The following is a 58,310-nucleotide window of genomic DNA, read 5'->3' as shown; positions in this document are numbered from 1 at the left end:
GGCAGTCATGGTGAAGGGGAGACTGCCCTGGCGTTGTATATGGAGCTTGTGCAAAGTGGTCTTACACCAAACAGTGTTATTTTCTTATCTGTTCTTTATGCATGTAGTCATAATGGACTTGTGGACCAAGGTTTGAACTTGTTTGATACTATGGCAAGGCATTTTAAGATTGAACCTGAACTCGAACATTGTGCATGTATAGTTGACCTACTTTGTCGAGCCGGTAGGGTGAAAGATGCATACAACTTCTATAAGATGAAATTTCCAGAACCAATGGCCAATGCTTTGGGTATAGTTCTTGATGCTTGCAAAACAAAAGCCCTGGAAGAACTTAGGGATGTTGTTGCTAAAGAAATCTCAGAGTTAGATCATGAGGACGCTGGAAGGTATGTGCAATTGGCTCATAGTTATGCTTCATTGGCCCAGTGGGATGGCGTTGGTAAGACCTGGGTCCAGATGAGAGAACTTGGGCTCAAAAAGCTTCCTGGTTGGAGTTTTATTGACTTACATGGAGTGATAACAACTTTTTTCATGGGCCAAACCTCTCATCCTCGGCAGGAAGATATAATGTTGGTTCTGAAGAATTTGAACGAGGAGATTAGTGAAAGGGTAATCATGTCAAACATAGAGAATATATCATAAGTGCTTATGTACGACATCTTCTCCCTGCTGTTTTTCCTTTGGGGATCACTGATGTCAAACACTTGGTGAAACTTAGGTAGAAACTGAGAGGAGATACCTGACAGTAAATGTCAATTTGTTCAGGATGTCATTGTGGTACTAGATATTGAGCAAGGAAATATCAGTTTAATAAGAGAGCAAGCCAGGAACCCAGGAAGTGTTACAACTACTAACTGCAAATCCACCGGTAAGTTGTTCGCTGTCAACTATGGAAATGAACGTATGTCCATGTAGTTCATAATGAATCTAACACATGACAGCACACACGTGTTAGACTGTAGCACATTATCTATTATCTTTGTCAAACTTAACCAATTGTTGCAAAGATAGTCATATAATGTCATTTCATCCTTTGTTTCCTCCTAATAGAACTTCAACTCAACTTTTTTTGAATTAATATCCTTTATCAAAACTTGGAGGAATTTGCCTCATTGGAAAAAAAATGTAAAATAGCTTTCTTCTATAAAGTTTCTTCAATTTTGACTTGTATCCATTGTGTTGGCTGTTTATATGTTTCTGGCTAATGGAAAAAGCATGTGGATGCCTATAAGAGAGTGACAGAAGAATGTTATACACAGAGCATTTTTCATGGAGAGTGGTAAGTGTGTTGTACTCCAGACATTTATTACTACTTAATTTAAATATGGAAACTAGACCAATTGATCCTTGTCAATTTAAGAACCTCTGAGCAAGTTGATGGATATGATTGAAACTATTGCTTATGTTAACTTCTTTCAGTTCATTGTCTTAAGTACAAAAAAAAATGCTAAAAGGAGCTTATTGCCTTACTGACATAGTTTATATTTCATTTTCTGCATTCTGTAGATTGCAAATCAGCTTAACCGTTTGGCTGAGGAAAACCATTGAGAGTTTTTATTTTAAGTTAATACAAGTGGGGAAGAAAGTGGGTAACTGGAGTATGTCTCTGATTTATTTAAGTCATTTGGTTCGTTCAACTTTTGTGAAGGTTTTGCTCATTCAGGAAGGAAAAAACAATTGTGATTGGCATCCCCTGTTGAAGCTAAATCCGGAGTTGAACCAGATGGGTGTGTTGAACTCATCAAACATGCAACTACAAACTGCCCTTATCTTGAATTCTGTAGCCTGTTGACCATTGGAATGCCAGATTATACGTCAACTCTTGAGAACTTTAAGGTTATGGTTTTATATTTGTTGCTTCTTCTTGTCCAGGTTGATATCCTCAACTGAAATATCTTGTTATTCATCCTGTTTTGGTTTCAGACTTTTAGCAAGTCATAGAAGCGAGGTCTGCAAGGCACTTAGAATATCTGAAGAACATTGTGAGCTGTCAATAGGCATGTTTGTCGACTTTGAACTTACTGTGAGTGACCTGACTCACTAAGGCACATATACCATTAATAGGCATAGAATGACCTCGAATGACACCGGTTCTCTATGGATCATGTGGTAGTTTGGTTACACCACATACATTTTTCTTTTTATAAACTTAGTAGGGTTTATTAGACATCTGCTTTAGTTTTCATTATTGCTCTCTGTTATTAGAGGGCTTTTAAGAATAATTCATAATGCCCAGTATATGGACCATCAACTCACTCCGTCCTGGCCACACCCATGGGTTTAAGGCTCTTATGCAGACTAGAATAGGACCTTCCCCCTTCACCATCTGCTGCACCTCAAGTTTCAATCTGATTTTATCTTTTGATATTTGCTCAATTGTTTATTGTCAGTGAAATTCATCGTCAGAATTGCCTGCGGAGATCTTGTCAGTGATATTCAATTCCAACTTTCCTCCTGCTTCCAATCTGTTGACTCTTCCTGCAGTTACTCGTCATTCTATGCTTCGCCTATGACCCCCTTAAGGAATCTAAGATTTTATATTAAGGAGCAGTTGGTCTAATGCTATTATATTAGGTAAGCTCGTTTCATCTGTTGTATCCTGCTATATGCTTACCTATCACACTTGACGAGAAAAGAAAACCAGCTGAGTCAGCTAATTTAGCCAGCATATTGATTAATGCATACTTCATTGCGACCTCATGCTTTAAGCTACGTTTCAGCTCAACATATTGATTAATGCATACATCATTGCTACAGGTTGAGATGGGCAGTACAAATGATTGAATTGGATCTACTATTTGGGGCAAGGGAGTTTCCAAAGAAGCAACCGAACTAGGTTGATGCACATATTGTAGTGAAAGAACCCGAGGAAATCTGGAGCATTTAACACATTACCTCAGGTCACGCATTGTGGAAAACATTTTACACTTAGGTCAGGTGTTCAATAGATACTAGCCTTCGTTAGGTGTCTAAATGGCAAAAATTGACAAGTATATAGGGTTGCATATTTATTCAGCCCTCTTTATTTATACCATGCTACTTCAGCCTCACTGGTGGGAAAGGGCATCAAACTTTCCTGTCTCCATTCAATTGATATTATAGTCAGTTCATTTTATTTTATTTTTGAGATTGTTGATATTTAGTAAGATTTTGTTAGATTTTAAAAAAACTACTTCCAATTATGGCAACGGTTAACATTATTCTATGATCAATACAGACATTTGGAAAACAATCAAGTGTTTCTATTTAATTGAGTTTATTTCCTTGCACTTATTCCAATCTGTAGTATGTCACGGTCTAATTAGCTTGAAGCGGGTCAATTCAGAAACGTTACCAAGCCAAAGCTGTCACCAAAAAAAACCACCGACTACGAGAAATAAGAAATAGGAAATGATTGCAATGTTAATTACAGGTCCACCACTTTCATCTATATATAATTACCTTGACAAAATCCCTAAAATATTATTAAACAAGCATTATAATAACCGATGACAACAAATGATTAAAAAGGTGTTAATTTTATCATTAATAAAAGTAGTTAATAATTATTTGAATTGCATATTATATACTAGTATTATGTAAAAAGAAAAATTTAGAAATTCTTTTGGGCCTAAAAAAAGAAAGCTGATTACTGGCTATGTAGATCCTGAAAAACCTCTTTAACATATATTAGACATGGTAAACACAGCACAAAGATCCTGAAAAACCTCTTTAACATATAGACAGACATAACAGTTAAAGAAAGAGAAGAGAAAAAAATCCAAACACAGAGAGAGTATAAAAATGAATAAACATGGAAGAAGCAGGTGGAGTGGGAAGCAGGTGATGTTAGGGGTGTTCATTATGGGGTTGTGCATTACCGCTTATCATGTAGCTGGTCCGCCCCTCTCTCAATCTATTTATTCATCTACCCATTATTCTTGCCCTTCGTGTCCTTGTGATTGCTCTAATGATCAATTCCTTCACTCTTTTCCACAAGGTATTATATATACAATACCCTTCCAATTAATTTCCTCTCTTAATTGTTAATGTAGTATGTATGTTTATAATATAGTCATAGTGCATGCATGCATGCATTTTGAACTCACTGATTCTAAATCATAGATCCCGGGACTTGGCTAAAAAAAGGGATGATTAGGATAAAGTAATTGGTAAAATCGTAATTTCTTTTTTTTTTCCTTGCTTCAATTATTTAGAAATCTCGCAACACAAAATGTTTTTCTCACAATGCCCACTTGCGATTGCCGGGCGAGCGTGTAGTTATGGATAGGTTAGTCTTATATAGGGAGCTGGAGTCACCATAAAATGAAGGGGATGGATCTTGTGTTGGCTTTACCAACTTATTAGGTTGTGGTTTGCAAGTGAAGAAAAGCATGGGTAGGGACTCGAGTGAGAGGCTCCTTTTGATTACTTATTGTTGCGTCCCTAAAGGCAAGGAAGGTGGCTTTTTGTGGTAGTTTATAATTAACCTCATGTATTTCGAATCAACAGTCTCAATTTTGAATCCACCTCAGTGTCATGCAAGCGAAATAATATATAGCTACACTACACTGTTGATATTGAGAATGTTTTCAATAGTATTTTTGACATGGTTCACCTCTTTTTTCTTACCAGGTTTGAATGTGAGTACTTTTACAGGTTGGTTTTCTTAACCTTTTGCTAGTATTTTTTTTCTTTTCCGGTTAAATAGAATAAGCATAAGATATTAAGTAGTCATTACAAAGCATACTGCTCCTAATAGCAGCGGAGTTTCCGAAGGGGGAGAAAATATTACTAGTACTGTACTTTTGATAGCAGTCTTATTTCCTCTATTGTTTCATAGATTGCATGGAGCATGATCTGGGGGTGAGTGAGGAGGAGGAGAGAAACTTCACAGCTCTTTTGACAGAGGAATTAAAGCAAATGGAAGTTGAAACAGTGGAAAACCAGAGAAGAGCGGACATGGCACTGCTTGAGACAAAAAAGATGGTGTCCCAATATCAAAAAGAGGCAGACAAATGTACATCAGGGATGGGAACTTGTGAAGAAGCTAGAGAAAAGGCTGAAATTGCTTTAGAAGCACAGAGACAAATCACTTCTATGTGGGAGCTCAGAGCACGTCATCAAGGATGGAAACAAGAGATTGTTTAAGTCTAATAATGTGTGTAGACAAGTTCTTAAAGAAGCAAGTAAACTGCCACTTCACCGATTTCTGATTAGATAATATTTGTATTCAGCTAGTATGGACATTTCCCTAATTTTGCCAACAATAGAAATCACTCTCTCAAGGCCAGAAACAATCTGATATCGTTATAGATAGCCAAGAAATTGAGCCATCTCGTTCTATTTATAGTTTATTGGTTAGGATTCGCTTCACGACACATGTCTCCCTTCAAAATATACGTTGCTCTGCAGCACAATGGGGTTGAAATGTGACGTAATTACATTGAATAAGACACTTCTCTCAAACCGGAGGTTTAGCCAGAGCAGAAACTGTGAAAATGCCTCAACGATTAAGATAGAACAGTCATTCAGTTATCTACATGTACTAGCAGAAAGTAGAAAGCGGCAGCTTCAAAATTCACACAAACTAACCTGAATATTCTCACTAAAAAAGTCATTTAGTTATAACGCCATTCTTTTAATTGATCGACAGGCCTGAGTGATGAGATTGTCCCTTCTTGCTTGGAGCACTAAAATCTAACCAATGAGAACATTTCTCTCAGTTGAAAATTGACAAAGAACGGGCAAAGCTTTTTTTAAGCTTCTCTGTGAGCTAAAATACAGGGATTCTCAAAGGAATCCGAGGTCTTAGCAGCTGGACAGGAGCTTGATGGAGAAGCTCGAGTTATTCAGCTGTGGTGGATGGAAAGATTGAAGATGAAGAGTAGAATTCAATAGGGAATGTACTTGTATATTCAATTCATGATTCAATCTGTAATGATACAATGCTTTTTAATAGAAATGAGAAGAAACTAATCTGTAACTGCTTCTAACTAATTCTGTTACCTCGATTACTGTGCACTAATTAACTAACTTCCTGTAACTAACTAAACTACTGGAAGCTAACTAATAAATGGACATTTGGCTCTCATCTCTCATTTCGTGTAACACTTTGGGGAAAAGAACATAAGATTGCGGAAGCTGGATATAAAGGTAGTTCCTGTCTCAAATCATACAACACAAATCAACAATCCTTGCTTTTCCAAATGCGAAACATAATGCACCATGTACCGAACAAAAAATAAATAAAAAGAATTCCTAGCATTTTAAGACAGATAACCGTACAGCGTAATGCGATTTTTTTAATATCTACAAAACAGTGTTACATGAACCATACTATGATCAGCTTCCATCTGTATATTTCCTAAATCAGTAAGCTAGAGGGGTGTTGTGACACACTGAAGTTGCAATTCTATCAACGGCAACTTATCCCCTCATCGAAGTATATGACAAATAAAAACTAATAATAAGAGATTGATTAAAATCATGGTGTTGAGTTCATTATAGAGGCGGCGTCGAACTGAGAAACTATTCCTTCACTCAAAAGGCGCATTGCAGCCCCTCTTGAGAATTTCCTTGCAAACAGAAAACAGGGGACCAGAGTAGAATTATTCCGACACCACTCTGTCCGGTACTCACTTTCATAGTAAACATTGCGGATATCCTGTAAAAATTGGAAGGGTAGCAAGTTTCACAATGCAATCAGTTCAGTAGGCAAGATATCTTAATGCAATACCAACCAGAAGAATTGAAGACACAAAAACAGCTAGAGAAGTTGAAGAAATAACCAACAAAAGATTTTAAGAAAAGAAACAACCAAGGAAGACAGGGAAAGAAAACCAAAAAAAGGGAGTGAAGAACCAAAAGGCAAAGCCGGTAACAGAAAATCATTGAAGAAGTCAACAAGGAAAACCAAAAAGCGAAGTCAAAAAAAGAGAAATTGAAACTACGTCAACATGAAAATGTAAACAGATATGATCATAGCGTCAAATGCGCAAAGCTAGAGATGACAGATTATTAGACACATCCAATACATACCTTTATTCTCTTGATCTGTACAGGCCCAGCATCTGCATAGCTAAATGTTATGGGATGCCAACCTTTTTTCTCCATATTTGTCACAGATTCATTCCACTCTGTATAGGTTATTGTTCTCCGTTCAAGTTCCCTTTCAAACCCATGTATCTGTAAACCAATAAAAATCTAGAACCTTAGTCCCGAAGAATAATTCTCGAAAGCAGTCCACACAGAAAAATCCTTGGTATATCAATAAAACACGAGTACTTTGTGTATTTTTATCTAAAAGAATGGATTTCCGAAAGAAAGATGTATTACGGAATCCTGAGAACACGCAATAAGACTAAAGATGGAAATAACCTAGGTAAAATAAGTCTGGTAAGTTCAGAGTCCTGAGAACACACAAGAAGACTACAGATGGAAAGTAGAATGGAAGAATTAACTCTGATACTTACCGCCAACAATGTCTGCACATAGTGTTCATCTGGAATGCAGTTGTGCTGCTTCTGAAGTTTCTGTAAGGTTTATTTCATGGTTAGAAGAAACAAGTATCAACTGAAAAGTGAATGCTTCCGGAAACCAAAAAGGTGCACTAGAGGTGGCAAAGGATGGGGCTAAGGGAGAGGAGCCAACTGAGGAACACTTCGGCACAGCATAATGCCCAATACACAAGAGGATGGTGCTGCAAAGGAGCACGGTGCTAAGCAAGGCAACAACAGAAGTGGGAGAAAAGAGTACTTGAATTATGTACAGTGGGATCCTCCAGTTCTCAAATATAAATAATGTCAAATGCATCTTCTTAGCAGAAGGCACGCTGACTTACCACATTCTTTTTCCCCTTACTGGCTTCCAGCGGTGGACGTCTCTGCAAGATTAATTCCTGACTCTATTAGTTATCACATAAGTGAAGCATATGGGATATGATGCATCAGTGTAAAACCACACTTAACAGTTCCAGTTAGAGAATGAAACGGACAGTAATCCAACTAAGGAAGGCATTAACTACAAAAGCATGTTCATCATCGTGCGTACATTAGTAAATGGGGGCTTTTAGGCTGTTGGGGAGCACCAATGCTTTATTAAGCATGCATACATTTAACCTTATAGCACTATCCATGTAAACATACATGTGAAGTTCAAAAAGGGAAGAGCACATGATATGAACCTTGCAGAACATCTTGAATACTGGAAACACGGCATCATCATCTGCCACCACTTCCGCGTGCTTCCTGATTAAAGTGATCCACTGGACTAAAATGTCAAGTCAAAACTCATAGAAACAGATAGGATAAATGTCATACTCATGTCACAACTCATACGAGCTTGCAGTATATTTAATTCACTTGAGATATTACAATTTTTTAAAAAAAAACATCCAAGCTTCGAAATACTAAGTCTACCTAGCTTATAAATACAAAAACTACTTTAATTTGAAAAGGTGAAAAAAACTGCTGGATGAAAACTAAAAACGACTTTCTCTGAATCAGGAACTAAAGATGATTTTTAAAGAGTAACAATAACTTGAGCACACATAAATTTCGTCAATAAAAAAAAATAGTTCTTCTCATTGAGATTTGGCAGCTGTCCTTTAAAATTAGTAGGTCATGATGACATTTTAGCAGGCAAATATCAATCAATATTTCCCATATTGATAGACCACCATACTAAAATCTTATGTTTAGAACACAATCTTGATCTGAGAAGAAACTTTCATGGTGTTTGGGTCAACTTACACACACCTCGACTAATTCCACAAGGTACCTGCTAACCTTGTCCACCAAGGATTGGACAAATGAGAAGAAATCACTAAATGTTTTTGTCTCTGCTAGGATTCGAACCCAATAAATCATGGTTCTCAACTCACTTCATTGACCATAAGGCCACATCCCATACTTAAGATGGCGAGGACCCACAGATTTCATTGAATATATTTTCACATATAGGCAAACTAATTCTTTTATTCATAGATACAAGGTCAACAAAGATCATTAAGTTGGTGGGTGATCCCTTCTGAAAATATCTTTCAATTTTTGTTAGGTAGTAATATAGGTTGACATATTTCAAGTACATAGGTGCTTTTTAAATCAAGTTTATAGGTACTTTAATTGTTATCTGCATAAGTCTTTTGCAGACCTCTTTGGTTCCCGAGTTTCCTTTCACTTTTGTACATCCTTTCCCCATTTGATGGAGTTGGTAAGTGCTCCTCCACTTTTGATCTTTGAACATGATTTTGATTAATCTGAAAAAACAAGCATTTCAAAGCTTCTCTAGAGTTGCCACACCCAACTTGTCTACACCCCTCTACTCTATTATATGCCTTGAATTGCTTTGCAAGGAATAAATGAAAATTCAACTCCACTAGAGCAGAAAAATTCACAAGTTAATGATTTTTTTTTCCAAACAGGACAGATTAATGAATTTCATAGTTGAGGTTGGTGGGACATAGATGTGCTTATAATTCAGACTGAGGGGCAATTACCTGTGACCCTTTTCGCCATTTGCTCACTGGTATATAGGGTGACATCCTTGGGTTGTAGCGAACATCCTTTTTATCAAGAAAACTGGAAGACAAACAGAACCTCATTCATTCACTGTTGATGCTACTAATATGAGAATTCGAAATAAGTCATAAGAAATTCAACCAGATCCTCAAATCCTGAACCCACTTAAGAAGCTGATTGTTTTTTCTTTTTTCTATTGTTTCCTACCAGTTCCATAAAATCAATCACCTGTCCAGCAATCACACAAGTTTTATCATCCATGTTACCTGTCCACAAAGCTCCTCGGAGAAGCCATCAAGTAGTTGTATATGAAGCTGAAGTTGTACAGTGGGACACAGCTGCAATATCAACCATTACACATTTAGAGAAAAATCTTAACACCAAGGCACAAACCATAATTCAATAATTGGGTGAAACAAACAGAAGGGAAATACATGGATAAAAGAATTGAAACACACTACATTTTGAAGTAAGCTCTCTCATGATTCATTAACAAGAAGTCGAGAAGATATGTAGTGTAGACACTTAGTCTCTAGTGCAACAGCATACAGGACGATTTGCGAGTTAAAGCATGGACTGTATGTGCACGACAAAGTTTTGAATGTGTATTTGTTTTCTTTTTCTTTTTTTTTTAATTTTTTTGGATAAGAAATGAGTATTCTGTCTAATAAATCTACTATGACCATTTACCAAGCAAGAATATGATTGTGCTGTCCATTCAATAATTCCAGTGTGAATTCACTTCCTAATAACTGACCCTTATACTTTTCCGATTGATATGTCCTACGTGTCTTCTCCTTTCTTTTTCTCTTGAAAACAAGTGTCTTAGGGCCTTATCCTACCATATCCATGTCTATTCAATGTAGTAACAATAATAATTAGCAGTGGTGCTAAGCATATCTAAAAAAGTTGTATGATTGTTTCTTCTTCAATAGGAACCAAAAAATTATAGCTCTACCCGAGTCTTGATATCTAACACAAGTATTACCCCTCAAACGCAATTCAGATCACCCAGTTTGAGCAGTGTGTAAATTAACAAAACGAAAGGTGTGAATAGGTTAATGAGTTTGAGATGACCAATAAGAGAATTGATCTTAGTTAGATAGGTACTCCAAAGGAATGTGTCTAAAAAGTTTGATCATCAAAGAAACTTCAAAATATATGAAGGGGTGTTTTGAAAGATGCTAGACTTTTCCATTTACGGGAAATAATCAAGTAAATCGGGTTCATCACAAAAACAAAAGCATAAAAAGATCAGTTCGTGGTAACCAATAGTTGAAGCAATTGTTGAGAATGCCATGCATCAATAAGGCACGTGCATGCACACTAACAAGCCACCTAGACAAACTTATCTGACAGATGTCACACGTCAAATGTTTTTGAAAGTAAAAAAATGTACCTGTCAGACAAGAGAACAAATCTTTGATTTGCTGGATCATTAAGTGCTGAGCCAAGTAATAATTTCTCTGCTTGGATCATACTTGATTCTCCCCAAGCTACCTACAGGTCACTCTTCATATCAATCTGGTAAGGATATAAGTGATAGAAAGAATAAACAGAAAATAAATGAATAATATTACATTCTTTGATGAGAGATTTTAAAATGTCAAATTGACTTTAAATCTTGTATTGATGGTAGTGGATACAAATAGTAAAGTAATAGGTAGTCCCATCGAGTGTATCTTATACAGGAAACATCACAGCAAATTGACTTTTGAATTCTTAAAAGTTGTGAAAGTTATACAAAATAATATTATAATTGGAATACTGGGAACATTGTCAAACAATTTGGTACGCCCAAAACGGAAAGAGTCATATAAATTATAGTGGTTAAATTACCATATACCAAACATCATTCGTCGGTTGGTGCAATAATAATATGTCAGCTTAAGGTTTAGAATCTAAAGTTCCAACATATTGGAGGAAATTTCATGCAACCAACCAAATCTCTTTTTACAAGTTCAATCAGATACATTTTCCGATAAAATCCAAGAGCAATAAACATAAATAGACCGATTAAGAGGACAAAAGAAAAAGAATAAATGAATTCACTGAATTAAACGCTATGTCACTGCAAAATGAAATTACTTCGACCACACACACACAAAAAGAACACAATAAAGATATTATTTTTGCATTACAATTTACAATGTAGCAACACAGTAGGCAAGTAACACCACTTACCTTGATGCTATTTGTCAATTGGCGATCATAAAAGAAAGTCGATCTTGTAGTAGACTCATCAAACACAAAACCAGGCTCCGAATGTACATATATGGAAAAATTACCAGTGCCAGCATTCTGCAAACACCAAAGAGATAATGATATCAAATATTCAGTTTTTGCAGGGAATATCTGCGCAACCTAATAACTTTCACATTTCCATTGTGCTCTAGCAAATTTTAAAAAAAAACTGGAATTTCACTACTAATCCCAAAAAACAACTGCACTGTTGCACATTTTGAAGCTGCAACGAGAGTTTAATCATCACAAAAGAGAACGAAGGGAGGATAAAGAGCTATCCTGATCCTAAATTTGATGAATTTGCCAAGTTTAACGAAAAATTGAAAAATCACCTCACCTCGAAGAAACTTCCCCAAAGGAAATCGAGAGGCAAATTCCGACGCACTAGAAAGAGGAAAGCAACTTTGGGATTGCCAGTATACTCAACAGCTCGAGATCTACGAGAAATTGAAGAAGCAGAAGAGGAAAGTTCCGAATCGGAAAGAGAGTAGGTTTGGAGTTTCAGAAAAGCCAACACACAAATAGTAAGAGAAACCAGAACCAACAACTTCCACCACAACCACAGCATGTTTCTCACAGACATTCCGGCGGTCGCCGCCATCGCCATCGCCGCCGACGACTTCTTCTTCATAGGTTTGAATTCTCTTTCCTTCTCTTCTTCCTTCTCCTCCTGAAATTATTAAAAAAAATAATCAATTTTGCACTTTACTTTCTCTCTGTGTATATAAATAAATAGATATATGTGTGTGTCTTTACATTGAAGAGGTGGCGGTTGAAGGGAGCGAATGAGAGAGAGAAGCATTTGAGAGACGACACCAAATGCTAGCTCTTTTTTTTTTTTGGTTTCACACTACTTGCTGCTGCTTTGCCTTTTGTTCTGTTCCTTTGTGCACAACTGTCCCAAAAACTGAAGGGGAAGAACCTAACGACGTCGTTTGCTGCACCTTCTGGCTTCCAAATTGTATACGCTTCTTCTACGTACACAAATTTATTAATTTAGAAAGATTCTATCGTATTTCATATTCTTCCGTCACTCCTTAAGTCCTAGAATTCTCCGATCTGTATTCTCGAGATGATTTAAAAACTACTAAAACATGTTCTCTCAAAAAGATCTATACTACTACTATTTTCATAAATGAAACTTCTATCAGGTTGTTTTCGATACATTTTTAAATAAAAGTTGATAGAACTATTAAAAAAAAATAAGAAAAGTGAAAAAATTATGATAAAATATTATAGATAACATGAGAAATTATTTTGAACAGTAATGATAACAAAATAATATGATAATCAAAATACAACAAACAACATATAGTAACTAAACTCAAAGGACAATACTACCGGAGTAATACTACGACTACTAGTATGAGAGAATAAGAGAGACAACGATCTTCTAATTTTTTATCCTTATTTATGTCTTTCACCAGGGGCGGAGCTACACCTTAGCAAGGGTAGTCAGATGAACAACCTTCGTCAGAAAATTTTTACAAGTATATACATTAAATATCGAGATTTTTGGATATATACTAATTGTTGAACATCCTTGACATAGTAAAGAAAGATAACTCAATGGTTAAGGTTGTTTAAAGTTGCTTTAGTGACCTCGTTTTGTTTAATTTTTTTTAGTTTCGATTTTTAACTTAAAAAAGAGAACAAAACATCACTTTATTTTTTTACTTGTTCTAAAGTATGAACACTCTTGACGAAAATCCTTATTCCGCCACTGTCCTTCACAATCACCATTCTAGGATTATGTTCTCGGTAAGCTGAAACGACACCACATTTCATATAATCACTTCTCCCCAAAACTTCTTCAACTTACCTCTATCCTTCTTGAAATCATTCATAGTCAACCTCTCACACTTTCATACTTAAGCATCCGCACATTTTTTTTTGGACTAAATATATACTCAATGTTTCTTATCAGTAAGTATGCGTCATAAAATTACACATTAGATGTTTGATATTTCATGTATTTTATTTTGGATTTGTCAACACTACTATAATTGAAATCTCTCTAAATCCATAAACATCATTGTATAGAACATGATAGAATGATTTTCCATATTGTCACGCAACGCACATGCAAAAATACCCGTACTAGCTTATTTAATAGTAGTAGTAAGACTAGGTACTTTCCCCTCGATGGAATTGAGAAATTCCGTAATCTGTCGATAATTGTTTGGGGGCACAAATCCTCACGACAATTAAAAGGAATATTGGCACCGACTATTGAAGTAAACGAGACGCCAATTATTTAAATTGAGACGTGAGAACATGGAGGCTTCTTCCGTGTAGGTAAAGTAAGTTTGGAACGTATTTTACCTAACTTCCCAACCCAACTCTACCACAGATTCAAAAAGTTAAATCATCCACCTATTATTCTTCTGAAAAATATATACTACTATCCTATTTATATATAATTTGTCTTTTAACCAAAATTCCTTGAAAAATGAAACAATGTTCATTGATGTTTCTGTGAAGAAACATGTGATATATAAATACAACAGCATATTTGTATAATGGTACAACAATGAACATAATTTATGCACAAAACTAGATTAAGCAATTCTACTGAATCCTCTCTCTCTTTCTATTTCTTCTACTATACAACATAGACTATTCCACTTACACTGCTGGAGAGCTTATTGTCCTCTTAACAATATTGTACATCAAATGAATTATGGTACAGGTGCCCATCGCTGCTTGCTACCCACAGTGTTATTAATCCGTCAACCCTTGTGAAACAACACAATATATAGGAACTCCAAGCATTGTTTAAACTATTTCTGAGCCACCTTGGCCTTTTTCGGCATGTCTATGACGATGTTCAGAATTTTTCCTTGGACGTAAATTCTCTTCCTAATAGATTTCCCATCCAAAAACTTGGACAGTTTTGTATCAAATGAAGCTAATCTAAAGGCCTCCTCTTCTGTGCATGTTTCTTCGACCTGTATGGTACCTCTAGTCTTTCCATTAATTTGGACTGGAAGGACTACATTACTCTCTTTTAAATATGCAGCATCAGCCTGTCGTGATAACCAAAAATCAGTACATGTTTCACCTAATTCAATGATTTTATGATATTCACGAGCTTCTAATAATCCATAAATTTAATTTGTCTCACGAGGCAACTATAAACAACAGTATATTTCCATATTTTTCAAAATTATCTGGGTTTTAGCCTGTCTATATCGAATATTTGCTGAAAATGGACTCCTACAGTTTTACAACAAATCTGAACAACTAAAATGCAGATAACAAGAAGCTATGCAGTAGGGTGTTTGTAACTCAGCTCCCTTTTCTTTAGCAATACTAAAGAGATTAGGGAAAACAAGTGATCCATTAGTCTTTCAGAAGGGCGGGATCGGGAAGAGGAATAGAGAGAGTAACAAGTAGGATCAAGAAAAAACTCACCTTAGGGAAGGGCTCATATGCCAAGGAATTTGAGTGTCCCAGACGAGACCAGAGCTCCTCTGCCATGTGAGGTGCATATGGTGAGAGCAGTAAAACAAATGCTTCAATAATTGATCTCGGAAGCTTCTCCCACTAAAGACATGACATCCCACGGATTAGTTAAAATGCTATCAGAAACACGTAACTTGCAATGAACTTAATATAGCTACATCACTCTTTGTTTCCCTTTTTTCATTATTTTTAAGCAGAAGAAATTAAGCGTCTAATTTTATCTCATTTCAATGAAGTCTTCCATAGAGATAGCCTCTTGCAGAAATGTAAGGTAAGACAACAGACCCAAGGGGGCCCAGCCCTTCCCCGACTCCGTGCGTAGCTGGACCCAGTGCATGGAATGCCCTTTTCCTGGGTGATGTCTACAAGCATTCAGTTGGAAACTTTAATTTATCAGGGAAGGAGAAGAGCTAGAGAAGCCCTCTTGGGAGTAGTTCACCAATTTTTTATTCTATTTGCCTAGAGGAAGATACTGAAATCTCTTCCCTTATGCAATTAACTCTTACATGCACATCAAATTTTTGGTGCTATTCCAACCTGCCCAAGTTGGATAACTTCAAAAATTTGACAAGATTGAAGTGATGACTTTTTCCTTCATTCCTAAACAATTGCTCAAGACTGACAAAAGTTTAGACAAAAAAAAATTGAAGTGTGGGTACTCTTTTTTTTCCTGATTTACTATTCTTTGAGCACTGAGGGGGAAATAAGGATAGTGTAAAATGAGAACAAGAAACCTTATATGCTGCATTAATAAACTCCATCATTGCAGAAATTCCAGTGTTGAACCGAGTTCCTTCAATTTCTTCAGTTACCTGTTATATTAAACCAACTCGCAAATCAATGACTGCTGTGTAATAATGGGAAGTGCACATCCCAACCAAATTCCATCCCAAAGGATACATGCCAGTCATACCCAATGAAAAGTAGTATTACCTTATCAATGCATCTGTGTAAAGAACGAAGTTGTTCAATCGAAGGTTTCTCATCAACTGTGACAGTTCCATCTGGATATGAACCAGTGGGCGAGGCTGAACCAACAACCAATCTCCAAGATCTTGCTAGGAAACGGTGAACACCATCAATACCACTTGTATTCCATGTTTTCGAGTCTCTATCAAAAATAATGAAAAGTTTGCATTACGCACTAGAAGATATGTTGTGCTGAACTTTGAAATGGTCTACATATATCACAATAAACAAAATTTGAGAAACAAAAGAAAAGATAAGAACAGACAGAAGAAGCTACCTTAATGGACCCATAAACATTTCATATAAGCGTAGAGAATCTGCACCATACTCCAAAACAACATCATCAGGGTTGATGACATTTCCCCTACTTTTACTCATCTTGTGAGCTCGGGCAATCAAGCGAATGTTGGGGTTGTCTTTCAAAACAAACAAGTCACCAGATTTCATGACCTACTCATCATCAAAATACAGTTTCAAACAGATGGCTTACATCTGACAACTAAAATTAACATAAAAAGATGCTAAAAGATTTTCTTAGGAAGCCAAGTAATTGAACATGATCAGTAAACAATGAACCTTTTCCTCAGGTATTCTTTCTTGTTTGTACTCAACCAGCTCATCAACAGAGTCTGCTGATATCAAGTTTCCTTCATCATCTTTGCATGCTGTATATTGAACCTGACAACTAGATCGTTATAGAATGCCAATAAAATAATGGACTTTCAAGACCAAGCAAATCCACTTACTTCACCAAGGATTATGCCCTGATTTATGACACACTTAAATGGTTCCTTTGTTGACACAACATCTATGTCATAGAGAACCTGCAACAATGAACCTAGTCATAATTTTTAACAGAAATGTTAGAGAAGAAATATAACTTGCTCTCGTAAATTGAATTGCTCTTCCAAAGGACATAAAAAGAAGAAGAGGGCATTCATCTTGCTTGTTAAGCCCTTTTTTGGTTTCTCTGTTCTCCACCTCATCTATTTTTCCACATATAGGCTCTGATTAGAAGAAGATTTATGTCACTTGGCTTGTCTAACAATGTACTGAAGTCAAATTTAGGTTAGCGAAGGATTCACCAGCCATAAAACAGGTGGATAAGGGAAGAAGAAGAAAGCCTTGCTCATTTGTATCAACTGCACTACTGACAACATCTGCAGTAGCTAAAGAAGGGCAGCCAAAGCTTGAAACTGAGAGTAATTCCTTTTATTTGTAATAAGTGCATTGAGAGTGCTAACCTTGTGCCAGAATCTGGCATAAAGTAAATGAAGAACAGCATGCTCAGCACCACCAACATACACGTCAACAGGGCCCCAGTACCTATAAGAAAAAAGAAGCCAATGGATGGCTAATACTTTGAAACACCAAGACTTTCCAAACTATTATGTATAACAAATGAAAGCCAGAAAAATATGGAAGCGCTAATTGTACAAAGAGAAAGCAAACTCACTGTTCTTGTGCCTTGTCAACCAATGCACTGGAGTTCTTTGGGTCCATAAATCTTAGATAGTACCTGTATATTAGGGAGGATGAGTCACATGGTTCAATTAAAAGTAGCAAGATACAGATTAGACATATAACACATCCATAGGAACCTTAAAGGCAAAGATGGTTTCTTCTTTACATTACAGGACTCAGAAGGGTGAAAGTTGCATTGGCCTTTAGAACTACACAGTAATAGTTTAAGTACTTAATCTTAAACTATTCAAAGATTCGTTCCTTTTCTCATTTTTACTTTCAATCCCATAGTAAGCAGCCAAATTTCGAGAGTCAACATCAGACACTCTCCTTTTCTAATAAGTGTTGGCCTTTTACTTCCATTACTACCGGTGACAAAATATGCGCCCAGTGCCACCCACTATGGATATCGAACAAGTAAATTCAGAGTTAGTACTTCCTATCTTCTTCCTTTTCTTTTTTTATTGGTAAGTTCAGAGTAAAATTCCGTCCTATCTGCTTTGCCTTAAAAATATTCTATGCTCTTGTCCATATTATCATACTATTTTCCCAAACACAAATATATAAAAAAAAAATCCCGTGTAGTTTTCTCCCTTTGGACAAATGACAACCATATACAACATTTAAAAACAAAACTAATAGTTATTTACAAAGTCTTTTTAGGTGTAGATCTTGAGAAAGAAATTAAACTTCCATAAACACCCAATTTTGAAGCAAATACATAGCAGATTACCAGCAAGAACCAGCCCACTGGGGCATGGTGTTTGTTTCTCGCCTAGCAGGTTTTCCAGATACAGGATCTTTGGTTATAACCTGACAAATTGTTCAGTCAAAATAGTGATGTCATTGTGTGGTAAGCTTATAGGGAAGAACAAAACGGAAAAAAGAGAAGTACCAAATGACAAGGAACCAATGTTTATCAAGTTGAAATCATCACTTATTAGGCAAAACCTACCCAAGAATCTGCTTTGGAAAGAGGTGGCTCCCCTGTCCCTGTGGGAGTGAAATCATCCAACTCAGGAAGGGTAAGGGGCAGCTCGGTTTCTGGAACTGAAATACCTTCTCCTGTGTCATCCAAAAAGATAACGGGAATAGGTTCCCCCCAATAGCGTTGCCGGGCAAAAAGCCAGTCCCTTAACTTGTAATTTACCTGAAGCAAGATAAATCTGGCAATAAGTAAGATCTTCTGAGCAGTACAAATGAAAATTGCTTCCTTCATACTTGACTTCATAATTCTGTTTAAGATCATCAAGTTTCCAAAAACTGATATACAAGCTTATGAGGTATCCTTCATAAATCAGAGGAAGTTACCTTTTTCTTCCCGTTTCCACTTTTCTCAAGCCATTGGATGACTCTTGAAGCAGCTTCTTTGCTAGGCAAACCATTAATGTCAAGCCCTGATTCTGAACATGATGAATTTATCATTGATCCTTCACCTGAATATGGTTTCTCAAAATTGCCACAATCGCTATCTGGTCTTACAACCCAAGAAATTGGGATAGTGTACTTCATAGCAAATTCAAAGTCACGTGTGTCATGGGCAGGCACAGCCATTATCGCTCCTGTCCCGTAGCTGCATCATAATTGTTACACTACTATAAAACCCCAGAAACTTTGTCAACATGAAGTTCATAAGAAAAATAAATACTTTGGTATTAGGTTCTCCTTCATTACTAGAGCATTAATGCAGTCATAGACTCATAGGACATATGTTGCTAGATGAATGTAGGACAAGAGGAGATAAGAAGGTAGACAACCTTCCCAAGACATAATCAGCAACCCAAATAGGAACAGCTTGTCCATTGGCTGGATTTTTTGCATAACAACCAGTAAAGACACCTGTTTTTTCCTTTTGAAGCTCAGTCCTCTCAAGGTCACTCTTTCTAAAAGCATGTTCTCTGTACTCCTCTACCTGTCTCACATCCATCATCTCTTAAAAGAACTAGAACGAGCAGCATTTTGAGATTAAGAAAAGATCAAGTGGAAGAAGAGCATACATGTTTACTTTGTGCTTCTGGTAAAAGTGATGACAGAAAGGGATGCTCAGGTGCAAGGACTAAATATCTGCACAGCAAAAAGAAGGACTAGCGACATGTGACGTGTAGTCTAAAAATGGGGCGTAAATGATTAGATGTCAAAAAAAAAATGCATACGTTGCACCAAAAATAGTGTCCGGCCTTGTTGTATAAACTGTTATTCTTTTCTCTTCTTCCTGACTGTTACCATTTATGACGACAAAATCCAATTCTGCTCCTTCTGACCTCCCAATCCAATTCCTCTGCATTTCCTTTACACTTTCAGGCCAGTCTAGGTCATCTAAATCCTCAAGAAGACGGTCAGCATAAGCAGTTATCCTCAGCATCCACTGTCGCATAGGCTGCTTGGCAATAAACAATGTACTGTAAAATCATGAAACCATCCAGGCCATGAAAATAAGGACTAGACATTGAGTTTTTGAAAATTTCCTACCTCAATATGTAACAGAGTATATGAAAGCCTACCTTTCTGATGACTGGATGCCCCCCTCTTTCACTTACACCATCAACTACTTCTTCATTTGCCAAGACAGTGCCAAGTGCTGGACACCAATTGACAGGCACTTCAGCCTAATATTGGATTCAAAGAACATTGATAAGTCGAAGAAGGTCATTTCAACCTACCACTGACAATAATAAAAATGAAATTCAGAAAACTTCAAACCTGATAAGCTAGTCCTCTCTTCAGAAGTTGAAGAAATATCCATTGAGTCCATTTGTAGTAATCAGGTTCTGTCGTAGAAATTTCACGATCCCAATCATAAGAGAAGCCTAAGGATTTAAGCTAGAAATCAATATATTAGCAAAGTGACATTTTTGAAGCACCATTCTATACTACGAAAGATAGCAAGAGATCAAAATCTCATTAAATAACTGAAATATGAAACATTCTTGTTAGGCATAATACATAAACATGCCTTTTAACTTGGCCTCAACTGGCATCTATGCCCTCCAACTTTGAATGCGCACAATTAGACACTTAAACTTGTACAAAATTGAAAAAGTAGACACAAACATCTTACGTGGCATAACATATAAGACGCCATGTAGGATGCAAATTGGCCACGTAGGACGCTACATAAGACGTGTGTGTCTACTTGTTCAATTTACACAAGTTTAAGTGTCACTTGTGCACAAGTTTAAATCTCACCCTTGCACATGCAAAGTTGGAGGGGATAGATGTCAGCTGAAGCGTAGTTAAAGGGCACATTTATCTATTACGCCCTCTTGTCACATAGATTAGCACATAAGCTCCAATAATGACAATTTAAATGCCCTAAGTTTTGCAGGGAAACCATCCTTTTCTTACTGGTATTTAGGGCATATGGCCATATAAATATCAGCTGAAATTGAACCAGCTAGTATGAGGAATTGGAGGAAAAGTAACAAAACTAACAGATGGTGGGGCATGACAGCAAACTCTTGGATGGAGAATTGCAAGATACTATTGTAGCTATCACTTTAGAAGACAGGGCCAAGTGACCAAGACCTGAATTCACGAATCATGGTTCACCTATATAGTTACTTAACTAGAGGACATTTTAATGTTTCTGATCTTCTTCAAAACCATGCACCTACTACAAAATCATGAAAAGGCTAAATTACCCTTTGGTGCTCTGCCAAATTAAAAACAGACAATTTGTGGATTTGCCAAGTCTCATTTAAACTGGAATATCACATACAAACATGAAAGTAGCTCAAAGTCTATGGTCACATAAATGAGCACTTGATTCTTGAACTAGGAATGCAAATAAAAACTTAGGATTTTGATCTCATGGCTAGAAATTGAGAGCTCTCTGAAAGGATTAGCAGCCTCAAAGTAAACACTGAAGATAGTCATCAAAACAAAAGAAAGTTACCTGCGAGCGGAAACGACTAATATTCCTCAAAGTTGTGATTTTTGGATGTGTGCCTGTCTGTCAAAGGGAAGGGAAATAAATTAGATACCTGCAAATATTAAATTGAAAACAGTGACTTATGCAAACTTACATCAATAGCGTATTGCTCAGCAGGTAAACCAAATGCATCCCATCCCATTGGATGCAATACGTTGAAACCTTGCATGCGTTTAAATCTAGCAAGGATATCTGTCGCAGTATATCCAAGTGGATGTCCAACATGCAAACCAGCTCCACTGCAAGGATAATAAAGCACCAAAGCAAAATTTAGTAGGTACGATTACAGATCCTCATGCAAAGGGAACATTTTGTCCAATCTCAATGGGCGAATATTTCAAGTCCAGAACCTCACTGACTAAAAATTGTAATTCCTAAGAACAGAAGGACAATTTCCATAGCTCACAATCCATCTGCTACCAAAGCCCTTTTTCTCCCATGTCTTTCATAGAAATTCCAAGTTGAGATGGTCATAGGCCTCTATGTCTAGCTCGTATAATATTCATGGCCTCCTGTTTTTCTCCCTTGTATCCACACATTCATTTGCTATCAAAATGGCATACATAATCTGTCTGCCCCCATATTATATTGTCCACGCTCTAGATGTTCAGTCTTGAGCATCATGCGAGGAGGGAGGAGAGGCTTTAAGAGTTTCACATTGGTTGTGGCCTGTGGGATGGGTAATTGCTCTTCTTGTATGATTTTGGGCAATCCTCACCTCATGAACTAGTTTTTGGGTTGAGTTACGCCCAACATCCATTTCTTCACAATAATATTTCGAAGTATTTGGAAAAACCACAATCCAAGAAATAGTTGTTTCACTATCCAATGACAGTACTTATATTTTTCAGAAGAGTACATTTTTGTCAATATGTGCAATTTATTCATTTGTGTACATTCTTCTAGATATTCAAAATTTATTTTCAAAAAAATATTTGGTCTTATTTGGTTCTTAAAATTGATCAAATTGGACGTAAGTCAGGACGCTTGCATTGTTCGGAGGAGTGTCTTCGAGTTGTTTATGCTTGTTTATACACATTAATTTTGGGGAGCTATTGTTTACTTCGTAGATTTATTAGACATAAGTTGTGCTTCCGAACAGGATGGTGGTTAAATTAGGTTCTTGCATTTTTTCCCCTGTACTCCTCATGCTTACACGAGTGATTTGATACTTGATAAAGAAGCCCCTTGGAAGCGGTAAATGAGATAAGTTTTGTCAAAAAAAAAATTGTCAAAATAAATGAGATAAGATATACATCTTCGTTATACTATTTGGATCTTTAAGCTTGTAAAGTTATTTCTTTTCCGGTGTCGATCCTCCGACTGGGTTGGTTTGATACTATAGCAGTATATAGGTTTTTTGAATTAGGTAAGTTTTGTATTCACACAAAAAACTCATTAAAAACTGATGAGGTAGTCTTTACATAACCCCCAAGGGGTAACATCAAAACAGAATCTACTTTCAATCTTAGAAGACTAAGACATCTCATCTTGATCTTCTGGATTTTGCTAGCTTTCCCTTCATAGCATCTCTCATTTCTCTCCTTCCATAATTTCCACCAGATGCAGGCTCGGATACTCTTCCACCCGTCTTCATATGATCCTTGCAGCCCTATTTCTTGCCAATGAGCCAGTGCCTCAAAATTGGTCCTGGGCCTTGTCCAGTTCACCCTAAGTATACATAAGAACATGTTTCACAGATCTGTAGTTGTTTCGCAGTGCAGAAATAGGTGATCATTTACCTCAGCCTCTTGTCCTACATGTAAAACCTTGAGCATATTTGTATACCTCTTCTCTGTAAGACTTCATGGGTCAAACAGGCTCTTCTAATCACCAATCACTTAAAACATGACACTTTCTATGGTATCTTCACCTTCCAGATTAATTTCCAAGGCCATACAGTTGTCAAAGAGTGGTTTGTGTTTCTATCCTAATAACAGGATACTGTGAAAAAAACCTTGGTTCACCACAGAGGCTACTTCCACTTTACCTCATACATCTTCATTCCTAAGTTCACACATCCATCTAAGCATCCTCATCTCTGGTACCTTCATCTTCTGAACTTACAATTTTTTGACTAACCAACACTCCATCCCATACAGTTGGGCTGGTCTGACAACCACTATATCAAACTTACCTTTAAGTCTCAGTGACACATTCTTATCACATAGGACACTAGATGTGAGCCTCCATTTCAATTATCTCTTTCCAATACAATATGCGACATCCTTGTTGATTTCCCCATCTCCTTGAATTATAGAACCAAGATACTTAAAGCTTTCTTGGGGATGACTTGTGTATCAATTCTCACTTCCTCATCTACCTCATGTTATGTGACACTGAACTTGTACTCTATGTACTCTACTCTAGTCCTGCTCATCTTGAAGCTTTAGACTCTAGGGTCTGTCTCCGTATCTCTAGTCTATTATTAACTCAGTTGCGTATCTCGTCGATCAATACTATGTCGTTTGCAAATAGCATACACCATGGTACTTCCTCTTGAATATGACATGTCAATTCATCCATCACCAAGACAAAGAAACAGGGTTGAGGGTTGATCTCTAGTGCAGACCCACCTCGACTGAAAAGTGTTCTTAGTATTTTCCCACTGTCCTCGAGGGTATTGTCTCTATTGTACATGTCATTAATCACTTTAATATATGTCGTAGGTATACTTCTAGACTCCAAGCATATCCATAAAACCTCCCTCAGAACTCTATGGTATGCCTTTTTCTAGGTCGATGAGCACCATATGTAAGTCTTTTTTCTTCTCCATGTACTGCTCCAACAATCTTCTTAAAAGGTGAACGGTTTTCGTTGTCGATAGCCCCAACATGAATCCAAATTGGTTCTCAGAAATAAATATATTCCTCTGCATTCCCATCTCGACCACCCTCTCTCAAACTTTCAAAGTATTGCTTAGTAGTTTGATACTCATACAGTTTTGGCAATTTTGAATATCAGCCAAACTTTTATAATGCGGCTTAGTATTTTGATACCCCTATAGTTGTTGCAATTTTGAGAATCACATTTGTTCTTGTACAATGAGATCATTATACTTTATCTCCATTTCTTGGGCATCTCATTTGTCCAAAAAAATGACATGAAACAACCAAGTTAGCCACTCCAAACCCACTTTGTTGCGCTCTTTCACAATTCCACGAGAAACCCATATGGCTTGGCCACTCTTCCTCCTCTCATATTAAGAATTGCCCCCTTCTCAAATTTAATATACCTACAATACCCAAAGTTTTGACGACCTCTAGAGTTCTCTAAATCACCCAGCAAAATATTCATGTCTTTCCCTTCATTTAAGAGTTCATTGAAGTACGTCTGCATCTTCATTTAATGTGGGCCTCTTCCACCAGTACATTGTCATCCTTATTTTTAAAACACCTCATTTGGTCAAGGTCGAGACTCTCTCTCTCACCTCAGCGAGCCTATACAATTTCTTTACCCCACTTTTGTCCTCTGGATCTCCACACAAGTATTCAAATGTTGTCATTTTAGCCGTTGTAACCATCATCCGTGCTTCTTCTTTACAGTCTTATACCTCTCCTTATTAGTCCTCTTTGCATCTTCATTCTTTCTCTCCACCAACTTCATGTAAGCAACTTTATTGGCTTCCACTTTCCCTTGGACCTCTCCATCACATCCCAGACCCATTCATGACCCCAAAAGTTACCCCTTCAAGACTCCTAACACCTCTCCGCTGCCTCCCTAATATAATTAGTTGTCCTAATCCACATATTATTCTCGACCTCCTACTCTCCCAAGCCTCCCTAACCATTAACTTCTCCCCCCACTCCGTAATTCTTTCCTTAGTCAAGCCCCCTTCCCCCACTTGATCCTTGGTTGGCCATACAAAGTTCTCTTTTTCCTCTTCCTTTTAATATCCAGATCCATGACCAAGAGCTTATGTTGGATTGTGAGGTTCTCACTCGGAATAACCTTGCAGTCCTTACATAAACCTCTATAACTCTTCCTAAGAAGTAGATAATCGATTTGAGTCTTTGTAGCCGTACTAAACCACCCTCATTCTACATGAAAAACAAATTGTGTCTAATAATCCTGTAAATCTTAGAGCTTTACAATTTTCAAGTAACAAACTTACTGAACACATGGTGTACAATAAAAAGGCAAGAGTCGGGACCAATGTAAATTCAAGTTGAAACTAAACCATATTCTAACTAATATCACCTATATAGATCTTTTCTTTCATGGTGTGGTGTCTTTCATTAGGTTTGCATGGATTCCAAGATATTGTAGGTGTATCGAGACAACTCTCTTCCATGCGATTTTTGGTTCTTTTTTAACACCATAGTTTCACACCTACAGATCGATACTTCTGGAGGTCAACGTAGGAAAGTTACAAACCATTTTAAGCGATCTTCTCTGATTATATCCTCAATGTGTTTAGTAGCACATTCTATCCATCTTAATATTTTCATCCATGTAACACTCATCTTGTGGATATGATGGACTTTAACGGCTCAACATTCACTCACATACAACATTCTATTGAACACACCTTTCATTTGGTAGGCATCCTTCTATCACATAACACATCAGTAACACTTGTCCATTTCAAGGTATAGCAAACACATTATTACCAGTAGGTTGATTTCTTCTCATTAAAACTCAATAGATTATAGACCTTCCTTCTCGTTAAAAAAGACACTCCATAGTCGATCCTTGGCACAGAGCAATTTAAAGTTGAAAGAGTGGGAGGGGAAAAAAGTATGTACCTTGGATATGGGAACATATCAAGAACATAGAATTTGGGCTTGGAAGTATCAATCTCATCAGGGGTTCGAAATGTCTTATTCTCATCCCAATAATGTTGCCATTTTGGTTCAATTTCATGAAACGGATAAGCCATTTTGACCTTCTCCTTCCCATCAATTGCTTTTATTATCTCAGTCACGGTGTTTTTGCTAGTAGTTTTTGTACAATTGGAGACTCGGAAGCGCTCATGATTACAAAATTGGCGGCGGAGTGTAGGGCGGTGGTGGGCAGGGAGTATAAACGTAGGGAGGAGGAGAGGAGGACGAGGGAGGAGTTGAGGAGGCAAGTGGTGGTGCGTGGAAGTATGGAGTTGTGTGAGCATTGCTATGGGGGAGAGGAGTGAAGGAGTTGAGTGGTTGGACAAATTTTGAAGGTGGCAATTTCCTCAGATGAAGAAGAAGATTGGATAATGTAATCATGGGCTTGGGCTTGGGCTTGGGCTTGGCAGGAAAAACAAGTGATGGGTGTTTACTTCTCTTCATAGAGTTTTGATCATAGGAATGTCTCAGGGTCATTTGCACTTTTGCCCCTCTTTTGTGTGTATATTTAATTTTTATTTCTTGAGATAAATAATTTTCTCAATGAATATAAAGTTATATTTTTGAATCATAATATTCTATAAATTATAAATTTTAAATAAAGTAAAAAAAATATTTGAAGGCTATGCAAAGCCTACATTTTTAGGGTTGGTTATTAAGGTCTTGTTTGATCATAAAAAATTTTATTTTATTTTAAAAAGTCAGAATTTAATCAATTATTTTTACAATTTACCCTAATTTTTTTATTTTTAGAAAAAATATCTCATTTATAATATAATTCATAATTTTAGAAAAAATAAATTGACATTTTAAGTATTTATTACAAAAAATATTAATCAATAACACAACATTAATTCTAACTTTGAAAATTTTGAATATCAAACTCTACCAAATCTTAAATTTAAAGCTCTAAAAAGCATCCTTCATAAATTGTTTCTTGTTCCTCAAGAATAAGGGCAAGCAAGTCATTTTACTATGTTTATCAAACCCTACTATTGCACTACCTTTTTACCATATATATATATATATATAAGGGGATCACTTGCTTGGGCTTGTGATTAATTATTATGGAGGAAAGAGAGAGGGTCTTGTAAGTAGGGTTTTGAAGCAACTTTTTCTTGGCAAAGAGTGTATAAAGATGGATCTAGAATTTGAAGTTAATTTGTGCTATTTATTGAATTGATGTGGGTTGGGGTTGTTAGATCTATTTCTTTGCATAAGAAGTATTAATTGGGAGATTTGATTAAAGTTGAAGACAAAAAGGATTAAAAGATCAAGGGAACATGGGTTTGGAAGAATTGGAAGGGCTTATTCTTTTGTGGTAAGTTCTTTGTGTTAGTACCATTTGGATATGTTGTAATTTGACTTGCTCTTTGCAAGATTTGCATTGGGTTTTGAGATTGTTTGTTAATTGGCTATATAACTTTGATTTCCAAAACACAATTGTGTAATATGGGTATAGTTCTCCTAGAATTTGCATCTTTACTAATATTTTTGTTGTTTGGATTTGAATTAGAAACGCATTTAGATGCTTCTATATTGTTGAAAAGTTGCTCTCGTCGCTTTCCAACCACTTGCTTGGGTGGTAAAGTTATTGGAGATATTTCACAAATAGGATAGGTACTTGAATTGATAGACAAGACTTGTCGTGGGGTGGGTGTTTGGACCGTTCGGATTGCATATGAAAATTTTAATTTACGAATTGAAGATATTACAATTCGAATAAGCTCATATTGGATTGGATTTTGTATGTTTGATTTTAGATTAATCGATTTTGATATTTTGGATTTGGCTTTTAAGCCTTTAAGTTTATCCATAACAATTAATAAAGGCTTTTAAGCCTTTAAGCCTTTATATAATTAATAAGGATTGAGGTCATCCTGACGATCATGTCGTGTAATTTCATATTGAACTTAATAATATAATGAGGTCATAAGATATTAATTTATTGGACCTTTAAAAAATTAGACTTGTTAGTATTACCCATATATGACATGGGTAGCGTTGAATATCAATCGCATCCAAGGATTTGACCTAGTGGCCAATGAAGTATGCTGAGAATCACGAGGGGGTCTCAGGTTCAAATTCTAACGGAGAATTTTTTTAGTTAATTTCTTCTCACATGTCCTAATCTTGTTGGGCAAAGTTCCTTGAAACCTATTGCTGGTGGGAGATGACAAATATCTTAAGGAATTAATCGTTCCACTTTGTCCTCTTTAACAAGTGATAGTCAGATCAATTATGTTATATAAAGTGGAGTGATGTCTGGTCAAGAACTCGAACATCTAAAAATGAGTAGTGAAAATGAGGATATTTAGATAAATATATGTCCATACTAGTAGAGAAAGGATCAGGAGTGTATTAGTAGAGAAAGAATCAGGAAAAAGGTGATTTATGACAAGGTGGAAGTGGTCTCTGCAAATAGACATATCTATTTGGCTAAGGAATGAGAAATCTTTATGAGTGAAGTGACATTAAGATCGTTTAGACATGTGAAGAGCAGATGCATAAATGCTCCAATCAAGAGGTGTGGGGAATTGGCTATAGTGAGTATTAGGAAAAATAGAGGCAGACTAAAATAGATTTGGAGTGAGGTGACATACAGATATGACGCACATGCAGCTTATTAAAAACATGACTCTAGATAAAGAGATATGATGGTTGAGAATTAGGATAGAAGGTTAGTAGATAGTTGAGTGTTGTTTACTTCCCGTATCAGTTTTGTTATTGTTACTCTCCTACTATTTTATTCTTGATTTTAGTTACATATTGTTTCCTTTGCTTTAGTTATTATGTATTTTGCTATTGTTGCTTATTTTTTTCTCAATTGTATTCGGTATGGCTTCTTCACTATTGTATTTGTTTTACTTATTTTTTGAATATGCTTTATTTGAGTTGAGAGTCTATTGAGTCAACCTTTTTACCTTCATAAAATTGCATACTTAATCTTTCTCAAAAATATCATTTATAAAATTATATCAAGTATATTGGTGTTGTTGTTGCGTATACTTCTTAGTAATTAGTATTAGTGCACTAAATTGATTTTCAAGAATTATCAATTTTAGAGCGACAATTTCATTGATAATTCAAACTTTGTAGATGAGTGGTAGTTTAGTTTGAAAGCAAGTTATGTTAGGATTAGTTGTGATGGAAGTAGTTATTTTGGTATTATTCTTAGTGAATGTTTGATTTGTTATACTAAAAATAATATAAATTGCATAATTTCTAAGAATAAGTTGTTTGTTTACATATTCTTTATATAAAGAGTTTGAGGGGATATTTTTGTTATTTTAATTATTTTTTAATGACACAAGTTATCCTATACTTTGTAACCACACAGGGAATTAAAAGGTACTATAAATTTATCCCAAATTTGTTTCTTTTTATCCATCACGCCAAAGGTGTCCTCTCTATTTTTGGATAAAATAATTAATCTCTTCGTCTCTTTTTAGTTATCATGATAAGGTTTGACATAATTTTTTAAAAAAATTAATAGAAATGTTGTTTGATTAATATATTCCTTATTAATTATTAATTATTTAATTTTTATTTATATATGTGCCTCTTAATGTTAGAAAAACTAATTCTAAGGGTAAAGTTGAAAAAAAATAATTAATTCTCTTTTGATTATTTAAATTGACAACTATTTTGGAACAAGTATTTCTAGTATACATGACAACTAAAAAGGGGTGGTGGGAATAGAATTTAGTTTAGTTTCAAAACCCTGAATACATCTTAATCTAATAGTCGTCGAATTCATAACTTTTATGAACAATTTTAACTTGTAATGTTAATCTAGTACATGGGGCATTTATTGTTGTTATTTCAATAATGATGATTTAATATGTGACTCAATATAACCGCAATACAACTAGAGCGTTTTTGCCTAATTTAAGTGTCTATAAGCAAAGGCAATATGCAAATAAGAATTCACTCGTATCGGTATTTATTCTAATTTAATAAATGCATGACATGACTGTACATAAGCTTTTAGCACTTAATCACGACTATTAATATAACATACAATTTTGCCACATCAAATCCCTTAATCAAAATAAAACATATTTGATTTGGTATAATCACCCCATGCGAATTATTTACTACTAATCAAATTCTAAATCCCTGTTAGGAAACCTATTGCTGCTAATCTGTTGAGATGCTTGGTTCCACGCCCCATTGTTTTATATCAGTACTTAAAATCTAACATGTACTAGTAATTCACAATTCCTAAAAGAGTAAAATACCTTGAGCACTACTATAGAAAGTATTTGCATGAAATTTCACATTATATTCCATTATGTAATTAAATGCAAAGGTTACCAGTTTCTGTATCGGAGAAGCTGCCTTTATTGCGGGAAAAATATGATATATAAAAAAAAATGTCCCTTTAACATTTACTTTTCTACAGGCAACAATGGTGAAGAGGGCCTAAGCTGCAAGAAATGTGTGTCAAAATTGTCCTTGGCCTAACAGCTAAAAGAACACCCAAGGACAATAGCAGCAGCAATACTAACTGCTACTGCTGCTAAAGAACGTACTGCTATTTCAATAAACTATGTATGTGAGCTGCTCCAAATCTGTGACAACTTGGTTGATTGCATGAATGACCATCTTCTTAATCTGTTCCACCAGAGGACGAAACAAGTCAGTAAGATATGGAGACTAGGCTTAATGTAGCCAGATTAAAATAAAGCATTTTGATATGGTACCTCTAGTTTGTCTTCTCTGGCCTTGTGGCCTGTCGGCAATGTCCTGAACTCAGCTGTGAGGCGGAGGCATTCTTGAATGTTTTCAGGAGAAACAAAATCAGCAGCAACTTTGGTACACGACTGGAAAGTTGAAAACAGTTGATTGGTTACTTGATGAACTTGATCATCTGGATTTTCATGGAAAATATAAGTATAATTCTTACCTTGAGATTACGCACTTGGTGAGGGCATCCTGCTGGAATGAAAACTGCCTCTCCAAGTCTTTGCTCGAATGTCCAAGGTTCAACCCCTAAAATAGTAAGCATCCACATTATGAGTTTATTAAATAAAATGTGATCCTTGTTCTTAAGGAAAGATAATGAACAAGGTAAATTACGAACCGAATTCTTCCTTCAGTTTTCTCTTGTGCTCCAAAGTTAAGTAGAAGGTTTGGTCATGGATTGGGTGAAAAACCTGATCAATGGGACTACAGAAAAAGTGCCTAAATTCTTTTGCGTGCTTTAAAAGATACTCACTCAACTTGGGTACGTCCTCCCTTCTGAATATGTCCCACAAGGCACCTCCAGTTGTCTCTGAATCATCAGATGTTTTCTCCTCCCTTATGATATCACTAGACATCTTCATAGGATATTCATCGCCATCACGTTTGAGGCGCTCTCTTTCATCTTGAGCTCTGTGCCTCTGTTTCAGTATTTCAATTGCAGAGTGCTGCTCATCAGTTACAGCCATCTCTGCTGTGTGTGTCAAAATATTTATCTGAGCAATTCAAATTTCGAAAACATTAGCTTGTCAAAAAATAAACACGAAAAAGTAACAGTTGCAAGCTTAGCATGCAATGCATCAAGGACTGAATACAGAACTGGGAAAAGCAATAAAACTACAACCAAGGTGAGATTTAACATAAAACTAGATTGTAGCATATGGATTAGTTTTACCTGAAATGTGACAAATTGTCAAACTTATTGTATAGGACTAGCCATGAGGTGTATGAGCCTCACTAAACAACCTAAGGCAGATGAGATTAGATGAATGTGGTTCTATATTTTGGAATAAAATGTCAGTTTTCTCCCATTTTGGAATTTTCATACAATTGAGATACCTTCTTGCCAATGTCCTTGTCAATTTGGTTCTAGCTTTTGGATGCGATCTAAGGTAATATCCTCCAAATTGTGATTTCAAGTATTAGCCAGGGCTATTTACAAGTTAACACATATATTGAGGGGGTGACATTGACATGAGGATAAAGTGAAGAAGTCAAATGAATGAACTACAATAGTCCCGTTGAAATCATACCGCATCTGACATATCACAGTGGAGCTTTGTCACCGAATCCCCTCTTCCAAGTTCCTTGGTGACACCATACGCAATGTATGTCTTTGGACCCAAATCAGGTTTTAAGACTCCTGACGGTAATTTAACAGCAAGATTCAGAATCCCTATCCTTGGATCTGTGTACTCTTGGAACGGTAATGCACTGATGAACTCATCACAGTGCCGAGGCAAGAGATTCTCAAACTTGTCAGATGGTGGCCAATCTTTAAGTTTGAGCATTTCAGGCCAAAGGTTTTCATACCGTCTGCCTTCTGTATACCCTTTAAAAAACTTTCGAGTATTGATCTGAACCTGCAAAAGTTTTATGTAATTTGATGCTTAGCACAATGGCAGATAGTCATATTTTAATGACACCATGAAGCTATTCAAGAAGCAACTGCTTTAATACGAAGAAAAAGCTTTCTTTAACAAAAGGATACTAGAAGCAAAAAACTCATTAGGAAACATGCTTACTACCAAATGAATGGGGTGTGGGAGGATGAATAAGTGGAATGTGGTAAGTACTAAGCTTGTGAACAAGGTAGAAAATGCAGAGGAATGAGAAAGAACCTGACAATCAGCCAGGCAGTCGATAGCTTTCACTTCCGACATACTTGTAAGGATCTTTGAATCAGTACTCTCACATAATGCACGCCACATAACCATTGGTTCCCAGCTTAAACCACTTGTATGCTCAAGAACATCTTGTACAATCACTGGTTCACCCTTGGCCCAGTGTCTACGAAAGTGTAAAAGTGCATCATCCTTCATAGCGTCCTTTGCAGTAATGGAATACAAGAAGTTATCATTGGAATTAACTCTTGAATCCTCTCTGTGTAACAGTTCAGGGTCATCCGTACTACAAATCGACTGGGAAATCATCTGGGAATAATCGCATTGAATCAGAATCCTTTCTGCTTTTGCTTCCAAGGTTGATATCCAGTTTTTTGGTAGCAGATGCTTGAGCTCTAATACACAATTTCCACATCCATTCACTTCGACAGGAGCACACATGATATTACCATCATAAGTAGCAACCCAAGTAATTGGTTTGTTCTGGTCCTGTGGAATTTCCATACTATCAAAACTTTCAGGCAGTGGATCTCCACCGTGCATGTAATCATAACCTATATTTGAATATTGGAAAACTGCTTTTTTACTATTTCCTGGAAACTTTCCTTCCCGAAGCTCTTGGCAGCAACTTATACATAGCTCATATGAGCAATCTGGGCAGCTTCGATGGAGATCGACTATTGAAGTTGAACAGTTGTTGCTGCTCCAAGGCCAAGAAATCAATAAGCATAAAACCTCCAAATATAAGGTCTAGTTGAAAGAGAAAACGAGAGAAGATATATTACCAGTAAACTCGCTCATCAATGTGAAAAACTGATTGTTTAATTTCAACTGAAGATGAAGATACCCCTGTGATAAAAACTGTTATCAATGAAAATATTCATTGAATTCAATGTCTTGTTTTTAAAACTCAGATGCATACCACGAATAGAAGACTCCGTCTCTATCTCCTGAATTTGTTCCTGATGAATTTCTTTCAGAAAGGGAAGGAGCGTGAAAATCAAATAGTGCAAATGCTCAATCTTTTTACGATCAGTGAGATCCCTTCTGGATGTCTTCAGGGAAAGAAATATTTAACAGTAATTAGAAAACAGAAGCAACAAGCTCATTTTGTTTGATTAAAAGGAAAAGGCCAACCTTAAGCATGCCACTTGAGTGTAAGCACAAGTTGCAGTTACATTTTCCACGACAATATGGGCAAAGCTCTGAGACTTCCTCTTCTTCCAATTCAGGATACCTGCTCACCAAAAATAAATAGCAGGAAGCTTAAAATGACGTTAAAATTCCATTTGACACAAAGAGAATCTCTAAGCATTTACACATTAGAGGTTTACCATTCCCTGATGCACTTGATACAGTAAAATTTCTCTTTACACTTCGTACAAGGAACAACAGTTCTTCTATCACTTCTTCTACATTGATGACAATTTACCTGCATAGGATTAAATAAATAAGTATCATCCTCTGAAAGAATAAGTAAGAAAAAAAGAAATGCCAGTTAAAGTGAAAGATGAATACAAAGAGCTTGACCTTCACGTTTTTAGATCTATCTATTTCATTTCTCAAAATTGTCGAACCAGAAGACGATGAGGAGGAAGGCAATGAACTACAAGCAGATAACTTCCCTGAATTATTTATTATATCTCTTAGACTATCTTTTGGTTTTGACTCATCTGAAACTTCACTTCTCTGGCTTCTTGTGTTAATTGGTGTATGAAGCCCATCACTAATTGGCAAAACCTCATACTCAGTATCATCTTCCCACTCATCAACATGGTCATTATGATCATATCTCTTGACTGATGCAGCAGCACGTCTTACTGATGTCCTTTTATTCTCTGCATCTTTTACATGAATTCCCTGCTTCTTTATTCCATCCTTGGACAAACTTGACTTTTCCTTGCACACATTCCACTTGTCTTCGTTTTCATCCACTTTATCCATTGTACTATCTTCTTGAGGACTCTTCTTCTGGCTTGACGTTCCTAGACATTGTTCTCCATTTAATTTAGCAGACACCCAGGAAGCCAACGAACTACAAACAGGTAACTTCCCTGATTTTTTAATTATATCTTTCGGACTATTTTCTTGTTTCAACTCAGGTGAAACATCACTTCCCTGGCTTCTAGCGCTACTTGGTGTATGATGTCCATCACTTAGTGGGAAAACCTCATACTCATCAGTATCATCTTCCCACTCACCAACATAGTAATCATTACTGTATCTCTTGAATGATGCAGTAGCACGTCGTACAGATGTCCTTCTGTTCACTGCATCGTTTTCATGAATTCCCTGCTTCATTTTTCCATCCTTGGACAAACTTGGATTTTCCTTGCACACACTCCACTCTTCTTCACTTTCATCCGCCTCCATTGTACTCTCTCCTTGAGGAATCTTCTTCTTTCGTGGCGTTCCTAGACATTGTCCTCTATTTAATATAGCAGGCACCCGTCTTTTATTCTCTAAACCTAGAATTTCACGAGTCCCTGGCATTTTCTTTCCAACCTTGGATAAACTTGGTTTTTTCTTGCACACGCCCCCCTTTTCTTCACTTCCAAATTCCACCTTGTTCATTGTATTATCTCCTTTATGAGTCATCTTCTTGCTTGAAGTTCCTGGACGTTGTTCTAGATTTACTTTATCAGGCATCCTTTTTGTCTGCAAATTTCCTCTCAGAAGAACGCTTTTTGTGGACGTAGATAGTTTGAGCCTGTCCCTGCACTGGGAAGGCTCGTGTTTCTCTTCATCATTCCCTTTATTTCTCATAGGTCCATTTCTAAGAACTTTTCCCTTGGTGGAAGTTCTCAAAAGCTTCTCTGAATTTCTTAAATTATTCAATGCTTCCTTTAGTGGCATCTGAAAGTTTGTTAGGGATCCTGGAAAATACTCTTCATCCCCTTCCGCTTCCTCTTCCATTTCACTCTCCTCTTCTTCATCATCACTCACCAATTCATCCCAAATTCTAGCACTTAATTCCTTCTCTGCTGAACGATGATACCCCTTGGAGGTGACTCTGTTGTGTGAACCTTCAGATTCCTTTACAGTCATTGTTTGCTTAGCTACCGTCTTGGTTCTCAGATGTGATTTAATCATGTTCCTCTTTGCCTTTTCCGCTGTTTTTGTTTTCTCTGCCAATCCACCTGATAAAAGTGCATCCTCCTTCCTGATTGCGACGTTTGCGTTCTCTGACACAGTTCTTTTGCCACAGGGGGCGCCAGGCTCAGAACAAAGCCTTGGTCTCTTATTAGGTAACTCTGTAACGTTGAGCATCGATGCTGCATTGTCCTTTTCAAGTTCTTCATCATCGCGCTTTAGGATAAACTTTCTCTTCCTAAAAACCTTAGAGTGATTTCTCATTCTTGGTGTGTCTTGATTCTGACTGCTCAATGGCCCTTGTTTTGCAACTAACATTGCCATCTTCTACTCCCAACACAACTGAAAAATGGAACTTAATAAGAAAAAGTACATATATTTCATAGTTATACTAATTTTAAATCTGAATCTTCAGGATATATGGCAGTGCCACAATTTTATAAACAAATGATGAATCTTAAATGCAAAAACCTATCAATCAAACATCAGCAAGCAGATTAAAGTTTTAATGCAAAAACATTAGACACTAAAATGTAATTATATCAAACTAAACATCATCTAATCTACTGTTTTAACTCATTTAAAAGCTACAGAAAAAAAAAACAGATTAATGAATATTATTTCCAGCAAAAATCGGAGTGAGACAAAGTCAATATAACCGGGTCAACAGTCATCGCTCAAACCAATTCACAATAAATAATTTTTTAAAAAAAAATAAAAAAATAATACCAACAGATGAAATTCTGAATCAATTCCTAATTCATGTATCAATTTATCGGCATTTCAATCTTAAAGGAACAATCATTCAATCCTTAGAATCTATCCCAAATTCATTCAAATTCCCAATACTCATACGAAAATTTACAAGAAAAACATACAAAAATGAAAAAGAAAATAAACAGAAATTGATTGGAACCCAAGATCATATACATCAAAAAGGTAATGGAAAATTCGAATTGAACTCACCTGATCAATGGATCAGTTGAAACAGCTCCGATTGAATTCCCAGAATTCTAATTCATCATCATGCGGTGAATTTCAAGAATTGAAATTAAGAAGAAAATCAATGGAGTCGAGAGAAGGAAAGAAATTCAGATGTTTTGATTTAAGGGAAAAGGGAGATTTTGAGAAGAAAGGCGCAACAAAACCATGTAGAGGGAAACAAAACAGTGGGTGATACTGTCCTACTTTTTTTTTTCTTCTTATTAGGACTTGGATTGTGTAGCAGTAAATCTTTGGGTCTATATGGGAAATTGTGAATTTTTAATAATTGTCCTAATTTGTCTATAATTCATTCACACTAAATTTTAATATACGTCCATTTCAACCTCAATGCATTATCCGTTCACTTTTATTTATTTACTATATGTATATATTAAAGTAGGTTTTTATTTTTACTTAAAAGAAAAATAATGTATTTTTCATGTTTTATCTTAATTAGCATTAATTCCTTGATCAAAAATATTTTTCAAATTTATTAAGACTATACATCAATTAATTTATTATAATAAAATATACACTTCATTTTTTTTTAGAGTGTGTAAAGTTTATTGTAGAAAAATAAAAATGAATGAAAAGAGTACATAAACTTTGGGGGGAAAAAAGCTAATTAAAACTTTGGTCGAAATTGTTGATTTACAGTATTTAAATATTCCGTAAGAATGTTTAGATTTTTACGAAGAGAAGTAAAATGATCCTGACAAAGCTTAGTATTATATTAAATAAAACCATCATAAGTATTTTACTTTTTATGAATGAAATTCATATGCAAACTTTTTTTAAAAAAATAATCTATTCATATATTTATAACATCTCACACTGCGTCGTGCTAAATTTTGCAGAATAACTGCTTTCAGGAGTCTTTGGACAATATGAGATTACCCTATTTGTATTTACCACATTTTAGCACAATGCAGTTAAATGTTAAAAATAAAAATAAAAATTGATTCAAGTTTATCTAGTATAAAACGGAACAAATATTTTATATTATAATTTATTCTATTTTCAATTCAGTAAACATTTATCAAGAAAATATATTCACTGAATAATTTTATTAATATTTAATTCGCATATTAATAAATTATATTTTAAGTGATACTTTTTGGATTTAAAAGAAAAATAGAGCAGAATTCGTTTGTATTTTCTGTAAAATGAAACAAAGAAGGGTGTTATATCTTAAAGGGAAATAATAACGAGACCTCATAAACTGTGTACCATGTGAATACCTTTAATGTAGTAATTTTAATTAATGGATTAGAATTTTGACCAATTAATGTGACATCGTTTGTGATTGCTTAGAATTTAACATGCCAATATAATGTCTTAATCTGATCGGGGTACTTTAAATAGTAGCTTAATTAAAAGAGTAATAGAGCAATCATTAAGTCAAAGTGTAGTTGAATGAATTGATCATTAAAAAAAAGAGTAAAATTTGTATTAAGAAAAAATGAGATGTCATGAAAATTATGGTTAGAAGAAAATAAGCCATTATTATATTAAAAATAAAGTTTGCTTAATTTATTTACGGAAAGATATTTAATGATTCTTGTGTTTTAGTATATCTATTTTATGGAGATTTTATTTTTAATAAATATAGTAGATTTTATTTTTTTAATCAAGGAGCGGATTTATCTAGGTCTCTAAACATAAGGCTTACTAATTAAGCAAAGAAAATAACACTAATATTTAGTAGAATATTAAAATATTATTACAAGAAGTACAATACGTTTTACTTGTACTTTCTGTTAGTGATCTCAAATGATTGAGGAACGGGTTTATCTAAGTCTCTAAACATAACCTAATTAAGCAGAGAAAATAATACTAATATTTAGCAGAATATTAGTATAATTTATAGAAACTAGAAAGTGCAATATGATGTAATTATGTTACTAGATTTTTTTAAAAATAAATAATGTTTTTAATGATTTATTTGGTGTTCAAGCAATTGATATATCAACGTAATAATATTTAAAAATTAAAATTGTGTTTGATAATGAATCAAAAAAATGAAGTTGAATTTCAAAATTTTGCAAAACATTGTAACCAAACATGATTTTGAAATCCAATGGTCAAACAGTCGCTTTTTGTTATTGTTTTACCTATTCAACATTCGAAGTTTATTTAATCTAACTAATTCTATTTTGGAAAAAAAAAATTACCATGATAAAATAAAATGTTTCTTTCTTGAAAATAACTCAATAAACTTGTAAACTCTGGTGATTTATTTTTAGTGTTAATAGTAACATATTCAATATAATTTCTTAAAGTTTTAAAAAAATAGAGTTCATGCAGATTTTATCAAAACTATTTTTGATACACTCTCGAATTAAAAAAAAGGAAAATATAACACTTATAAAGACATTAGCAATAACAACAATAGTTAAAAAAAAAAAAAAAACTATGGCATAAGAGACACCATAGAAAATTAAGAATGAGATATATATACCAAAATAGTAAAATAATTAAAATATCAAAAATAATACTAATACTACTAGTAGGACCATGGGCGGAACCATCTTAAGCAAAGAATGGTCCGATACACACCCTTCACTGAAAAATTATGTGATATTCAAACGTTAAATGTTAGGTATATTATGAGCGTATATTTAATTTTACACACCCTCAATATAACTTAAAAAGAATTAGCACACTTTTCACTAAATTACTTTTGTCCCACCCAAGTAGGAGAAATAAGATGTGAAACTATTTACAAGTAGCCTTTTACCAAATTCTTCACCTCCACACTCTATTATCAAGGGTCACGTCCTTGATAAGCTGAAGACTTGTCATGGTCGACCTGATCACCTTTCTTCAATATTTTTTTGTCTGCTTCTACATTTCCTCATGTTCTCCGGCGTCAAGCTATCGCACCTTCTCACTAGGACGTCTGTAAATCTCCTCTTGACTTGTTTGAATTATCTCAGTTTCACCTCCCACATTTTGTTCTACATGAATGTCACTTTCATCTTAGTCTAAGTATTTTTATTTTGATTAAATACATCAAATTTCCTCTGAACTTGACAACAAAATTTACTTTAACATTTTAACAATATCGGCGTTTAAATACCCCCTTAATAACTTTCAAGTGAATTAAATACCACCCTGAGAGCATAATATCACTCTCACCCGCCACATCATAGCCATATAAGCACCACATCACAACCATGAAGGCACCACATCATTAATTATTATTTTTTGCTTATTCACCTTTTTTCTTAAACATTTTTTAAAACTCATTACACTAATCAATTAATTAATTAAAAAATCATTTTCTAAATTTAAAATGTGAAATCGTATTTATTAATTTAAAATATTTTTAACAAGTGGGTCCCACCTCCTTAAACCCTTCTCTTCTACCCCCTCCTCCCCCGCCCTTCCCCCTCTTTCTTCTTCCTTATTTCACCATTTTCGGCCTTCACCGTTTCCGACCATTTTCAGCCTCCAACTTCAAACCCTCTCCCTCCCCCACCCCACCCCACCCCCCACAAATCTGCCCATGGGAGAATGGTATGGAAGCCACTTTTTTCTTCATAACTCAAATAAAAAATGAAGATTGTACAAGAAAGCTAATAGATCCACATTTTTTGTATCACAACTATTAAAATCAAAATGAATCACTCAAAATTCAAGAAAATTATCATTCAATAATATGATGTTCGTGTTGAATTTTGTGGATTAAGGAAGAGCCGGTGAGGTGGGGATGAAGATAAAAAAAAATGACTAATATAAAAGAAGAAAGGTATAAGAAGTGCTTCAATGTGAGAAAAAGGTATTTGGTAAAGATAACAAAATTAAGAGAGAAATGTTTTTACATATTTTTAGAAAATTGGGACCCCAAATTTCATTTACCTCTAAGAAATTTCATGTATTTATTAAAAAATTAATTTATAAAAAAATTAAAATATTATTTATATATTGGCCAATAAAAGAAGGCCATATGTACAATTTTATCATTCCATTTTATTATTATTTATTATTTCGTGCGCTTTTAGGAGAATGAGTGCACTCTTTTTGCCAAGTAATTCTTTAGTGGGATATTTAATTTACTTAAGAGTTTCTAAGAATATTTAAACGTTCGTGTAGTTAAAATACTAAAATAAATTTTACTGTTAAGTTAAGAAAAAAATTGATGTATTTACCCTTTTATTTTCAATTATATATCTTCTAATAAACGCACACACCCATTAATACACTCGCGAAGTGGCCATAACTTGGTTGATTAATTTGAATTGTCGAGAAAATTTACTATGTAGGGTCAAATGTAATAGGGAAAAAGTTATTTTTTAGAGTAATTGAAGGTCAAAATTGCAATTTACAAGTTTGTTAAACCTTATCCTCTAAATTCTCAAGGCTAAAAAGGGAAAAATACGGCCAAAACTAGGTTCCCAGACCACGTGCTTCACTACGTAGGCCGTTTTTCACGTGTAATGTACTCATCACATAATCTTCGTCACATAATCTTCTTTTTTTAAGAAATATATTTTCTCGTATTATTCCTCAATTTCATTTTACTTGGTCATAAAAATAAATATTCTATTTTATTTGTTTATTTCATATTATAATTAATATTAAATAACAACAATAACAACCCAGTGAAATTCCACAACGCGGGGTCTGGGAGGGTATAGTGTACGCAGACCTTACTCCTACCAAGGTAGGACGGCTGTTTTCGAGAGACTCTCGGCTCAATAGAAACATAAAAAGAGGTTATATAAGGCTAAGAAGTTCAAAGCGCTATGAGAAATCAAATAACGAAAGCAACACAGATAAAATAAAGTAATCAAAGTATAGGAAGTAATAGATAATAACAGAAATCAGAGCACAAGAAATTATAGTGCGCTAATGCGCCTAATAATATGGAAGAATAACGCGAGACTATGTACTAGCCTTCTACCCTAATATGAGTCATCCACACCCTCCTATCTAAGGTCATGTCCTCAGTAAGTTGTAGCTGCGTCATGTCTTGTCTAATCACCTCTCCGCAATATTTCTTCGCCCTACCCCTACCTATTCTGAAACCATCCATGGCCAACCTCTCACACTTCCACACTAGGGCATCTGTGTCTCTCCTCTTCACATGTCCAAACCATCTCAGTCGCATTTTTGCATCCTGTCTTCTACCGAGGTCACTCCTACTTTGTCCCGAATAGCCTCATTTCTAATCTTGTCACTCCTGGTATGCCCACACATCCATCTCAACATTCTCATTTCGGCAACTTTCATCTTTTGAACATGAGAGACCTTAACTGGTCAATACTCCATCCCATATAACATAGCTGGTCTAACCACCACTTTGTAGAACTTGCCCTTAAGTTGTGGTAGCACTTTCTTGTCACATAGCACACCGGAAGCTAGCCTCCATTTCATCCACCCTGCCCCAATACGATTTGTGACATCATCGTCAATCTCTCTGCTATCTTGCATGATAGACCCAAGGTACTTGAAACTACTTTTCTTTTGGATGGCCTGGTCACGAAGCCTAACTTCCGCGCCAACCTCCTGAGATGTCTCATTGAACTTGCACTCTAAGTACTCTGTCTTGGTCCTACTCAGCTTAAACCCTTTAGACTCTAAGGTTTTTCTCCAATCCTCCAGCTTAGCGTTAACTCTGCTACGAGTATCATCGATCAGTACTATGTCGTCCGCGAAAAGCATACACCATTACACCTCACCTTGAATTTGTCGCGTCAATCCATCCATCACCAAGGAAAATAAAAATGGACGAAGAGTTGATCCTTGATGCAATCCCATCACAACTGGGAAGTGATCTGAGTCCCCTCCTACTGTCCTTACCTTGCTTTTGACACCCTCATACATGTCCTTAATCATCCTAATGTACGCCATAGGTACACCTTTAGCCTCCATATATCTCTACAGTATCTCTCGTGGGATTTTATCGTAAGCCTTTTCTAGGTCGATGGATATCATATGCAAGTCCCTCTTCTTCTCCCTATACTTCTCCACCAGTCTCCTCATAAGATGGATGGCTTCTGAAGTTGAGCATCCCGGCATAAATCCGAACTGGTTCTCTAAAATAGACATGTCTCTCCTCACCTTCATCTCCACCACTCTTTCCCACACTTTCATAGTATGGCTTAGAAGCTTGATATCTCTATAGTTGTTGCAGCTCTGGATATCCCCCCTTGTTTTTGTATAGAGGGATCATTATGCTCGACCTCCATTCTTCGGGCATCGTTTCCGTCTATGACATTAAATAACTTAGTCAGCCATTCCAAACCTACCGAGCTCGCGCTCTTCCAAAATTCTCCAAGAATCTCGTCAGGTCCGGTCGCTCTTCCCCAGTGCATCCTATGCATAACACCTTTAACCTCTTCGACCGTAATACTCCTTCAATACCTAAAATCGTGACGCCTCCCTGTATGTTCCAAATCTCCCAACACAATCTCTTTGTCCCCTTCTTCATTCAAGAGCTTATGGAAGTATGACTGTCATCTCTGTTTAATGAGGGTCTCATCTACCAATACCTTTCCATACTCGTCCTTAATTCACTTCACTTGATCCACATCGCCTGCCCTTCTCTCCCGCACCCTGGCTAGCCTGAATAATTTCCTATCCCCGTCCTTCTCTTCTAGTTCAACATAAAGACGTTCAAAAGCTGCCGTTTTTGCCCTCGAAACCGCCGACTTTGCCTCCTTCCTCGCTATCTTATAAAGTTCCGTATTTGTCCATTTCTCTACCTCATCCTTGTTTTCTATCAAATTCGCATACGCCATCTTCTTTGCTTCCACCTTCCCTTGCACTTCTCCATTCCATCATTCGTCCCCTCGATGCCGACCACGGCTACCTGTCGAGACTCCCAACACTTTCCTTGCTACAACCCTCATACAACTAGCCGTCCTATCCCACATACTGTTCGCATCCCCACTTCTATCTCAGGCCCCCATATCCTTCAATTTCTCTCCCATCTCCAGGGCACTAGCCGTGGTCAAACTCCCACATCTGATCCTAGGTCGATCATCCCCGACCCTCTTCTTCCTCGTCATCTTGATCCCTAAATCCATCACCAAGAGCTTATGTCGGGTCATAAGGTTGTCGATCGAAATGACCTTAAAGTCTTTGCACAAACCTTTATCATCTTTCCTAAGGAGTAAAAAAATCTATCTGAGTCTTAGGCACCGAACTACGGAAGGTTACCAAGTGGTCCTCCTTCTTTGGGAAACTCGAATTGGATATCACCAACACAAAAGCTCTTGCTAAATCCAAAAGTGAAACTCCTCATCCATTTCTATCCCTGAAGCCAAGGCCTCCATGCACATCATCATACCCCTCCCGAAATAGACCTGATGTGCCCATTGAAACCCCCTCCCACAAAAAGCTTCTCAGTAGGCGGTATGCCTCCCACTAACTCGTCTAAATCCTCCCAAAAACGCCTCTTATCCTCCACGCCTATGCCCGCTCGCGGCGCATAAGTACTAATAATATTCAACGTGATCCCTTCAACGACCACCTTAATCGACATCATCCTATTAGTGACTCTCCTAACCTCCACCACCTGATCCCTTAAATCACTGTCTACTAAAATGTCTACCCCATTCCTATATTTCCTATACTGTTTCATAATTTTAAATAATTATATAAAATATCAAGTTAAAATTTTAAAATATTATTAATACAATTAACTTAATAAAATATATATTTAATTAAAAAAAATTAAAAATATGTGACATCAACATAAATCAAATAATATGAAACAGTGATCGTTGTTGGATGTTCCAACATATAGAATATAAGGTATGATGATTTTGTTTCCTTTGCACTATTTTATATCTCATATATTTATGTAATGTAAAAGGGATATTTATTCTTTCTCTTTTATATTTGTTGGATTTTAAAAGATGTGAATGAAAAATGAAGTATATTTTCTGAAAAGACAACGAGAAAAATGCAATTTGAAATTTTGAATAACATCTTTTCACATCGAAAGATTGTGACTTTTTTTAAGAGTAGTAACTTTTTCGAAGGATTGAGACTTTTTCAAAGGGTTGTGACTTTCGGATAATGCACGATAAACGCATGTTCATACTATCTTTTGCTGACTATAAATAGAAGGGTTTCCTCTATTTTCAACAATGAATTTTCTGATCTCTTACTATTCTTCTTCACAAAAACTCAAGTGTGATTTGCAACGTTGAGTGAGTTCGAATTTCAGCAGAATTGAGGTACCACTATTTTGCTGAAGTAAATTGTTCTATCTTGAAAAAATATATTCCATAACTTCGGGTGGGTACTTAAGGAAAATAATTTTCATAAGGACACATTGTAAATTCAATGGACACAATTTTTCATTCCTTCATCTTGTTTACTATTATTATTTCTTTAATAGTATCTGTTATTCATATTTTATTGAATAGATTTAAGCCAGCTAACAATGTATAGTGAAGTTATGTTTCTGCCCTACTTCACATTTGTTTCTAAAAATACACATTAATAAAACTTGGTTCTGGGGTTGCTTATTGTTCTATGACATAAATCTTACCTATTTCAATTGAACCACAGACGATTTTAACAACTTCTCATATACAAACTAAAAAAACAGACCAAACAAGAAATCCAGCTATCTTCTTAACTGAGATAGATAAAAACAAATATATTCCCCTAAAAAGCTTTGTGTACAAGTTATATCCTCAGCGTCAACAACCAGCAAATGCTAAAAATATGAACATCCTTAAGTGTACAAAACTTCTAATGCCACACCTATAGAAACCGGAGTTCTTTACAATTTTTTGTAGTTTCAACGCCAACTGTCCCAAGGTGAACTGGTCCAGCCAGCTCAAATATGATGCGTTGAAGTGCTCTATGTACCACTTTGTTAAAAGGTTGAAGCTCCGCGATCTAACTCTCATGCACAAAGGAGGTGAAATATTCCAAACTAACATTCTAAGCTGTTTATTGTTCATGAAATAACTGCATCAGGAAGTGATGGAGACGAGCCAGCGCTGACTTTGCTGGGAACTGGTGTATTCATTCTTGACTGGCGTTTTGTGGGGACAAGCACGCTATCAGTCTCCAGTTTCATCATGATGTCCTCATCTTCGTCCTCATCATCGTCTTTGAAAACTGGATGCACATAAGCATTTTGAAGGTAGCCCTTCAGATTAAGGTTCGGTTCCCTTGCTTGTTCCAGAGTATCTCTCATCCTTGCTTCCTGGAACCGATAAGAAGATAGCGTAAGTCGTAGAATAGAAGGCATTTGAAGAAAATCAAAATGGAAACACCGCCAATGTTATCAGAAAAATGAGCTAAACCTATTATAACAGCGAAAATTCTTATTTGCAAGATGTGCTTCTACACACCTGTATTGGATATTTGGTGAAAGCTGGCTCATAACGACCTTTGCAGTATAAGTGAAATGAGATGGTCAGTACTGGAAGGGCAATCAGGAAAGGTGCTGACTGAGTGGCATGTTTTGTACTTAGCAAGCCCAGTAGAGATAACTGAGAAAAGCACAGAGCGAAAATTATACGTCCATGAACATCTGGCCAGAATGCTGCTGCACTTTCGTACTCCTGATTGTATACATTTATAATCTGCGCAGTCTCAGGAAAAGAATCCATCAGAAAAAGCTTATTGTTACATGCAACCATGTCTATGTCAGCAATTTCATATCAGCACCATTACAATATGCAAATAGGAGACTAAAAATAAATTTTACTAGGAGATGTATATTGGTCATGAAATTTCATTCACAATCTGATGTTATATTAATTCTCCTCATCTTCATGAGGAATAATGATCATACATATAACTTAAGTACACCCCTCAATTTTGTCATTTAGACCTGATATACCCTTGTTATGAAAGTGGCTCATATATACCCCTGCCATTACACAAATGGCTCACATACCATTACAAAAGTTGCTTACATACCATTACAAAAGTTGCTTACATATACCCCTAACCGTTACAAAAATAGCTCACATATACCATTTTTTATCGTAAGGAAGTGAAAAATTAATTTTTTGATTTTTAATTTTAAAAAAAATTCATTTAAGTTGCTTACATACCATTACAAAAGTTGCATACATGTGATTATTTTTTTTTAGCAAAGTTTAGGGATATATATAATCTATTTCACACATTAATAATTTTGACTTCTTTGATTATCACTATTTGAGTTTCTAATTCTTTTTTATTATTATTTTTTCATTCTTTGGTGTAAATATAAGAGAAATTTTAAAAAAAGTGTGAATGGAAAAAAGAAAAAAAATATTTAAAACTATTTTTTTGCAGCTATATTGTAATTTAGTTTTTGTATCTATAAAAAAAATTAAATTTTACAATAAAAATAGTGAGAAAAATAAATTTGCCCATCAAAATAATAAATTCAAATTAGCCGTTGAATCAAAAGAGTCAAAAAAATAAATTATGTATGAGAAGGATCAAATATACCCTACATGTATTATTTTTTTAATAAAAAACTTCAAAAAAATAATTTTTTCACTAAGGTATATTTTAGTCATTTGTATAACAATAGGGATATATATGAGTCACTTTCATAACAAAGTGAGGGATATATCAACCCCTTTCCCATAAATTAATAATAGACCTGCTGTGTAGACTTGTTAATTACACTATTGACATTGAACAACTAAAGGGTCAAAATAGTTATATCAAGGATAGTTGTACAGCTCCATCAACTAAATGCATCTCCATCAGTACAAGTTTTCCATATTCCCTTTGTCTGAATAAAATGTGGGAAGAATAATCAGTTAATAAATACCCCACAGTTAATGTGGTGTTGCATGTGCCTAAGAAACAACATTAAACGGCTTTCATATGAAACACAACATATCCCTGAACCCATGGGATTCCATTACTGATCCCAACATCAAAGCTGATGTAATCCCTAGCATGTCATCTATCTAAGTATTGTAAGGCATACACAGAACTACTTCAAAGGACATCAACTTCGACATGATATTCGTTACAATTACAATAAAGTGCCTTATGAGATACTCCATCCATTTCAATTTATTTGTCTTAGTTTGACTTGACACGGAGTTTAAGAAAGTAAATAAAATTTTTGAATCTTGTGGTTTTAAACATGCCATGTGGGATGTTGAAATTAAAAAGTTGTCAAATTAGAAAACATGCATTCTTTTTTTAATCAAACTGGATGTTGAAATCAAAAAGTTGTCAAATTAGAAAACATGCATTCTTTTTTTAATCAAACTAAAAAGTAAAGTAAGACGAACAAATTGAAACATAAGGAGTACTTATTATGAGAGTATGTGAACGTGAAGTTCTTGCAATATCAGCAAGTGTGTAATATTTGAAAACAATAGAATGTAATAAAGAGCCATATGTTCTAAAGACTAAACAAAGTGAAAGATATAGACATAAAAAGAAATAGAGAACACGAACCTGATGACGATACACTACAAATGCGAGGCCAAAGAAGACCAATATGAACGGAAGCAGAAATGGTGTGACCACAGCATAGACAAGCCCCAATAAGAAATATAATTGTATCTGTGGTTCCCCTGTGTTGAAACCAACGCTCCCAGGATCCATTGCTTCTTCTCTATCTTTTTCCGTTTTAACCAAGAAAAAGTTCTTCAAGTGGTAAAATATTAGCGGCTTCAGCCTTAGGATCTCTCCAGCAATACCAGCCCACCCGTCAACCATTATGTAGGTTATGAAGAAGGATGCTTTCATAGGAACTGCCACACCAATTGTTTTAGGGATTCTGCAGAAAATATAGGAAATTTTATTGCAAAATGCTCTTAGGTAAAAGGATATGGACTAGCAAGAATTGCCAAAGAATGGAAAGCTTGGAATACACCTAATAGGAATATAGGATAACACTGGCAATACGAATGTAATAGCAGAATCAGCACATAAAGAACCAATCATATATTGGCTGGAATCAATAAGACAAGTATTGACTAAAGATGTTTTTCCTCATATTCAAGCTGACAAGATAAGGCATTATTAAACATACTACAATTAAGTCTCTCTTAAGTATAGGACAGCTTAAGGATCCTCTCAAGTGTGAAGAAAACCTTCTAGAAACTGAACGAACTTGCCAAACACATATATGCATTCAACATTCATACTGAAGTCTATGTAACATACTTCTAGAGCTAGAAATTTAACTCGATTACAGCCATGGCACTCTGAGCAGGAACAAACTCGTTAATTAGAGTGGGGGTTTTAGGATAGTAAAAGAGCATAAATACATGATGGCATGCACGGTCTACATTAACATTTTCACATATTGGATGAGGCCATCTGTCATGAGGAAGCCTAGCCTATACGTGGCGGATCTAGGAATTTCACTTAGAGGGTTCGAATCTTGAACTTGGAACCTCAAGGTAAATCTTGTGTTTAGGGTATTCAAAATCTATATATATACGTAAAAAATAAAAAATAAATACTTTATATATATAGTGTAATTCCCCCTAGATCTGCCCCTGGTCATATCTATTGTTTTCTTGTAACGCCCAACTTCACCAGGACTACAAAACTGGTCCCTCAAATAAACATTTCACCGAATCCCCCAAGAGGACTGAGCTTCCCAGACACTGATATCTATCTCAGTGGTGTCATGCTTAACTCCATACGTGTGTCCAAGACGTTGCACTTTACTATTCTGAATAAATTGATTAGAGCAAAACTGAAAGACTAAATCTTTGTGAACATTGTAAACAATGTCCACGTGGAGAAACACTCTTTATGTGGCCATGCAGGCTCTAACTGCATTCCCAAAATTTCCCCATTGATTCACAAGTTAAATAAATAAAGGCTGAGGCAAATCTAGTAACATATTTTCACTAAAACAACGTACTGGTTTGCTGATTGATTGAGAAAGGAACTTAGTTGTTCAAATGCAGCTCCTGCAATTATATTCCCGAGGAACACATTCACAATAGTGAAGATGTAGTATTTGGATGCAGATTTCCTCTCTAGAGCTGATAAGCTTAGCCAGCCCTCAAATTTGGACATCATCATCAATATAGTTGGCAGAAATATGAGAAAGATCTTCAAAGCAATCCCAGGTAGAAACCCTTGGATGAATGACTTGATGACAGGTCTGCATGATAGATCAGCAGAATTATTAGCATAAAAGAGTAACCAAAAAACCTAAATTTGAGGTAAGCTGGTGCACAAATGCTATGATCATGATTGACACAAATACCAACTCAGACAACAGCCCATTCCTTAGCACAAAGACCAAAAAGGAGAGGAGAAAGCAAGAAAAGAACTTGGAAGAACCACTATCAGAGTCAATACAGCATTATATAAATAGTGTTTCATTGCAGAGTATGACTTGTCTTGTCAATTCAACATCACAAAAAATCAGAAATCCACGGATCATCTCCCTACGTAAATAGCGAATAACATTTTTAGATTGCACGCTTTTATCAAACATCTCTTTTGTGAGTGATGACATAATGACAAGAGCGATTAAGTATCTCAAGGAATGAAAGGACACAAATCATAGAAAGCTAAACTAACTATGCATTATTCACACAATTATCTTAGCTTCAATGTCAAACAAGTACCAGTAAGTACTCACAAATATCAAACCACTAAATTTTGTTTTTGAAACTTGTGTCACTAAGAGACATAAAATAAATGAACACAAGTAAAAAAATATCAAACCACTAGATTTTGTTTTTGAATTGTTTTCTTGTTTTTTTTTTTTTTGAGAAGGTAACGGTTGTATGTATTAAGCGCAAATCAGTAATGGGTTGTAACGAAACCATATATGCAAGTGAGCAAAAGAAAGCAACCATCCTACCATCCTAACAACCTAAAGTTCTAGGATACAACATATAGTATCTTCTGAGTAGACCAGATTGCACCAAAAACCATATATACATTTTGTTTTTGAATTTATTGTCACTTAGAGTCTTGATATAGATGAACCAAGGAATCATATCACCATCAAGGATAATGAGCAAGACAAATACTAATGAGAGATGGTGCTGACTACAGAACAAGTGTAAAATGTGGTACTCACTCGTCAATGATAACTTTCAGAAATGGTGCTTTCTTCCTAATCCCATCAAGGCTGGCAAGGGTTTGGACAAATGCAATTGGGATCATGAAGAAGAATGTCAGAAAAAAGAAGACAACAGCAATTATCAGCTTCCTAATTGTCAAAGAAACATAGGGGATTGCCAGGTTGTCCCAATATACATCACGCGGCTCTGGAGCCCATTCTGTCAACCACAAGGTTGGATTTCTGCATTGTTGTGTTTGTGCACAAACAGCGGCACCCCACCGCGATTTGAAGGAGACAAATGATGCAGGCATGATAGACTTTGGGTCTTTTTGTACCCTTTGTTTCTCTTCAGTTATCTACAAGTAAAGTCAGACCAAGACATTAGTAGAATTAGAGCTGATTTATAGCCAACAACATTAACCAACAACAACAAACTCAATGTAATCCCACCGGTGGGGTTTGAAGAGGGTAGAGTGTACGCAAACCTTACCCCTACCTTGAGAAGGCAAAGAGGTTGTTTCCGATAGACATGAAAAACAGGCAGCACTAACAAGCAGAAACAACAGTAAGAAAATAGGATATGACACTAAAGAATAGCAGGTAGTAATAAAAATCTAAATACAAGGAAAAACAAGAAGAAGAATACTATTGCTTTGAGAACGGGAAAGAAATATGCCCACCCTCCTACTAACCTTCTACCCGAATCTTCAACCTCCACACCCTCCCATCCAACAGCATTAACCAAAAACAGAAAAAAGGAACAACAGGAAAAAGATGAGAAAAAGAGAATGAGACTCATTTATGAATGTAGCAATGTCAGGTATATGGTTGATGGAAAGGAAAGTTATGTCCACTGGGATATCTTTTTCTAGTAAATAGGATATTTCTTTTTCCAGTATATAATAACCTATCAAAGTTCAGTGGTGCTGAAAGTAAGTCATTCAGTATTCTCCATGACACACTCTACGCCTCTGATCTAAGAAGGATAGATAAGTCAATAACATGCCGATTGGAAATCGTTAAACTTATTTAGAGAGATTAAAGTGTGGTATTTACCTCTTTTGACAATCGTTCAATTTCAGCAGTCTGATGCTCAATTGCGTCAACTTTTTCTCCAAAGCAGCCAAGGAAACCAGTCTGCAAATTTTTAAAAAGAATGCACTGAAACAACTTACCCCTTTAAAGGTAGACAAAACTTTGTTAAAAGGTACTCATTGAGTCTCGGAACATATTTTATGATATAAGAAATTAGAAATAACAATCTGTAGGATCAAGGTCACGTCCATACCTTCATCATAGGCCGTTTTGATTGATCCCTAGAGTACTTAAGTTGGTAATAGTCGAACCAATTTTGCTTACTCTTCTTCTCCTTCACCAATTTTGCTAGTTTGTTGGCATCATAAACACCCTATAGTAAAATCCAACTAAGTGAATAAAGATGAAATAGCATATCAACATAGAAAATAAACCATAGATTAAAAAATTGAATATAATTAGAAAATTTTAATCCATCCAACTGAAATATTCAACATGCAAGTTACTTACAATTAGTCAAGGTGTGCACAAGTTATATATATATATATATATTAATTAACTATTTGGTATAATGGATTTTGAAAAGTTCACAATTTTTCTTCTAAATTGACGTTCACTAGTGCCCATATGATGAACTAAAATCACTGGGTCCAAGAAAGCCTATGCGGAAAGTTTTCACGTTGAAATAAAAGAAGCCCAAATCAGTGTCCTCAACCAGTTAATTTCTTTTTTCTTTCTGTTTGTGATATATGTCGAGATGAACATTACTGCTTCCTTCTTTTATATTATATCTCAAGATGAAGACACATAAAGCAATATGCACAAGAAGCAGTGACAGACTCCATGATCTATGGACTGACATACCAAACATGTTTACAGTCTCCTCTCAAAAGAATATTAGCCAGTTCTGTTCCCAGCTAAGGGCTTCTGGCCTAAAGGAAGTGATTACTTGGCCATGAGAAGATATACCAACCTAAACTACATCCATCCATCTACGTGATAGGGAGTTTAGAAGCTAGATAAAAGTGTGACATTCTCTAACCACTTAAGAATTTAAATGAGCTGGTCACACAATTCAACATGGCAACGACCCGTGACGTGTGCCTAACCCACTCATCACGCACCGCTTCTTATCAGCTATCACTAGCCCAAAGCTTTGGGGGCTTCAACAAGGAGCATAGTTTCAACAACATATATCACTTCCTTAAAACAGTATGAGATACTTTATCTTATGTATCAGTAAAACAGCATGAGATACTTGTATTCCAGCAAGTTCAAACCTGATGCATAAGATAATGATCTTGATGGTTAACCAGGAAAAAGTGCTCCACACATTCACTAACTGATTCATCAGTATCAGGTGGAACATTCCTAACAAGGACCTGTAATAATCAAATTTTAGTGCAAGAAGTAATGTAGATAAAAGTTGCAGTCACATTGTTCAAGATAGTAGGCAAAAAAAAAAATCCAGATGGCAATAGGAAATGAGGTATATTCATTCTACGTAAATCTAGTCTATTGTTTACTCATAATGAAAATCTATATACTTGTAGATATGTTCCTCAAATAAAGTTCTCCGAAGGAGCATTAATGTGTCAAAACCTAAGAATGCTACTATGATTAGCTCTCTCCAAATAATAAAAAGATTACACTAGTAAAATTGATGTAAATACACATTCACATTTTCTGTATGCAATGTAAGACTTAGTGAAAACCCCATGAAAATATACTTACTCTGTACTCCCTTCTAACAAATTACCCTGATGTCATCGACTCCCCTAAAAAGGAATTGACTAAGATATGAACAAAAATGCACCACAAAGCCACATATGAACACATCAAGGGGGGGAATGGAAGTTATGAGACCTTCTGCTATTAAGCTGTCTTTCTACTGCTTAATCAAATGGCTAATATACATAAAGGAGTAATTGTTATGAATATCATTGTAAAAAAAGCTCCAACATCTTTCACTTCACCTCATAATTGAACAAGGTAAAAGTAATGTTTTGTGTTCAGTAAACTGCTTTCAAAAAGCTCATAAGATCTCTGTCCACACATTAGCTATATTGGGTATATGATAGCAAAGGAGTTCTAAATATATTAACCACTTAAATGGGGAAATTACAGGCTAATTTCTTGCTTCAAACAAAGGAGTATTGCAAAGAATTTTCAAGAAAAACCAATGTTTCAGTCCAACTTGATTGAGACCAAAAAGTTAGAAGATGTAAAAGATGAAGTTGATATCTGTTCACTGCCTTCCAGAAATTCATAAGATCTTTATCCATAGATTAGCCAAATCATGCAAACTATGAGAAGATTAAGATTGCGAATTTCAAACACAAACAAGAAAGTTGAAACTTAGAAACTTTGATTACTCTCTTAAGTTTGAACAGTTAAGGAGAAATACACGTCAGCTTCAATATCTGGCTTATCAACTTTCTAAAAACATAATGCATTTGTAGAGAACAAGAAAGTTGAAACTTAGAAACTTTGATTACTCTCTTAAGTTTGAACAGTTAAGGAGAAGTACACGTCAGCTTCAATATCTGTCTTATCAACTTTCTAAAAACATAATGCATTTGTAGAGAACAAATGCTTCAGTGATTAGATGCTCTTTCCAGAAACTAAATTTGTAAACACAGAAGAATTTAGATGTTCAATTTCGAAAAGTAAGGTGATACATACTGTATATTGGTCGGGGCGACGTTTTTCAGAGGCGACAAACTGCAACCTCATGGCTGCAACTTTTGCATACTCAGTTTTTAAGACATAGCAGGTCCAGAATGAGAAGGCATAAGCCATTACAATATGAGTCCAAAACCTGCAAAAATCAAGGTCAAGACGAATTACACCATGTAGTTTAAAAGGTAAGCAAAAGGGCATTGCCATTTTACTTGTAGATAACTTCACTTGAATGTTAAGTATGGATTTCAAGGTGGAATGTAAAATGGGTTAGCATATCTCAGAACTGGAACACTAAATACGGACTGCATACCCACTCAATGACTGATCCTCAAAACATGTCCAAGACAAATCTTGTTTGCAAGTTACTAGGTGGTCTCGCCAAGAAATATGAAAATTTTTATTCATGGCCCAAGAAGAAAGTCAAGGTCATGCAAAAGCAAGGCAGGTTACAATAGCATCATGGTAAAAGATAAAAACAAGTAAACAAGAGGAAGATATCAAAAGTCTTCAAGGCGTAAAACCTACATCAAAGACGACTTAAATGTTGATAAAACAATTTTGTAATGGAAAATCTACTGCATCAAATTCTTCAAATTTTGAAGGATAAATCTCCAAACCTGAGTGATCCAAGTGGAACATTTGAAACGGAAAGCTTATCAATGTCACTATAAGTAAAGTTGGATTTTGTCAGAGTGCTATTTGTCCAATTTACAGGTACCAGGATAGCCCATGCAAGCAACGTTATAGGAACAAATATTTTCAGCCTGCAGAAATCAAGAAGCAGTAATCATCACAGACCGCCCAGTATCTAAAAATAGAATGAAGGCAACAAAGGCAATAAACTTTAGTAGGAAACAAGGACCTATAAAGTATACAGCATTGAAATTGCTATTGTGCTGATTCTTTTTCCTGTTTCTGTTGCAACCTCGCTTGGGCCAAGGCATAGATGACAGATTGAATGATAAGACACCTAAATCCCCTTCCATTATAAGGATCATCCTCATCCTTTCTTTTAAGAAGAAGAAAAAGATACTATTTGAAAAACGGAACCGCCTATTTATCTTGATTTTACTATAAGAAAATAGCCAACAAAAAAGACAAGATAATCTAGTATGTTCGATTTTTTTCTGCTTTTCGAGTGAATCAACAGACTGAAGCAAAAAGCTAAAGTACTGATGTTTTGAGTTCTTAACTCCATGTTGAAGGCAGCCGCCTGGTCTTGTTACAACAGCAGATATATGGTTTTTCATTTTATGGTCACTGTTTGAAGTCAACCCTATTACTGATACAATCAACTGAGAAGTACAGATCCTCAATAGAAATACAGTCAGTCGCCGCCTTCTCTTCTTTTTTTTTGTTGGAATTTTAACTTAAAAATAAAAAGATAAATGATGAGCAATCTTTCAAATATCAGTTCATTTCATAGGGTCTATTCTGATATTTTCATATGGATGCAACAACGTGTATCATTCTTATCCGAAATGAATCCAGCTAACATGACAAAGCAAATTAAAAAAGGTAATAATACAATATTTCACCAAAGAAAAATACAATGGTATTAAAATATGGTTACTATTAACAATCGCACAGATATGCTTTATGGCTCCAAAAGTGATATCAATAATTAGAAAGCCATACCCTAGCAAGTATATGCGCAAATAAACGGCAGAGTCCAACCCTGCATGGTCAATAAGCTCAGGTTCGGGCATTTTTAGTGCATCTGGTATCCAGTTCAGAAATCTTATATATGCCCTCCAATCAACATTAACAAATTTCGTGACGAATGCCCCAGAGTGGGTGGGACTGTGTCTCAACCCCTTAAGATACCATTTGGGGAAATAAACTCTGTCATTGAATGGTTGGAGCCGCAGAATTGCAAATGCCACAAGAAAGATCAACGCAGATATAATATTTATTGCTGCTGAAAGGCCTATATCTTCAAGTGTCGCCATCTAGTACCTGTAAAGAGAAGATCAATGTCCTCCTTAGATGAGTATGTAAACTACAAGGAAATGTACAGTTCCGGATCTCCCCATCAGCTTCCTCCCCTCTGAAGGATATTTAAGCCACGAGAGAGAACAATCAAAGTAAATAGAGGCTGCTGCAAGTTTTAACATCTCAAGCAGGAAACCCTCTCACATTACAAAGCACAATCGCTGAAGGTTCTGCTTGTCAGCAGTGTTACCAAACATCCTTTCCACTTTAGTTACAATATGAACTTTCTATTTCTAAATTCAGCTGCTGCTTACTATTTTAAAGGAAGTTTCATTTGGATTACTTTGACTTCAAAATTACCATATATTCCTAATTGATAAAACAACTAAGGAAAAATACAACTGATCATCTCTATTTCTTCAACTCAGATAATCTGGGGAAAATGGAAATTCAAAATACACAAATTAGAAAGGTAGAAAATTAATCGAATCAGTTCCTAAAAGAGGAAAAAGGGTCCTACACTGTCAGAATTCACAAAAGATCAAACACAATTCAGAGATCAGGAAACACGTGAAACCTCATACACATTCAGAAAACTACGTAACTTCTTCACTGGAGTTAAGCAAAAGTAAAACCTCAATTTAGCACTTAGATTCATCAACAAAAGACCTTTTCAAGCACAAAAACTTTAAAAAAAAAAAAGTTGCAGAAAGAAGATCATACTATTGTGAGTCTTGACTATATATCTCTTTCCAATTACAGAGCTGCTGAGTATGGCAGAGAAACAGAGCAACAATAGCCGATCAGAAAAGTAGAAATACTTCAAAGCTCCATAAAAGCCAACAGTTGTCACTTTTTCCCCTTTCTTTCTCCTACTTTAACTAAACTCCAACCCAAATCAACCAAAAACCCACCAAGTCACAATTAAGTAATGTATCTTTTCTTGCACAATTTTGGATAATAATAAGAAGAAAATTTATTCACCATAATAGAAAAATTATGCAAGAAAAGAAAGGGGCAAGTCAGTTTTTTCCAACAAAACTCCACCCACCAAATCAAGAGTAATATATAATGTAGATATTTTTCTTGCACTGTTTTGGATAATAATAATAAGTAAAATATGCAAGAAAGTTGAGGTTTTTTGCCCAGAAGTCCAATTACTATATTTGGGGTAGAATTGAAGATGAAATCAAAAGTGTTTTCAGCACAGATACTGTTAAGGGGTATGATGTTAACGTTTCTTCTGTGAAACCAATCGATCTCTCTCCTCTTCTGGAGTAAATATAATAAAATTATTAATACTATTAAATACCTGGAGTTGTTTTATTTTAAGCATTTTTTAATTGTCGAGGAGCTGTGAAATTGAGAAGTTTCTTTACTTTTCCTGTCGGCAAAGGACCACGTGGATTATAACGGCTACTTCTTTGCCGTCGTGGACCCCGTTAGCCCCTAATGTTTTGAAAATTACATAAAATGACTTCTTCCGTATATTCACACACAACTCTAATGTATAATTTTAGGTATTAATTACACAAATACAAAATAACATATGATATGGACAAACTTAACTATTATGAGTTAGGTATAAATTAT

General features: G+C 35.6%; 6 protein-coding genes and 1 long non-coding RNA gene across 12 annotated transcripts in view; 3 read left to right on the top strand and 4 right to left on the bottom strand.

Moving 5' to 3' along the window:
• LOC129872346 (pentatricopeptide repeat-containing protein At4g04370) overlaps positions 1-3,124 on the top strand; it is a 5,112-nt gene extending 1,988 nt beyond the window's left edge. The window contains exons 1-7 of one of the 6 annotated variants that reach the window (XM_055947325.1): positions 1-650; positions 766-868; positions 1,215-1,279; positions 1,649-1,836; positions 1,924-2,023; positions 2,391-2,574; positions 2,758-3,124. The exon at positions 1-650 is cut by the window's left edge and continues 1,988 nt beyond it. In XM_055947325.1, the coding sequence (XP_055803300.1) occupies positions 1-642 (642 nt within the window). In that variant the 3' untranslated portion in view covers positions 643-650; positions 766-868; positions 1,215-1,279; ... (2 more) ...; positions 2,391-2,574; positions 2,758-3,124. Of the gene's footprint in view, positions 869-1,214; positions 1,280-1,506; positions 1,586-1,648; positions 1,837-1,923; positions 2,024-2,390; positions 2,575-2,757 lie in introns of all 6 variants that reach the window. The other 5 variants (XM_055947323.1, XM_055947321.1, XM_055947322.1 and 2 more) reach the window with 5 other exon arrangements.
• A 1,469-nt stretch (positions 3,125-4,593) lies between these two features.
• LOC129873171 (uncharacterized) lies at positions 4,594-5,264 on the top strand. The gene is made up of 2 exons (XM_055948205.1): positions 4,594-4,638; positions 4,823-5,264. The coding sequence occupies exon 2, from the start codon at positions 4,828-4,830 to the stop codon at positions 5,128-5,130; it is 303 nt and encodes a 100-aa protein (XP_055804180.1). The 5' UTR covers positions 4,594-4,638; positions 4,823-4,827; the 3' UTR covers positions 5,131-5,264.
• An 891-nt stretch (positions 5,265-6,155) lies between these two features.
• LOC129873170 (glycosyltransferase BC10-like) lies at positions 6,156-12,683 on the bottom strand. The gene is made up of 11 exons (XM_055948204.1): positions 12,501-12,683; positions 12,082-12,414; positions 11,685-11,801; positions 10,900-11,000; positions 9,767-9,838; positions 9,479-9,560; positions 8,165-8,245; positions 7,823-7,864; positions 7,455-7,514; positions 7,021-7,167; positions 6,156-6,646 (listed from the first exon to the last, which is right to left on the bottom strand). The coding sequence occupies exons 2-11, from the start codon at positions 12,373-12,375 to the stop codon at positions 6,467-6,469; spliced, it is 1,176 nt and encodes a 391-aa protein (XP_055804179.1). The 5' UTR covers positions 12,376-12,414; positions 12,501-12,683; the 3' UTR covers positions 6,156-6,466.
• A 1,484-nt stretch (positions 12,684-14,167) lies between these two features.
• Positions 14,168-26,894, bottom strand: LOC129872105 (leucine--tRNA ligase, chloroplastic/mitochondrial). Its single transcript, XM_055946978.1, is given in 21 exon segments — positions 14,168-14,773; positions 15,162-15,293; positions 15,947-16,024; positions 16,146-16,323; positions 16,459-16,631; positions 16,758-16,859; positions 16,928-17,005; positions 17,426-17,507; positions 17,638-17,700; positions 18,379-18,458; positions 18,601-18,795; positions 18,957-19,218; positions 19,403-19,557; positions 19,643-19,709; positions 19,799-20,022; positions 20,147-20,251; positions 20,346-20,465; positions 21,541-21,597; positions 21,671-21,815; positions 26,325-26,731; positions 26,733-26,894. Coding segments are annotated over 21 exon segments (3,096 nt in total). The 5' UTR covers positions 26,880-26,894; the 3' UTR covers positions 14,168-14,527.
• Positions 26,895-27,329: 435 nt separating this feature from the next.
• Positions 27,330-31,214, top strand: LOC129874784 (uncharacterized). Its single transcript, XR_008762957.1, has 2 exons — positions 27,330-27,723; positions 30,811-31,214. It is a non-coding gene; the product is annotated as an uncharacterized LOC129874784 (long non-coding RNA).
• Positions 30,810-37,307, bottom strand: LOC129874783 (lysine-specific demethylase JMJ26). Its single transcript, XM_055950140.1, has 12 exons — positions 37,055-37,307; positions 34,526-36,430; positions 34,330-34,427; positions 34,133-34,232; positions 33,918-34,050; positions 33,781-33,844; positions 32,993-33,695; positions 32,405-32,734; positions 31,492-31,867; positions 31,315-31,400; positions 31,112-31,231; positions 30,810-31,022 (listed from the first exon to the last, which is right to left on the bottom strand). Exons 2-12 carry the CDS (start codon positions 36,410-36,412, stop codon positions 30,948-30,950), a joined length of 3,972 nt encoding a protein of 1,323 aa, XP_055806115.1. The 5' UTR covers positions 36,413-36,430; positions 37,055-37,307; the 3' UTR covers positions 30,810-30,947.
• An 8,368-nt stretch (positions 37,308-45,675) lies between these two features.
• Positions 45,676-57,984, bottom strand: LOC129872063 (calcium permeable stress-gated cation channel 1-like). The gene is made up of 12 exons (XM_055946916.1): positions 57,441-57,984; positions 56,421-56,741; positions 55,400-55,546; positions 54,783-54,918; positions 53,378-53,479; positions 52,351-52,470; positions 52,119-52,199; positions 51,078-51,418; positions 49,899-50,144; positions 48,473-48,797; positions 46,402-46,635; positions 45,676-46,253 (listed from the first exon to the last, which is right to left on the bottom strand). The coding sequence occupies exons 2-12, from the start codon at positions 56,732-56,734 to the stop codon at positions 46,002-46,004; spliced, it is 2,298 nt and encodes a 765-aa protein (XP_055802891.1). The 5' UTR covers positions 56,735-56,741; positions 57,441-57,984; the 3' UTR covers positions 45,676-46,001.
• Positions 57,985-58,310: the final 326 nt, after the last annotated feature.

This window comes from Solanum dulcamara, chromosome 11, assembly GCF_947179165.1.
Source record: "Solanum dulcamara chromosome 11, daSolDulc1.2, whole genome shotgun sequence".
NCBI lineage: Eukaryota > Viridiplantae > Streptophyta > Magnoliopsida > Solanales > Solanaceae > Solanum > Solanum dulcamara.
The sequence above is the reverse complement of the archived record's forward strand: the minus strand, read 5'-3'. Positions and strand labels throughout refer to the sequence as shown.

What these genes read in the sequence shown, in the direction of transcription:
- LOC129873171 (XM_055948205.1), top strand. Translation starts at nt 4,828, where the DNA reads ATGGAGCATGATCTGGGGGTGAGTGAGGAGGAGGAGAGAAACTTCACA.
- LOC129873170 (XM_055948204.1), bottom strand. Translation starts at nt 12,375, where the DNA reads ATGAAGAAGAAGTCGTCGGCGGCGATGGCGATGGCGGCGACCGCCGGA. An exon ending in TTTGTTCTCTTGTCTGACAG is followed by an intron (nt 9,839 to 10,899) that starts GTACATTTTTTT and finishes TTGATATTGCAG; the next exon opens with CTGTGTCCCACTGTACAACT. An exon ending in AATGGCGAAAAGGGTCACAG is followed by an intron (nt 8,246 to 9,478) that starts GTAATTGCCCCT and finishes ATTTTAGTCCAG; the next exon opens with TGGATCACTTTAATCAGGAA.
- LOC129874783 (XM_055950140.1), bottom strand. Translation starts at nt 36,412, where the DNA reads ATGGCAATGTTAGTTGCAAAACAAGGGCCATTGAGCAGTCAGAATCAA. An exon ending in AAAACTGAAGGAAGAATTCG is followed by an intron (nt 31,401 to 31,491) that starts GTTCGTAATTTA and finishes TTACTATTTTAG; the next exon opens with GGGTTGAACCTTGGACATTC. An exon ending in ACCAAGTGCGTAATCTCAAG is followed by an intron (nt 31,232 to 31,314) that starts GTAAGAATTATA and finishes TCAACTTTCCAG; the next exon opens with TCGTGTACCAAAGTTGCTGC.
- LOC129872063 (XM_055946916.1), bottom strand. Translation starts at nt 56,734, where the DNA reads ATGGCGACACTTGAAGATATAGGCCTTTCAGCAGCAATAAATATTATA. An exon ending in GTTCCACTTGGATCACTCAG is followed by an intron (nt 54,919 to 55,399) that starts GTTTGGAGATTT and finishes TGATTTTTGCAG; the next exon opens with GTTTTGGACTCATATTGTAA. An exon ending in TCACCAAATATCCAATACAG is followed by an intron (nt 46,254 to 46,401) that starts GTGTGTAGAAGC and finishes TATCGGTTCCAG; the next exon opens with GAAGCAAGGATGAGAGATAC.